General features: G+C 45.2%; 1 long non-coding RNA gene and 1 pseudogene across 1 annotated transcript; one reads left to right on the forward strand and one right to left on the reverse strand.

The window, feature by feature from the left end:
* Nucleotides 1-1882: 1882 nt before the first annotated feature.
* Nucleotides 1883-30970, reverse strand: LOC102964178 (annotated as a pseudogene).
* A 251-nt stretch (nt 30971-31221) lies between these two features.
* Nucleotides 31222-41171, forward strand: LOC122236711. Its single transcript, XR_006214914.1, has 3 exons — nt 31222-31364; nt 31589-31693; nt 41008-41171. It is a non-coding gene; the product is annotated as an uncharacterized LOC122236711 (long non-coding RNA).
* Nucleotides 41172-72089: the final 30918 nt, after the last annotated feature.

Genomic DNA, 72089 nt, shown 5'->3' on the forward strand with positions numbered 1-72089 from the left:
ACTATAATCATGGTTATTATATGGTATTATTATTGGTATTTTTTTTTTAATTTTTCTATTTATTTAAAATTAATAGACAGAGAGAGACAGAGCACAAGGGGGGTAGGGGCAGAGAGAGGGAGACACAGACTCCGAAGCAGGCTCCAGGCTCTGAGCTGTCAGCACAGAGCCTGATGAGGGGCTCAAACCTGCAAGAACTGAGAGATCATGACCTGAGCCGAAGTCAGACACTTAACTGACTGAGCCACCCAGGCGCCCCAGAAATTTCCCTTTTTAAATAAAGGCACTCATCTTTTCCTAAGTGCACCCAATTAAAAAAAAATTACAGGGGGGCGCCTGGGTGGTGCAGTCGGTTAAGCGTCCGACTTCAGCCAGGTCACGATCTCGCGGTCCGTGAGTTCGAGCCCCGCGTCAGGCTCTGGGCTGATGGCTCGGAGCCTGGAGCCTGTTTCCGATTCTGTGTCTGCCTCTCTCTCTGCCCCTCCCCCGTTCATGCTCTGTCTCTCTCTGTCCCAAAAATAAATAAAAAACGTTGAAAAAAAAATTACAGGGTAAATACTAGTATAGTGGTAAATAAATAACTGAAATTTGAAAGCCAGAGACTTTACTCTTCTCCCAGCCCATGTGCCCCACATGTATAGATCTATAAATATCTGCCCAGCTGAACTCAAGCCTGAGAAGTGCCATAATGAACTGCACATTTTCACTGAACAGAGTGAGACTGGTCATTCCCACCAACCAACCTTAGAGAGTTTGCTCATTTCCTTCTTCATCCCTGACTTGGCAGTGCTGGACGTCTCCCAGACCCCGCTCTTCCTTCCTTAGCAATGAAAACCCTAATGGGGGCAGGAGGGTGGGCATTGCCTCCCTAAGCAATGAAAACCCTAATGGGAGGGGTGGGGAGCACTGTCTCCATAGCAGCAGAGGAGGCCATGGGACTGATGTTGGCCATGCCAATGGGATACTGTGTGCACTTCTAGGAAGGGTCCTTACAACTGGGAGTGGGCATCACCTTTTTCGTACCATGGACCCGTTCTGCAGTCTGGTGAAGCCCATGGACCTCTTCTCAGAAAAAGATTTTAAAATACATAAAATAAAACACACAAGACTTCAAAGGAACAGATTATACTGAAATAGGATTATCAAAATGTAAAAAATAAAAGTGATATAATAAATACATAGAATTCTTTATCATCACATTAAAAAAACCACCCTATTTTCCAGCAGAAACAATATTCTGAGATTTTTTTTTTTCACGTTGCAGCTCTCACAGGGCCTATGACTTCTATCGGCGATAAAGTCACCCATTCTGCTAACATGACTATGGTTTCTATGGTTTGCTGGTACTTTCATAATGGAAGGAAATGTAAATTTCAGTCAGTGGCTAGAGGAAAAAGTTGAATCCTACCTATGGAAATGGAGGAATTCTCTCCTTTGCTCCCTCTTCCTTTCTGCTACCTGGGATGAGACGGGGATGGCTGGAGCTAAAATAGCCATTTTGGACTATGAGACAAGATGGAGGGAGTTCTGGTCTCTGACGAACATGGAGGCACATACCAGCCCCAGCCTGCCTACTTCTGGAAAGAGAGATGAATTTCTATCTCCTTAAGGTATGGTTGGCTTACTCTTTACTATATAAAGCCACACAAACCTAATCTTGTTGTATCTCTAATATGTTCTTCCCAGGGCTAAGGTTCGAAACTGTTTGAACCTGATCTTTAACAACCTTCATACTTAAGAGATATGCTCTTTCCTATTTACAAATATGACTCCTCCAGAGCTACCCAATTAGCACAGTTCCTCTGTGGTTGACAATCGTACAGGGGGCAAATCCCCAAACCCCTCAAAACTCAGTGCCGTTCCAGCTCTGAAGCATGTCCTTTAGAGTGTGCACACGCCCAAACATCACATCATTAACCACAGCTCAGGAAGCTTAGAACTGCACAGCACATTCAGACCACGGACACACACACCTGACTTCACCCCACATCTCACAAAGTCCACACTCACACAGGAGCAAGCACAACGGTACCCCACTGATGTGCAGATCCGAGAGTCACCCAGCATTGGCGGAGGAGACTCAGCAACTTACTAATTGTCATCAACTCTGGCACCGAGGAGGAAGGTAGCATGCTGCTCAGGAGGTCTCCCTGGCCAGGAGGACCAGCTTCCACACTGGGAAAAAGCAAACAGAAGGAAGTTATACTCAGCCACTCAAAATATACAACCTCACCCTTCCAAGAACTAGCAGGTACTCAGTGTTTTCAGGTACAACCACCAGAAGGCACAGGAGGCAGCCCTTCAAAACCGCAGTCAGCCTTCTTCATTCACGGACTCCCTATTTGCAAATCTGCTTACTTGCTGACGCTGATTTGTGTCCCCAAAATCAATAGTCAGTATTCTTCTAAAACAAACAGTAGGGGCGCCTGGGTGGCTCAGTCAGTTATATGTCCAACTTCAGTTCAGGTCATGATCTCATAGTTTGTGGGTTCAAGACCCATGTCGGGCTCTGTGCTGACAGCTTGGAGCCTGGAGCCTACTTCAGATTCTGTGTCCTCCCACCCTCTCTCTGCCCTCCCATGCTCATACTCTGTCTCTCTCTTTCTCTCAAAAACAAATAAAACATTAATTTTTTTTTTAATAAACAGCAAAAAGGACTCTGCACCTATATGGACCTGGTGACACCCATCCTGACAATGTACTAACTGTACAGGAACCGACAGGTGGTGTCACTGTCACAGAGAAGAGCTCCGTTGACTTAGGGAGAGACAGTAAAACCAAGCATGGTTTGAGGTGATCAGTGACTCCCACCCTGGGGCTGAGGTTGACAATGCAGATGTGATCTACCCCTACTCTCAAGTTTGCACTAAATTAAAACCGTGAAGAGAGAAAAAGAAACAACTCTAAGAACCACAAGGATCGTGGTGGCATTAGGGAGACTTTAGTGTCCATCCGAGTTCTGCTACCAAACATCTAATGACTTTGAGCAACTCCGTTTCCCTTTGAGATACTTTTATTTGAACATCAGAAAACTGACACGGTGCTTACTACTCTATTCTGGTCGAAGCACTTCTCAAACACGTGAGAGCTAAGTGGCTCAAGTATTACATAATGTTAAACTTGTGTAATATTGTGACCAAATGTTAAAATCCAGTAAATGATGTTAGAAGAGGTACCCAGATATGGCCCCTAAATCATAAAAAGTAAAGGAGGTACACAAATGAAGTTTGGTAAAACACTGTTCCTCACACTCTGACGCCCTTGGCAATTTCCCATTCTAAACCTGAACATTAATGTGAAATAAGGCCTTGACCTTGAATCCTGGCAGGTGCACTCCTACCTTCAAAAAAGAATAAAAGGCACAGCTGTGAACAGGACAACTCAATCCCAAAGGCAATTTGGTTTCTGAATACTAACCTGTACCCGAGCCCAGGCTCCAGGAGAATGTGGTCCTCCAGTCCTCTCCTGTTCTCCAGGCTTCCAAGGGGGTCATCTGTGCACAGAGAGCAGTGGCAGCAAGAAAGTCAGCAGTCTGTTTTCATTTCATTTTCTCCATGCGGCAAGGACATGTTGCGGACACTGGCTCCTCTCTACATCAGTCGACTTACAAATGTTTCCTGGCCTGCACGCGGGATTTTAATCTGCTACTTCTTTTGTTCTTTTGGCCAGAATCTCAGATTTGGCACCAGTCACTGATACGAGGCCCCAACCTCCCACTTAACCTTTTTGACCTTGAGCCTTCTGGAATTATGCGTGAAGTCCATATTCAGAGCCAGCCTCAGGATCAGGGAATAATAATCAGCTTTCTGTTAGACAAAACTGCTCTCACTGTAGTGGCTTATGACAGACACAAAGGGGCAGCACAGTCCCATCACTGACAGTGTCTGCATCAAAATCCAGGCCCTGTTGCCTTCTAAAACGCCACCTCCCTACACAGAGTGGTGTGGGGGAAAGGCATTCAGAACAAGCGAGGCCACAAATAATCTCCAGAGGCACTAAAGACTTTCATAAATGTATTTGCTGCTGTTCAAGTCTCTTTTCAGAAAAAAAGTGCAAATCCAGGGCCCCTTGGGCTGGATGGTGACATTAAGGTCGGAGTCAACCGTGGTTGACACTTGCCCAGTGGAGAAATTTCTGGCTTGTCGACACCCACGGTAGAACCAGGCGTGGATGTGGGGACGGGGCAGAGGTGGAAGGGAGCACATCTCATTGCTCTAAGCTACACAGCCTCCTCCCTGTCTTTCTTCCTATTTTGGCCAGAGTTTCATCCTGCTGGAGATTTCCCCAGTTCTTACAGGGGTTGCATTTGGGTAATCCTAATGAGAAAACGTTTTGTCACCTTTTCTTCTACCCTGCCATCCCCATCAAGCTATTCCACTTGCTCCTGCTTTTTTAAAAGAAGTTTGAAGGGGAAATGTCACCCTACAGCCCAGCCTGCCTACCACAGGTTCCCACCACCATCGCCAAGGCCATCATCATCCCCCACCCCCCACCTTCATCTTTTCTGCTTCCTTTGTGACAGTGCCTCTGGACTGCAGCTCAGAGGCCTCCGTCCCCCTTGGCAAATCCAACAGGGTTTTGACCCCAGCCCCCAGCTGTGTAAAGAGGACAAGTCCCAAGCATGCACCTCTGGCCGAGACCTCAATCCAGCACCCTTGTCCCACGGTGCTAGCTGCCTGCCTGAAAGCTCTACCGGGCCACCCTGCAGGGCCTACCAACTGATTGTGATGTCAAAACTGCTCCCTTCTGTCACCCTCTCCACTGGGCCATCTCCCCTTAGAGTGAGGCACCCTCCTCCCTCCATCATGGAGCTTGGGGAGCCCCAGACCTGCCAGTTCCACCTCATTATCACCCACTCCTTGTCCACAGTCATCTCCACTGCCATCCTAGTGCTGAGGCTCAATACCTTCCAGGGGTCTCCTGCAGGACCCCCACGGTTCTGCCTCACCCCTGCTAGTCCAACCCACTCAAAGCTATCAGATTCCCCGCCCCCTCCGAACCAAAAATGGGGACTCCAACATACACAGCGGAAATCCATGGTTGGAGTAAAGGCCCACATCACCCTCCAGCATTCCAGACACCATGCCTACTCAGCCCAGCGATTTCCCACCACAGCACAGGAGCATGAGCATAGCCACTCAGGCTGCCTCAATCGCCCTCAAGGTGCCCTTGGAGACACACACTACTATTATCTTAATTTTACAGATATGGAGATGGCCCTGGAGGAGTTCAATGACCTATCCAAGATCACAAGCTGACGTGTGAGTGTCTGAACCTCACTCTGTCCAGAGCCAGAGCTAAGCCCTTTCCCTCTTTGTGATCTCTCACACAGCTGATGTGGGCTACATGCCTCTCTCTCTATGCGTCCTTGAACTCCCTGCCCTATTCCTTTGTCTATATCGTGTCCCCACCTGGATATCATTTTTCCAACTGCCAGGTGTCCACTCCTGTTGGCATGCCCCACCCCCACGTATGTGGTCCACCCACTGCTCACCCACTCAGCACAGGCTTCCTGAGTCCGTACTGTGGGCCTGGCTCTCGTCAGGGTCAGTGTCACACTGGAACCAGGGCAGACACGGCCGGCCCTCAAGGACCTCAAAGACTAGCAGGGGGATGGGGATCACCATGTAATTACACAAATACAGAGTTCCAAGCTGAGATCAGGGCATGGGGACACACGAGGTTTATGGCAGTGTGAACAGGAGGCCCAGCTTGCCTGGGAGGGGGTGGAAGAGCCCTCTGTACGTGACACTTGGGCTGCCACCTGAAGGATGCACACAGGCTGCAGGAGGTGGAAGGAGAGAGATGGCTGTGGGCTCAGTTCAAGGAAGTAGAAGCTGGCTGGGGTGGATGGGGCGTCAGGAGGGGATCAGGCTGTGGGGCAAGCTGGGGCCTCGATGGCCACAGTGAAGGTTCTTGATTTTATCCTCAGTGCACTAGAAGGGTTTGGAGCAGGGGAATGATGCAATCTGATTTATATTCTAAGACATCACTCCAGTTGCTATAAGAAGAATGCCAGGGTGGGGGCCCAGATAGAAGCAGGGAGAGCTGTTGATGTCCCTTGTCCCCTCCTTGCATGCAAAACTCTGGGGGTGGGGAGGGCTCACCTCCGGATCCCCCCAGAGCCCAGCACAGTGCTGGTACAGAGCGGGAAACCCACTGGTTGCATAAAGAAAATCATGACCCCTGAGCGGCACACGACCATCATGAGTGGTATGGGGACCACACACAGTGCACGTCCGGGGGCACCACAGGGTCCTGATATTCCCAACACTAACACTACCCTCTGGAAGCCAATTTCCCAGATCAACCATCTCAGATCAAAGCGGCGCTACAACAGAGCCTCGACCTCAACAAGCAACCCCCAAGACCCAATGCAGGACAAGAAGTTGAAGAACCGGGTAAATGAAGGTTTGAGGACCCAAGGTTTCAAATGAAAAAACAAGCCCTCAGAAACACATCCTGGGCAAGGGGCGGGGGGGAGGTGTGCCTGGGTGGCTCAGTCAGTTAAGCGTCTGACTCTTGATTTCGGTTCAGATCATGATCTCACAGTTCATGAGTTCAAGCCCCACGTCGGGCTCTGCACTGACAATACAGAGCCTGCTTGGGATTCTCTCTCTCTCTCTCTCTCTCTCTGCCTCTCCCCCACCTGTGTGCCCCCCCTCTCATAAATAAATAAACTTAAGAAAGGAAGGAAGGAAGGAAGAAACTGACTCTGAAGTTGCTAAGACCCAACACTAACCCCAGGACCCTCAATGAAAGCAGCAGTAACATTTTCATGTGTGCAATGGGTAGAAATGGGTGTTTCGTTCACCTCTGTTTAGTATTCTCAGTTGAAAGGACTCTGGGACTTCTCCCTTGCAGCTTCAAAGAAATGGTAAATGTGCTTTACTGTGTTGCAGGTAAGAGACACGCTCAGAGCAATGACTGCATCTAATCCCACATCCTGGTCCCATGTGACCTGCCTGGTGTCTTCCTTCTCTGAGCCTCTAACCCCAGCTCCAAAGCACAGCCCCCTAAGCCACGGAGTCTCCTCGTCCAAGAATCAGAAGGACAATACTTCTCTGTCCAGAGTCCCCTTCTCTGCCACCTTCTCCCTCTCCAGATTTAGCCACCAAAAACACTCCTCCTCCTCCTCCACGTGCCTCCTTCCGTCTTCCTCTGAATGCCCCCAAGGGCAGTGACACTACAAACACCAACACTTTCAAAGATGATGGAAAGGTCTCCTAAGGGTAGAACCATCTGCGTCCAAAGCTGTCATTAAAGACACAAAATGGCTCCCCAGCCAGAATGAGAGTATGTTAACCTTGCTCAAGTAGAAGGGTGGCAATCGGAAGGGAGAACAGTCAGAAGTGAGCAGAAGCAAAAGAGTCTGGGGCAGCAATGCTGACAGCATGCACTCAGAGCAGGCCAGGGAAAGGCCTCAGGCCAGGGAAAGGCCTCCCTGACAGGTGAGTCCCGGCACCACGGGCCCACACACCTCCCAGGGAAACGGGGGTCAGGCCAAGAGGGACTCGATGCCACCTGGCCTTCCAATCGGGCAGCAGATCAACCCCGATTCTGACTCTCAGATCTTCTGCAGCCCGAGCATAATCTGTCTTCCTATGCAACTTCTACCCAGGGCGCGTCTGTCCCTGAGGCTGTCACAGGCTCCAGCGACTCCTGGCAGCTTTGTCACCACAGTAAACTAAAAAGTTGGCTGACAGCTCACACACGCATGTTTGATGAGGATAATGGAGATAAGCTGGAGCGCGGGGTCCCCCGATAGTGACAAGATGAAGCCTCCGGGTCTGGAAAGCGGACAGGCAGAGGTGGGACAGGGGGAAAGCTGCCAGTGGGGAGGCCTTCCCACGAGGATGCCAGAGGCCTCCCAGAGGCTGCATTCCCTGGACACACTGAAACCCACAGAGGGAGAAGGAGCGGTGGGTTTTGCAAAACCCCACCCCAGCACGGAGGACAGCACACGACAGTGCCCCAGGAGCAGCCAGCCCCCAGCCCCCAGCCCAGAGAGGAAGGGGCTGCCGTAAACAAGACAGCGTGCCCAGATCAGGCCCCTGACAGCCCAGCAGAAAGGCCCGCCCGGTGGGGAGGGCGACAAGGTGAGTGGGGTGCTGGGTCACCAGCTGGAAGCCACGTGGTCCCAGATGGGCGTCAGGCCCATCTGCTCTCTGCAAGCCCCCATGTGCACCGTGTTCAGGGGACAACAGCGAAGTACCCAACCCCACCCGCTGGCCGCTGGGACCACAGATGGTCACCTGAGGGAAAGGAGATGCCGGGCCCACCAGCTGGCTCCTCTCAGGGGTTTCAGCGGAGGCCCAGCGAAAAGCACTGGCTGGTAAGAAGGCCGCGCGGCTGGGGCCAAAAGGGGAGAGGGCATGAGAGAGCAAAAACGGTCCAAGGAGAGCGGAGACAGGGCAGACCCCATGAGGAAGTGTGGGGCACGGGATGGTGGAGACTCAGGTGCTCTCCGTTCTGACCGCCATCTCCTGATCCTCGGACACCCCAGCACGATGTGCCCGTGGACGGCAGGCTTTCTCGGGGCCTTGGCAGGTGACTGGCACCTCTCCCCACATTAACCTGAGAGTCTTAGCCACACATCTGAGAGGAAGGTGAGAGAAAACACCCACCCCTTCCTCACGGGCTGTGGGCGACAGGGGACGTGTTCATCCACACCGAGCTGACACTGGAGCTGACCTCAACTCTTTGGTAGTTTAGACTTGAACGTCTTAACGTTTCAGATCTTGAACATTTTTTTTTTTAAGTTTTTAATTTTAATTCCGGTACAGTTAACATAGTGTTTCATTAGTTTCAGGTGTACGATATAGTGACTCAGCAGTTCCACACATGACCCAGTGGGATCTTGAACATCTCAAATGACATTTAAGAGTTTCTCAGCAGTGTGAAGACAAACTTACGAATTAATATTGAGTGGATAAAAAGCAAAATATTAATCCTACATTGCGTTTCATTATGACCTCTTAAAGAGAAGTATGTGTAGAACGAAGCCGCTAAGGAAATGGTGTCTAACAAACACCATCCACTCCACAGTTAAGGCCTAGTGTATGCCTGGAAGGTACAAGCAGCCGAGGACATTGGGAGAGCAGGCCGATCTAGCCTGCAAGCCTGTGCTGCTTTCAGAGGCCTGTTTCAGAGATTTTCCTTTCAGCCCTCTCTACCTTTGGTCAAACATCTGGCTCTGAGCAAGGATGGGAAATAATCCTAACAGAATTTTGCAAAATCCATCATGTAATCGTGCAGGTCATACCCACAACGAGACCCTCAGCAGACTGGATGAAGCGCAGCAACAGAACCAATCCCGGGCCGGGCTCAGGGGTAAACTTGACTGTGCCTCTAGAATCAGTACAGAGCTGCCCTTATGGGGCTCCAATCCAGCAGCTGGTGACCAAGGGGACTCCCAGACACCCAGAGGATAAGGTAACGATATGACAGCTCATATGAACCTGCTTAACGTTTAAGCCGACCCCCTTTCTTGGAAGGGACCCAGACACGAACTAGTCTGATTCTGCCCTTTTACTAATGAGGGTTTGAGAACCAGCGATGTGAAGGGACACCAGCCCCGGGTCACGTGGCTGCTGTCATTTCAGAGCCTGGGCCACTCTGTCCTTCCCCCTGCGTCAGGACTTTGTACATGCTGTTCCCTTGCCTGTGTTTTTCGTTTCTTTTCTTCTTCTTGAATGCAGAAATAGAAAAACTTCATTTCTACTTTCACTTTCTATTAAAAAATACTTTTTCCTTAATTTTTTAACTATATTTTTTGCTTTTATGTAAATTTTTTCAAATTCCATTTTACTTCCATCATTTTATTTTAGTCTACTACAGTGTATTCACTTTTTCAAATTTTAAATGATTTCTTTTTTTCTTTTTTTTAATATTTTTCTTTTTCATTTCTTTTCTTTTTTCTTGAATACAGAAAAAGAAATTCATACTTATTTTTAATTTTTATTAAAAATATTTTTCTTTAATTTTTTCTACTACATTCTTTACTTTTGTGTATATTTTTTCAAGTTCTATTTTAACCCCATCATATCATTTTAGTCTACTTCAGTGTATTCATTTTTTCAAATTCTCAAATGATTTCATTTTTTTTCTCCCCCTTTCATTTTCTCTAATCTGTCAAACCACTTTCAACACCCAGACCAAAACACACCTATGATCTAACATCATCTATTCGATTTGTGTGTGTGTTTAATTTTTAATTTTAATATTTTTTAAATTTTAATGTTTTTAATTTCAATTTTTCTACCTCATTACTTCCTTTTCTCCCTTCAAAATGACAGAATGAAGGAATTCACCCCAAAAGAAAGAGCACAAAGAAACAACAGCCAGGGATTTAACCAACACAGATACAAGCAAGATGTCTGAAACAGAATTTACAATCATGATAATAAGAATACTAGCTGGACTCGAAAATAGATTAGAATCCCTTTCTGCAGAGATAAAAGAAGTAAAAAATAGCCAGAATGAAATTAAAAATGCTTTAACTGAGCTGCAATCACAGATGGATGCCACGGCGGCAAGGACGGGTGAGTCAGAACAGAAAATAAGCGATACAGAGGACAAACTTAGAGAATAATGAAGCAGAAAAAAAGAGGGAGATTAATGCAAAAGAGCACGATTTAAGAATCAGAGAAATCAGTGACTCATTAAAAAGGAACGACATGAGAATCATAGGGGTCCCAGAAGAGGAAGAGAGAGAAATAGGGGTAGAAGGGTTATTGAGCAAATCATGCAGAAAACTTTCTTACCTGGGGAAAGACATGGACACCAAAATCCAGGAAGCACAGAGGACCCCCATTAGATTCAACAAAAACCGACCATCAACAAGGCATATCATAGTCAAATGCACAAAATACTCAGGCAAGGAGAGAATCATGAAAGCAGCAAGGGAAAAAAAGTCCCTAACATACAAGGGAAGACAGATCAGGTTTGCAGCAGACCTATCCACAGAACTTGGCAGGCCAGAAAGGAGTGGCAGTATATATTCAGTGTGCTGAATCAGAAAAATATGCCATCACAAATTCTTTATCCAGCAAGGCTGTCATTCAAAATAGAAGGAGAGATAAAAAGTTTCCCAGACAAACAAATATTAAAGGAATTTGTGACCACTAAACCAGCCCTGCAAGAAATTTTAAGGGGGACTCTCTGAGGGTAGAAAAGATGAAAAAATATATATATAAACAAATAAATACTAAAAGCAACAAAGATCAGAAAGGACCAAAGAACACCACCAGAAACTCCAACTCTACAAGCATCATAATGGCAATAAATTCATATCTTTCAGTACTCACTCTAAACATCAATGGACCAAATGCTCCAATCAAAAGACATAAGGTAACAGAATGGATAAGAAAACAAGATCCATCTATATGCTGTTTACAAGAAAACCACTTTAAACCTAAAGACACCTTCAGATTGAAAATAAGGGGATGGAGAACCATCTATCATGCTAATGGTCAACAAAAGAAAGCTGGAGTAGCCATACTTATATCAGGCTATGTAGACTTTAAAATAAAGATTGTGGGGCGCCTGGGTGGCTCAGTCGGTTGAGCGTCTGACTTCAGCTCAGGTCATGATCTCGCGGTCCGTGAGTTCGAGCCCCGCATCGGGCTCTGTGCTGACAGCTCAGAGCCTAGAGCCTGTTTCAGATTCTGTGTCTCCCTCTCTCTGACCCTCCCCCGTTCATGCTCTGTCTCTCTCTATCTCAAAAATAAATAAACGTTAAAAAAAATTTTTTTAAATAAAGATTGTATCAAGAGATGCAGAAGGGCATTATATCATAATCAAGGGGTCTATCCACCAAGAAGACCTAACAATTGTAAACATTTATGCACCAAATGTGGCAGCACCCAAATATATAAATCAGTTAATCACAAACATAAAGAAACTGATCGATAGTAATACCATAATAGTAGGAGACTTCAATACCCCACTCACAGCAATGGACAGATCATCCAATCAAAAAATCAACAAGGAAACAATGGCTTTGAATGACACACTGGACCAGATGGACTTAACAGATACATTCAGAACATTTCATCCTAAAGCAGCAGAATATACATTCTTTTCCAGTGCACATGGAACGTTCTCCAGAATAGATCATATACTGGGACACACATCAACCCTAAGTAAGTATAAAAAGATCGAGATCACACTGTGCATATTTTCAGACCACAATGCTATGAAACTCGAAATCAACCACCAAAAAAAATTTGGAAAGGTAACAAATACTTGGAGACTGAAGAACATCCTACTAAAGAATGAATGGGCTAATGAAGCACTTAAGGAGGAAATTAAAAAGTATATGGAAGTCAATGAAAATGATACCACCATGACCCAAAATCTCTGGGACGCAGCAAAGATGGCCATAAGAAGAAAGTATATAGCAATCCAGGCCTTCCTAAAGAAGGAAGAAAGATCTCAGATACACAACCTAAGCTTAGGCCTTAAGGAGCTGGAAAAAGAACAGCAAATAAAACCCAAAACAAGCAAAAGACAGGAAATAATAAAGATTAGAGCAGAAATTAATGCTATCGAAACCAAAAAAACACTAGAACAGATCAATGAAACCAGAAGCCGGTTCTTTGAAAGAATTAACAAAATTGATAAACCACTAGCCAGTTTGATCAAGAAGAAAAAGGAAAGGACCCAAATAAGTAAAATCAAGAATGAAGGAGGAGAGATCACAACCAACACAACAGAAATAAAAACAATAATAGGAGAATATTATGAGCAATTATATGCCAATAAAATGGGCAATCTGGAAGAAATGGACAAATTCCTAGAAACAAATACACTACCAAAACTGAAACAGGAAGAAATAGAAAATTTGAACCGACCCATAACCAGTAAGGAAATCGAATCAGTAATCAAAAATCTCCCCAAAAACAAGAGTCCAGGGCCAAATGGCTTTCCAGGGGAATTCTACCAAACACTTAAGGAAGAGTTAACACCTATTCTCTTGAAGGTGTTCCAAAAAATAGAAATGGAAGGAAAACTTCCAAACTCTTTCTATGAAGCCAGCATTACCTTGATTCCAAAACCAGACAGAGACCCCACTAAAAAGGAGAACTATAGACCAATTTCCTTGATGAACATGGATGCAAAAATCCTCAACAAGATATTAGCCAACTGGATCCAACAATACATTGAAAAAATTATTCACCACGACCAAGTGGGATTTATACCTGGGAGGCAGGACTGGTTCAATATCTGCAAAACAATCGTTGTGATTCAACACATCAATAAAAGAAAGGACAAGAACCACATGTACCTCTCAATAGATGCAGAGAAAGCATTTGACAAAACACAGCATCCTTTCTTGATAAAAACCTTCAAGAAAGCAGGGATAGAAAGAGCATACCTCAAGATCATAAAAGCTGTATATGAGTGACCCAACACTAATATCATCCTCAATGGGGAAAAACTGACAGCTTTCCCCCTAAGGTCAGGAACAAGAAAGAGATGTCCACTCTTGCCACTGTTATTCAACATAGTATTGGAAGTGTTAGCCTCTGCAATCAGACAACACAAAGAAATAAAAGGCATCCAAATTGGCCAGGAGGAGGTCAAACTTTCATTCTTCACAGATGACATGATACTCTATATGGAAAACCCAAAATATTTCACCAAAAAACTGCTAAAATTGATTCATGAATTCAGCAAAGTTGCAGTATATAAAATCAACACACAAAAATTGGTTGCATTCCTATACACCAACAATAAAGCGAAAGAGAGAAATCAAGGAATTGATCCCATTTACAGTTGCAAAAAAACCATAAAATACTTAGGAATAAATCTAACCAAAGAGGTGAAAAATCTATACACTGAAAACTATAGAAATCTTATGAAAGAAATTGAAGAAGACACCAAAAAAAAAAAAAAAGGAAAAAGATTCCATGCTCCTGGAGAGGAAGAACAAATATTGTTAAAATGTTGATACTACCCAAAGCAATCTACACATTCAATGCAATCCTTATCAAAGTAACACCAGCATTCTTCACAGAGGTAGAACAAATAATCCTACAATGTGTATGGAACCAGAAAAGACCCCCAATCCCCAAAGCGATCTTGAAAAACAAAACCAAAGCTGGAGGCATCACAATCCCAGACTTCAAGCTATACTACAAAGCTGTAATCATCAAGACAGTAAGGTACTGGCACAAGAACAGACAACCCAGAAGTGGACCTACAAAGTATGGGTAACTAACCTTTGACAAAGCAGGAAAGAATATCCAGTGGAATAAAGACAGTCTCTTCAGCAAGTGGTGCTGGGAAAACTGGACAGCGACATGCAGAAGAATGAACCTGGACCACTTTCTTATACCATACACAAAAATAAACTCAAAGTGGATGAAAGACCTCAATGTAAGACAGGAAGCCATCAAAATCCTCAAGGAGAAAGCAGGCAAAAACTGCTTTGATCTTGGCCACAGCAACTTCTTACTCAACACATCTCCGGAGGCAAGGGAAACAAAAGCAAAAATGAACTATGGGGACCTCATCAAAATAAAAAGCTTCTGCACAGCGAAGGAAACAATCAGCAAAACTAAAAGGCAACCGACAGAATGGGAGAAGATATTTGCAGATGACATATCAGATAAAGGGTTAGTATCCAAAATTTATAAAGAACTTATTAAACTCAACACCCCAAAACAAATAATCCAGTGAAGAAATGGACACAAGACATGAATAGATACTTCTCCAAAGAAATCCATATGGCCAACCAACACATGAAAAAATGCTCAACATCACTCATCATCAGGGAAATACAAATCAAAGCCACAATGAGATACCACCTTATACCTGTCAGAATGGCTAACATTAGCAACGCAGGCAACAACAGATGTTGGTGCGGATGCGGAGAAAGAGGATCTCTTTTGCATCATTGGTGGGAATGCAAGCTGGTGCAGCCACTCTGGAAAACAGTATGGAGGTTCCTCAAAAAACTAAAAATAGAACTACCTTACGACCCAGCAATTGCACTACTAGGCATTTATATAAGGGATACAGGTGTGCTGTTTAGAAGGGACACATGCACCCCCATGTTTATAGCAGCACATCAACAATAGCCAAAGTATGGAAAGAGCCCAAATGTCCATTGATGGATGAATGGATAAAGAAGATGTGGTGTATATATATACAATGGAGTATTACCCGGCAATCAAAAAGAATGAAATCTTGCCATTTGCAACTATGTGGGTGGAACTGGAGGGTATTATGCTAAGTGAAATTAGAGAAAGACAAAAATCATATGATTTCACTCATATGAGGGCTTAAAGAGACAAAACAGATGAACAGAAGGGAAGGGAAACAAAAATAATATAAAAACAGGGAGGGGGACAAAACAGAAGAGACTCATAAATATGGAGAACAAACTGAGGGTTCCTGGAGGGGTTGTGGGAGGGGGGATGGGCTAAATGGGTAAGGGGCATTAAGGAATCTACTCCTGAAATCATTGTTTCACTATATGCTAACTAATTTGGATGTAAATTTTAAAAAATAAAAAATAAAATAAAAATAAAATAAAAACTTTAAAAATAAAATAATGTTTGTGAAAAGTTTTAAGTCTTAAGAACAGACTAATGAAATAATTCTAAACAAAACAAAACACAAAACACGGGAAGAGAATATGAAGAATTTTAATTCATAAAGAGCTGATATTATTCTCATTTCTGAAAGGAGATACCCTATTTGATGAGTGCTTACTTATAAACCAAATACTCTCTAAACTATCTTGTTTAATTCTCAAAACAACCTTATATCATTATCCCCATTTTTCAGTTGGGGAAACTAAGGCTTAGAGACATTAACTAGCTTGTTCGAGGCCACACAGCTAGTAAGTTTTGGACTTTGGTTTGAACCCAAGACTGCCTTTCAACTCCGTTTTTTTCTAGCCATGACTTCTACTGCCTATAAAGGGAGTAAAAATGAGATGCAGTAAGTTGTATGTGTTTCAGGGATTTTCTTCTTGTACTTTGCATTTTCTACACAGAGCAACTATGCCATTAATAACCAGGAAAAAAATAACAGTTATTGTTTTTATAAAATGAAACAAACAGAAACGGTTCTTTCTTGCCGGAATCCAAAGGAGAAAGGAAATATCCATTTTCATTTATCATGTTTCCCAGAGGGATGTCTATTCAGGGTGGGATGATGCTTCCTTGTGAGGGTCTCCTTTATATGCTGTAGGATTTTAGCACCATCACCCCTGTCCAACCAATGTCCCACAGCAGATATTGTCACTGCCTTACCAGCAACCTGTCAGCACCCACCCCTCCAGCCAGTGCCACCAGCTGCAAACACCTGCGACCTTCTGCCTGGTAACTTTCTCCCTGTTTGGAGAACATGCTTGGTTCCCACGCAAGGCAACCCAGGAGTGCCAGAGCATCAGTGGCTCTGGAAGCAGCCCTTGACCAGTGCTGAACTAGAACTTGGTGGCTCAACTCCCCACCTTCCCTGCCTCTCAGATGCAATGACTCTGAAGGCACATCCTGCTCTCCGAGTCCCCAGCAGGACCAGTCACCCAGGTGGTAAGTGACATTGGCTTCCCTACCTTGTTACCTTGAAACACTTAACAGTGTTTTCTGGGATTCCCTCCTAAAAACATGACTTGGGGCGCCTGGGTGGCTCAGTCGGTTAAGCGTCCGACTTCAGCTCAGGTCACGATCTCACGGTCCGTGAGTTCGAGCCCCGCGTCGGGCTCTGGGCTGATGGCTCAGAGCCTGGAGCCTGCTTCCGATTCTGTGTCTCCCTCTCTCTCTGCCCCTCCCCCGTTCATGCTCTGTCTCTCTCTGTCTCAAAAATAAAATAAACGTTAAAAAAATAAATAAATAAAAACATGACTTGCCCTCAAATCCTTGTCTCAGAGTTAGCTTCTGGGGACGTCAGGCCAGGGCGGCTCCCCAGGCATGTTGACACTGAAAAAGGTCCTACAACTTCCAAACACCAGGCTCAGAGAGTGCAATGCTCTTCCGAAATAAGAAACCGTTTAAGTTCCGCACTTGCTCTCTAGTAAAAGACCTCTGGCTCTAAGAAAAGCCCATGGTGATGTCATTTCACAGAGAACTCCCCCAAAAGTTCTTCAGACACCCCCTTGATGTCTGCTGCTCTCCCATTCTCCAGCAGTTCAAATGAGTCCCTCCCTGTGGTTCAAGAAACAGTGATGATTTTCAGCGCAAAATAACCACATGGCTTTGGGCTAAGCACCACTCCAGGAAGGAGATGGTCATAATCATGGTAATGCCAGGAGCTAACGTTTATTGTTTGTCATACACCTGAAACAAGGTAAGACTTTACACAAATTGCTGATTTTGGTTCCCTTAACACAAAGAAATGTGGCTGCTTGGAGGCCAAGAGCACCTAGACACGAATTCAAAGTGGGCCAGTTCATTCAGTCAACAAAGATTTACTGGGAAAAAATATATATATTCATGGAGCACTTACTAAGTTCCAGACAATGTGCTAGGTAGAGGCGTTCAACAGTGACCAAGTCACATATGTTCCCTTCTCTCAGAAGCCACATTCTAATGGAGTATTGGGTTCAATCAGGATGACTTTGCCCCCCCCGCCAACCCTGACCCCCAGGGACATCTGGCAATTTCTGGAGACATTTTTAGTTGTCATAATTGGGGAGTGGGTGTGTAACTGGCATCTAGTGGATAGAGGTTAAGGATGTTGCCAAACCCTGTACAATGTATAGGGCAGCTCCCACAACAAAGAATTATCTGGCTTAAGATGTCCAAAGGGTCAGGGCCCCTGGGTGGCTCAGTCAGTTGAGCATCTGACTTCGCCTCAGGTCATGATCTGATGCTTCGTGAGTCCAGCCCTGCATCAGGCTCTCAGCTGACAGCTTAGAGACTGCTTTGGATCCTCTGTCTGCTCTCTCTCTCTCTCTTTTTTTCTCTCTCTCTCTCTCTGCCCCTCCCTGCCCCCTCTGACTCTAAAAAATAAATAAACATTAAAAAGAAAAAAAGATGTCAAGGCTGAGAGACCCTGTAAGAGAGGAAGAAGAGAGAATGGCAAAAACCAAACCGAGAATTTTAAGATGTGAAACCTGGGCTGGTGTCTTCCTCGTCCGCTTTGGTTCTCAATCTGGGAAATGGTATGTGCTTTATCATGAGTCCCTCGTCAACATCCACAAATGGAGGTGGGGTCATTGTTTAAACAAGCACACCCATCACGGGATGGAATTCTGAAGGAGGTCTGAGATAAGCTTTCCACTGGCAGCACATTCCACAGCTCAGTTTGGTACTAGGTTGGCCAATGACGGCTCTCTCTGCCAACCCCACCCTCCTTTTTTAAGGAGAGATGCGCTGATGTGTCTTTTCAGTCATGTTACACATCTTATCATTTACTTATTCCACCGCATTTCACGAAGGGTTTGAGGCAGCCAAGTAGATATAAACAATCATAAACCCAAACCAGGAACAATACAGATTAGAATAAGGGGCGTGGAGGGTTTTTCATTATGGTTGTTGTCTGTTTACAAACTCATCTTTTGAAGAACTCCCCCTCAAATACACCATGTACACAAACACACACCTGCTGGAAGGGGGTCCTGTACTGTCTGTGAGATTTGGATGTACTTGACTCTTCCCACGGCCAGCAGTGAATATGTGATCCCAGAGTGATCTGTCAGAGCACCACTCCGCCTGGCCAACGTGATTGGTGCAGGGACTAGCATGCTATCGGAGACCAATCACACACCTCTGTAAGGTTTCTTCCAACCTTGTGGAGAACTACGGCTGTCCCATTCTCTGGGGTCTGCAAGTTAAGGACATGCTGCATTAGGGCTGCCAGCCCAGGCAAAAAGCCTATCTTAAAATTAGGATGAGAGGGCTCCTGCATGGCTCTGTGGGTTAAGCATTTGACTCGGACTCAGGTCATGATCTTGCAGTTCTCAGGTTTAAGGCCTGTATCCGGCTCTGGGCTGGCAGTTGGGAGCCTGGAGCCTGCTTTGGATTCTGTATCTCCCTCTCTCTCTCTCTCTCTCTCTGCCCCTCCCCTGCTCATCCTCTCTCTCTCTCTCTCTCCCTCTCTCTCTCTCTGTCACACACACACACACACACACACACACACACACACACACACACACAAATAAATAAACATTTAAAAAAGGTTTTTTTTTAATTAAGATGAAGGAAGCACACAAAATCTACAGATGGAGAGATAGGGCTCTGAGAATACCTGTTGAGACCCAGCGATGTCTGAAGGTCAGTGACGTGGTCCACTGAATCTCTCTCTTTGCCCAAAGCTATCTACACATTCAATGCAATCCCAAACAAAATTGCACCAGCATTCTTCTCGAAACTAGAACAAGCAATCCTAAAATTCATATGGAACCACAAAAGACCCCAAATAGCCAAAGTAATTTTGAAGAAGAAGACCAAAGCAGGAGGCATCACAATCCCAGACTTTAGCCTCTACTACAAAGCTGTCATCATCAAGACAGCATGGTATTGGCACAAAAACAGACACATAGACCAATGGAATAGAATAGAAACCCCAGAACTAGACCCACAAACGTATGGCCAACTAATCTTTGACGAAGCAGGAAAGAATATCCAATGGATAAAAGACAGTCTCTTTAACAAATGTTGCTGGGAGAACTGGACAGCAACATGCAGAAGATTGAAACTAGACCACTTTCTCACACCATTCACAAAAATAAACTCAAAATGGAGAAAGGACCTGAATGTGAGACAGGAAACCATCCAAACCCTAGAGTAGAAAGCAGGAAAAGACCTCTCTGACCTCAGCTGTAGCAGTTTCTTACTTGACACATCCCCAAAGGCAAGGGAATTAAAAGCAAAAATGAACTACTGGGACCTTATGAAGATAAAAACCTTCTGCACAGCAAAGGAAACAACCAACAAAACTAAAAGGCAACCAACGGAATGGGAAAAGATATTTGCAAATGACATATCGGACAAAGGGCTAGTATCCAAAATCTATAAAGAGCTCACCAAACTCCACACCCGAAAAACAAATAATCCAGTGAAGAAATGGGCAGGAAACATGAATAGACACTTCTCTAAAGAAGACATCCGGATGGCCAACAGGCACATGAAAAGATGCTCAACGTGGCTCCTCATCAGGGAAATACAAATCAAAACCACACTCAGATATCACCTCATGCCAGTCAGAGTGGCCAAAATGAACAAATCAGGAGACTATAGATGCTGGCAAGGATGTGGAGAAACGGGAACCCTCTTGCACTGTTGGTGGGAATGCAAATTGGTGCAGCCACTCTGGAAAACAGTGTGGAGGTTCCTCAAAAAAGTAAAAACAGACCTACCCTATGACCCAGCAATAGCACTGCTAGGAATTTACCCAAGGGATACAGGAGTACTGATGCATAGGGGCACTTGTACCCCAATGTTTATAGCAGCACTCTCAACAATAGCCAAATTATGGAAAGAGCCTAAATGTCCATCAACTGACGAATGGATAAAGAAATTGTGGTTTATATACACAATGGAGTACTATGTGGCAATGAGAAAGAATGAAATATGGCCCTTTGTAGCAACATGGATGGAACTGGAGAGTGTGATGCTAAGTGAAATAAGCCATACAGAGAAAGACAGATACCATATGGTTTCACTCTTATGTGGATCCTGAGAAACTTAACAGAAACCCATGGGGGAAGGGAAGGAAAAAAAAAAAGAGGTTAGAGTGGAAGAGAGCCAAAACATAAGAGACTCTTAAAAACTGAGAACAAACTGAGGGTTGATGGGGGGTGAGAGGGAGGGGAAGGTGGGTGATGGGTATTGAGGAGGGCAGCTTTTGGGATGAGCACCGGGTGTTGTATGGAAACCAATTTGACAATAAACTTCATATATTGAAAAAAAAAGATTTCTTTCACTGGAATGTAAAAGATCCTGACACAGTCCAGGCATATAGCAAGATGCGGGCAAAATGGAAACCAGAGAGCAGGAGATATGGATCAAAGCAGGTTTGAATTTGGTTGCGTTTGTTGGTCACCAAAGGTTAGGGTGATCAGTTACATCATTCTCTGTAGGTTTGCCATGAGATCATTCAAGCTCCTTAGGAGACGCCAAGCTTTTTCCTAGCACTGGCTTCTCAAAATAGAACGGACTTTGTAGAAGGAAATGCTCAGATACGGAGAGGACGCCCTCTTTGATGGACACCCTTCAGCAAATATAATCACGGGATTTGTAAAGCTATTACCAAGACTCTTGTGGATGCTAAGGGATTCCCCCTCCTTACAGGGTTGGTCAGCTTGATTTTGTGGGATCAAGAGAAAGGCAACGTGCTCCAACTCTGCACACTTCTGAAGGTTCTCTCCCCTGGTGAACATTCCTAGAGGTGGTTCTAGAACACTGTAGCCACTAACAGTTCTCAGCCTGTTTTGCCCTTTCCTGCTTGGAAATCAGCTTACTTGTACCAGCTCCCCTAAAGAGAAGGGAAGCTCAGAAGAGTTAGAATCTCCTGTCCTTCAGCCCCAAGAAGGATGGCAGCGAGGTGCGTGGAGACGTTAGGGGGGCCACACTCAAGAGCCTCCCTTGTCCTCACCTCCTGTCTCCAGGATTAACACAAGCTGTTAGGATCTCACATTACCAGCAGGCTGTCACTGCAGTGAGAATCTCAAATGGCTTCAACCCAAGTCACAGATTGTCCCAGAGTCTCTGTCCTTACAAAGAAAAAGGAGAAAAGCCACCATGCCCCTAAACTTGTCTTGGAGCAGTAACACTTTGATGAAGCCTAGTCTGACCATGTGCCTCACTAGAGTTCCACGGACAAAGGCAGGTTTGTAGCAGAGTATCACAACACGACACTAGGGAAGACAAGGTGTGTGTGTTTTGTTTGTTGTTGCTGCTGCCCTTGGAACTGTGCCAGTGGTTTTACAAGCGGTATTTCATTTACTGTACATGGCAATCCAAGGAATGAGATAGTAATACCACCACTTTCTACGGAAGGAGGGAGAGGATATGTACTTTGCCCAAGGTCACACCATTGGTACGAGGCAGAGCCCATGAGTTTGGACCCAAATCTACGGGACCTCCAAGTCCATGCTCTAGTCTCTGCCTCAGACCCTGACAGGTGGGTGCCATGGAACCACAGTGGGCAGAAGAACCCCCTGCCCCTGGGGTTCATCCAACAAGAAATGCCTTCCTTATCAGAGCCATGTGTGAGCTCACTGGGGTATGTTGCCCATATCACAGCTATGTGCCCCCCTAAAGGAAATATGCAGATACATTATCTAGGGTTAGGGAGGCTAACCATCAATAAGCAGGCACATGGCTTAAACCACCCCTCCCCACCCCATAACAAAACCGCAGGCTGAAGAAAATACTGATAGAGGAAGCACAAGAAAACAATTGCGTCGACTCTCCCCTTCTCTTCAACAGCTAGCTTGTCACAAGTTAAAAACAATGATGTTCTATTCACATCAAAGCAAAGTCAGCCAAGAATAATCAAACTCTCATGAAAAATATTCAAAATATGGACTGTTTATTAATGGTAAGTTTCATCCTCAACGTACATCATGCTTTGATGTTAACTAATGATCGTATGACATCACCATGCTTACCAACAAATTTTAAAATAATACTTACTGCACCTTCAGCTCAGCTTAAAATTCGTTTTTATGTATGCCTTATAATGTACCTAATAACTGTTCACCGGTACACGCACATACTTATTAGTACAACAAATGTGTATGGATTAGGGTACATACTAAAAAAACATGTTAAAACATGTGTCCAAAAAGCTTCATAAATAAGACAATGGAAATCACCAACTCTGCGCTATAAACCAAATTCCCAAGGATTTGCCATCTATTTGGGGCACACAGTTTGGGTGCTTCTCAAACAATGTGCATTCATGCTACCTAGGGGCCTTGATAAAATGCAGATTCTATTTCAATAAGTCTGTGGCAGGGCATGAGATTCTTCCGCTCAAGCTCCCAGGTCATGAAAATGAGGCTGCTCCACAGGACACACTCTGAGTAGTAAGTTCCTAAAAGAACTATAATGGTAACTTTTAAGTGTCCACCTGACTGGGCCACAGGGTGCCCAAATATTTGGTCAAAGGTCATTTTGGATGCATCTGAGAATGTGCGTTTGCATGAGATGACCATTGACAGCCAAGAGACTGAGTACATTGTGCGCCATCATTTGGGTGGGCCTCGTCTAATCAGTTGAAGGCATGTACAGACCAAAAGGCTGACCCTCTCTTGAGTAAAAGGGAATTTTCCTGCCTGACAGCCTTCAAACTGGGGTGTCAGTTCTACTGATTTCAGACTTCCTAATTGCAAGTGCACATAATGTATCTCTCTCTCTCTCTATCTCTCTCTCTATATGTATATGTATATATCTAGATATAGATAGATATAGATATAGATATCGATATCTCCTATAGGTCCTGTTTCTCTGGGGAACCCTAATACAGGTACCTCACTAAAGAAACTATACTTTTCCTTGATATCACTTGTCCCAGTTCAGAACAATTAGGTTGAAACATTGCCATTTTTACTGTCAAAGATGATTGAATATTGACAATTTCATAAGGTTCAATTTAGTGTCAATTTCTTTTAAGATTTACCTGTGTGTTACTTGTCTCGAACCATTTGAGTGTTAGTTCTTTGAGTGCAGGGATTGTGTCTGTACTGTCACTATTATAGCTCTCAAAACAGTGCTAGGTATGCCATAGGTGCTCAATAAATACCTATGAAATGAATATGTGAATGGGTGAATGAATGAATGAATGAAGAATGAATAAAAGAGGAGATACTTTCTTTTGTAAACTGGGATGTCAGAAACCAGAATTCCTCTGTGCCAGATACTGTTCTATGCACTGTGGACAGTAATGTAAAGAGATAATCAAGTAGCAAACCAGGAAATTAATAAGTTAATTTTAGACTGTAATGTGAAATGAAGCAAGTAACACCAAGCGATAGGCTGGAGTGGGGCGGGGGGGGGGGGGGCGGCTGTGGTAACTGAGCCTGGGTCTTCAGGGATGGCTTCTCAGAGAAGGCGACGCTGGAGCGGAGACCTCAATAGCGAGGAAGCCAGCATGTGAGGTCTGATGGAGGAGAATTCGAGCCAAGCCAACACAACAGCTCCAAGGTAGCAATGAGCTTGTCATATTTGAGGAACAAAAAGAGAATACAGCGTTCCTTCACTTTCCAATTACAGCGAGCAAATAAAAGACCCCAACATTCCCAAACAGAGCTCAGAACCTCCTCATCTTGCTTCAAAGCTTCCAGGAGTCCCGAGGTCTAAACTGTGTTCTGACATTTAAACACTTGGCTAGGATTCCGGAGCATTTCCTCTTGTATCAGAAGCATCTTTTAGTCTTTCAAGAACGCAAGGGTTGTGGGAATGAGGTAACTTTCTGGAGCGGTGCTTACACAGGTACAGGCAAAGCTCCTCAAACCACACTTAAACTTAAAATGTGTGCCTTTTATCGTGTAACGTATACCCCACTGAAGGTGACTGCTAAAATGCAAGGACTCCATTGCCCAAAGAGAAGTAACCTGCCATGAAAAAGGATATAGAGAGACTACTCCATGGGCAACGAGATGTGCCTGCAAGGGTTTCTCCAAGCTGGGGAGCTGGTGAAAGCCAGAAGGTAACCACAGACATGCAGGATAAAGGGGAAGCAGGAAGAAGAGAGAAGAGGCAAAAGAAGGGAAGACATTTATCATTTGAGGCCACTTCTTTAAAAGAGACTCCAAAAAAATAAAAATAAAAAAAAATAAATAGAAGGGACTCCAGCTCGTCTGAAGCATGTTTGAAAAGCACCCGGGACACTGTGCTGTGTAATGTGCCACTTGGATTTCTGATTCTGTTTGAAGATGGGCAAAACAATGGCATGTGTTCCCTCCTGGCCTCAAGTTTATGGAGCTTCATACAGGCATTCCTGCCCCCAAGGTCATTTCTCATCAATGCCTCCTCAAAGGGCACTGGCCCTGCCAGGGGCAGATGCAGGAAACACTCCTGGTCTTGATCTTCCAGCGGCTCCTTGAACTGGCCTCCCTGCATGTGTTGCCATTTGCATAACCATAAGCACTTCTTTGTGATCTGAGAGCACGTAAGTCCTGCACGTGTCCACTCAAAGGCCGTGCAGCCTAGTGGTCAAGGACCTGTGCTCTGGCCTCAGACTGTCTGGGTTGGAAGCCTGACTCCTCCACTCCCCAGGGCCTTGTTCATCCTCATGGAAAGCAATCTGTGCCTCTTCAAAGGCACACTGTCCTAAGGCCTGCCTCAGTGGGGCAGGACCTGAAATTAAAGGAGAATTTATACCCAAGCTCACGGCAAAATAGCAGGCTGGACAAGGGTTCTTTAATATCATCCAGGCCAACACTTTGCAAGGTATTCAATGTGGCCTACCTGGGTCTTCTCTCCTATTCTGAACCTGTCACGCTCCGCTGCTTAACCCTGAAGGACTTAGGAGCCTTGACCAATGTCACACAGCTAAAAACATATAACAGAGCCAGACCTAGGTACCGAGTTTCAGACTACAACATTTACCCCTTTGGCAGGTCAGGGGTAGAAAATTCCAATAATAAGGGTGATGGCAAAGGGGTAAAAGTTGCTGAGCAGTGACCATAAAGAGGTCCTGTGCTAAGGGCCTCCCAAGCCCAGTCTCAGTGAAACGCTCGCACAAGCCTATGACATAGGGATCACCATGGTCGCAATTTACAGACAAGAACCTAAAACTCAGAGAGGTGAAGTCACTTTCCCAAGGCCACACAACTCTTAAGTGGCCAGGCTGGATGGAATCTCCGGCCATCGGATGAGGTCGGTCTGACTGCATCTCCAGGCACTGCAGGGACCAGCACTAAGGGAACTGGGTGGCGGTGGAGACGGAGGAGACCTGAGAGCTTCCTAAAGAGGGAAGTCACCCTCGGGAGGCAACCAACAGCTTCCTTGGGAAAATGCACTCTGGTGTTGTCGGTTCTACCGATTTCTCAAGAGAAGTCAGAAATTGGGATTTCTATGTGAAATCTCCTTGGTTCTAAGTTGGGCTTCAAACACAATACATAACAGACACTGAAGAAATTTTACAGCCCAGATGCAGTGAGGCTTGACTGGATCCGAGTTTGGAAGCCCAAGCTCCAGAGGACATTTCTGGCATGACCAGGAGAATGTTACCGTAATTGGCTTTTTGATGGTATTAGAGTTTCTGTCCTTCTTGAGTGCGATCCTGGGATTGTGTTGTGTGGGAGAATGTCCTTGTTCTTAGGTGATCCACGCTGAAGTATTTAGGGAGAAAGGAAGAGAGCAAATGAAAATACAGAGTGGGTGCTAAAGCAGATATGACAAGATACTCATAATTGCGTGGCCTAGATTAGTAACTCTCAACTGGGGGTGATTCTACCCCGGATGACATGTGGCTATGGCTGAGGACATTTTTTTTAACTCACAGCTGGGTTGTAAGGGGGTGCTACTGGCACCTAATGGGGGGAGTCGAAGCAGGCTGCCAGACACCCTACGATGCACAGAACAGCCCCCCACAACCGAGAATGAGCCGGCCCAATGGCAGTCGTACCGGGAGTGGAAAACCCTAAAGACATTTTTATCCTTCTTTCAAGTTTTGTCTTTTGTATCTGTAAAATGTTTCACAGTAAAAAAAAGAGAGAGAGAGAGAGAGAAACTTAAAAATAAGAATACATAAATAGTGGTGCCTGGGTAGCTCAGTTGGTTGGGCCTCTGACTTCAGCCTAGGTCATGATCTCTCTGTTCCCGGGTTCAAGCCCTGTGTTGGGCTCTGTGCTGACAGCTCAGAGCCTAGAGCCTGGTTCAGATTCTGTGTCTCCCCCTCTCTCTCTCTCTGCCCCTCCCCTGCTCATGATCTGTCTCTCTCTCACTCTCTAAAATAAACATACATTAAAAAAAAAATACATATATAGCAATACCTTGCAGACTAAACCAGTAACCACAGCTGGTTACCCTGGGTAACCACAGCCAGCCACTGTTTGCAGTCACTTGTTCTGATACATGGTGGCAGAATTTAAGGCTGCTGTGGCTGATGGATGAGGGTCTCTGAATATATTCCTATATCATGGGCAAGACCCCCGCATGCCCATGGATTCCACAGCTCCTGGAATTAGCAACTTTCCCCTGTTTTCGAGTCCCAGTCAGCCCAAAAAGGAGCAGCCGACATGCCCACAATTCTGGGTCTGAAAACTGACATCACGAAGGCCTCTTCTGGGATACCACAATTGCACGGGTCACGAGGAGCAGTTGGTGATGTGGGGCTGCTTTCCGATGAAATGAGAATGAACCCTTCATCTCAGTGACCCACATAGCCCAAGACAAATAAATTAAGAGGCTGTGGCCGAGATGGTAATTTCACCCGGAAGCTCTCAGGTAGCTGGGTGTATGCCACCCGGGTACCCGCTGACCTGTGGCTGGGACTTGAAATGGTTAATTGCATACACAGGGCACCATGCATTTCGACGGTCCTGGGGGCAGCCCCCAGCACCACAAATACACAAAGCAGAAATACGTGCAGAAAACACACAAGCAAATGCAAATAAGAGAGTGGCATTGGATTAATGCATCCATCTCCAAGACTGTAAAATAGTCCCAAACTCAAGAACACTCTTCCTTAAACATGTAGGCCACTTTTGAGGAGCCATTCAGGGAGGCTGCTACATGCGGATTTCTGGGGCTCATCCCAGACCTTTACTGACCCGGAATGTTTCCCTTTCTGGACAGAACACAAGAATATGCATTCTAGGAAGCTGCCCACCCCCACCCAATGCTCACTCAAACTGAAAACACACTTGAAATCAGGGGACTGGGGACTGCAGTTTTATAACTAACTGGGTGACCTTGGAGAAGCCACCCAACCTGAGCCATGATTTTGTCATCTATAAGTGGGAACTAATAGCACCTGTCTCCTAAGGTGGTCATGCACACTAAAGGAGTGTTTACACACACATGCACTCAAGTACACACACACACACACACACCCCTCTAGTGCAGTGCCTGGCAAATGTTCTTTCCTTTTCAGTAATAGTAACTGGCCACGCACTGGAAAGCCTAGAGAGCTTTACAGAAGTACACAGACTCAGCAACCCTAGAAATTGTGATCTAAATTGCCTGGGGCGGGCCCCTAGCAAGAGGGTTGTTTTGTTTTGCTTTGTTTTTTAAAGCACTCCAGGTGGTCCTAAACAGCAGCTGGGGTTGAAAACCACACCTGGGAAACTGCCAATAAAAATCAACTATCCTTTCTCTTCAAGAGAATGTACTTCCATGGCATTCTGGAATTCCCAAACTGTGTACCCGGAGAGTCTTGTGTCCAGGCTCTTTCAGAGGTGTGGATGCCCCGATATTCCACACCCAACCAGCCCTTTGGTGGTCCCTGAAGAAGTGGGTGCAACCAACTAAGCTGGGGGGGATTCTTTTCTCCAGACAGAGCTGCAAGGTGGCAAGACAGGAATAAGATTCCCTCCTGAGCCCTCAGGTCTGCAGTGGAGCTCTGTCTCAACAGGAATACCCAGATCACACAGAGCCTGAAGATCACACATCACCTTCCCCCTCTGCAGGCCAAAGGGAGCCGCCCACCCTTAGCTCAGCTCCCACCTTCCCACCTCCCCTTCTCCCGCCTTTCTTACCCTCCTTCACCTGCCTTTCCTACCCTCCTTCATCCCCCACCCAAACACCCAGGAGGGCTGCTTGGCATTGCTGGTTTGCAAGGGAAGGGCTCAGTGGATACTTCAGCAGAGGAATTAATATGAATCTGCAAGGCAGCCTACCTACCCCTGGGGGACTCTCTCCCTACCAAGGCCACACCCGTCGCCTGCCACAGTCCCGCCGCCCTAGTCTTCCTTCACCTTAGCACAGACCCCGGGAACCTACAGGGACTGGCGGGGACTGCGGGGAAGTGAAACTCCTGCCTGTGGGGCTGGCCACAGGGCATCTTAGAGGTGCAGGAGGTGGGCGGGGCCAGCGTGTTACTCTCTCAGTTGGTCAGAGTTTCCTGAATCCTCTCCAAGCTAACTTTTGTGCTTCAACACCCCAACATCCACCCACACCTCCCTGCTGACCCAAACCAAGAGGAATTTCCTCACCTCTTGCCCCAAATCCCTCCCCTCTGGGGGGAAAAAAAAATCATCGGATACTCTGCGTATAAATAGAAAATAATTGCTAGTGCGGTGGTAATGTTCCTTCGCCTATTTTGGGTGGGTCTCTTTGTTCAGGTTTTTTAGGCAGACGCACCGAGTTCCTGTGTCCACAGGAGCACACATGGGCCCCCGCCGGAGGTGTGGGGAGGGTGTGTGTCTGTGTGTAGGGGGTTGGGGGGGGGGGACACATGGCGACCCCTTTGCCCACACTCGGCAAGATCGAGCTAGCTAGCGCCCAGCCACCCAGCTGTTCCAAGACCGCCAGTCGCTCTCCAACCCCGCCCCGCCGAGACCTCCTGACAACCCTGGCCTGCGTCGCGTCTGGGGGCTGCTTCCCGGTGGCTGTGTACTCTGCCTCCAAAGTTACAGAGTTGTGCGAATCAATTTAGACACTTTTTTAAAAAGCAAAAGGAAAATCGCTCCATTAATCCCCAAAGTGCCTTCTCCCATCTGCTACAACTCGCTCCCGCTGGGACTTGCATAATGAATAAGGCAACCGGGAAGGCTGAGGAATCAGGGGGGCAGGAGGGGGCCTCCCGACATTGGAGTCCTCACCAACCCCTGCAAGGGGCGCAGCACAGGGAGGAGGCCCTGGAGCCCAGCAGGGAGAAGTGGCCACAGCGGAAAGCGGGCAGGGGTCCGGGTGGTGGGGAGACAACCAAGGTCCCAATTCCAGGAATCTGGCTGCTCAGGGAGAGAAACAGGCCGCTCCAGGCAAGGCTTTTCTTCTCGCCCTCCCCTCTCTCTCTCCACCTCCCTCGCTTAGTTTTCGCGAGCCTTACGAGTTGCAGGCGGCACACACTGCTTCCCTCCCTCACACCGGCCGCCCTTCCTTTTCGGGCCGCCTGCCCTGTTTACCTAGAAGCTGGCATCTGGAATTCGAGGGGTAGACTCCTCGCCAAAACCCAAGACTCCGGGGCCCTGAGCTCCCGGGCTGTTATGTGTCTCAGATCCGCTTGAATCCTAGGTGGGAAAGGGCAGCGAGAGGGTGAGGGGTGGTGCAGAGACCACCCCCTACATACACACACGCGCTCAAGTCCACACCTGTGCGGAGCCCAGCGCCCCTTCTCCGCGCTTGGAGCCGAAATTGGCTGCCCTGGCGATCTCCGCCAGCGGAGATGGGGGTTGGGGGGTGGGGGGAGCGCCATTGCCCAAGGAAAGGTGGAGAGGGAAGAGGAGGGAGAGCGGCGCCTGGAGGGGAGGCGACGGAGTTGGGTGGAGGGGAGGCAGCCTACCTGGACTTGGCTTCCTCTGCCGCCGGTGCGCTTTCTCCAGCCCCAGCTTGGTGAAGATGCCTACAAGCATGACGGCCAGCACCCCGCACATGATGTAAAGGATCAGGTTGGTCTTGTCCTTCGTGGGGTGGTGCTGGGGGCCGTCCTTGCGCGCGGGGGGCTTGCGGGTGTTGAGCCACAGCGGAATGTCAGAGTCCGTGCAGGTGCTCTGGTTCAGTCGCCGCTTCTTAAAATGTGCAGCAGAACCGCAAGTCACAAGTCCCTCAGCAGAAGATGAAGTCGCCCGAGGAACAACTGAACGGCTGGTCCCACTCGTCCCTGATATCGAAGTAGCCCCGGCAGAAGTTCGGCGTGGGCGCTCGGGTGGGGAACGCGTCCCAGACCCCCGCGCCCTCGCTGGCCTCTTCCGAGGCGGCCCCCAGAGCGGCTGCACGCCCCCCTCCCCGCGCCAGCACTACCACGCAGCCCAGCTGAGCCAGCTGCCCGTGCCCCGCTCGCTCCTGCGCCCGGCACACGCGGGCGCACAGCTCGGGGAGAAGCTGCCGAGGAGCAGCCGGAGGACGCTACGGATCCTGTCTCCCAGCCTGGGCTCGGCCGGCCGCCTCTCCAGGCGCGGCCGAAGCCGCCGAGGCTGTTGCCGGGGGCTGCGAGCCGCCGCCAGCCGCAAAGGCAGGGAGAGGCTCGGGGCGCTCGGTGGTGGGCGGCCCCTGCGCTGGGCTCAGCCCGCGTTCGCCTCCCGGGCACCGCGCGCAGCGCGCCTAAGGGGAGGGGCCAGGCGGGGAGGAGCGCGCCTGGCGGGGCTGGGGGAGGACGAGTGGGGGCAAGCGCCGGGTGCAGGTCCGGCCCCCTACAGGGAGACGCGGAGGCCGGAGAGCAGCGGCGAGTGGGTCGCTCCGTGCCTCGCCTAGGCCGAAGGCTCCGGACTAGCCGCCCCGCGCCCGCTCTCAGGATCCCTCTCAGCTCTCCAGCTTGCTAAGTCCCCTGGAGAGAGCCAAGCAACGCTTTTGGTATGAAGAGAGGGCAGGAGGAAAGGGGGAGGGGGCAGGAGGGAACGAGGGGTGGAAAGGTCGCTAGCTCCAAAGAGGCGGGGGCGCGGAAGAGGTGAGTCGGCAGGGCTGGCGGGAGCGAGTTGGGGGGCGGGGCGGGGGTGCAGAGCTGAGCTAGGCTAGCTGGCGGGGAGGAGTGAGCGTCGGCAGCCACTGGGGCTGAAGGCACCGCTCGGGTTTCCCAGCAGGTGGAGGATGGCTGCGGGACCTCCCGCGCCCTCTCCGGGAGGGAGGCGCGGCTCAGACCTGTTCCGGGCGAAGAGGCGGCTCAGCCCCTGGCTTTTTCAGGCGTGAGTGCGCAGGAGCTGCGGTTGGAATCTGCCCTCCAGGGAAGGGGGGATTCGCAGGGCTTGGGTAGGGACAGACTAAGTGGCTTCCACTCCAAGGCAGACTGAGACACAGTCTGATCAGGATCGCCCCTCCAGGGTGCCCGGGCCGTCTCGCCCTTCCCTTCCCCGACTGAGCCCTCTAGCCAGGCGCGCGTCCGGGGTGGTTCTACTCTCTGGGACTTGCCTAGGACCAAGACTGAGCTGGGAAGGCGGGGTGGCAAGCCACTGGCCCCAGGGTAAGGACCCCCGGGGGAGGGCCGTGGGAGGAACTGAAGTCAAAGAAGCCCAGGGGGTAGGAAGAGGCAGCAGACCAGGCCCAGGCAGGGGCACGTCCCACGTCCCGGAAGGTCTTTCCTTGGGACTCTCCCAGGCCCCAGGACCTGCCACTTGTGTCCTTCTAAGACCTCGCGGGGGCGTTCCCTGCGTTCTACAGGAGGGCACACAGCACGCCCAGATCCAGTGCAGCACAAAGCCTGGACACCTAGCCTCAGCCACCCTCCTGCATCTGGAGCTCGCGCGTGGGTCTCTGGAGTCAGCTGGCCCCTTGCTCAAGGAGCTCCCCAGACATCCTCACCCGAGGTGGTGCAGTCCGGCCTTGCTTCCTGGGCTTCCAGCCTCTGGTCCTTGCCCTTCAGCATTTCCAAATCTGCCCTCTCCACTCAGCTGATTCCAGCTGGAATCAGTTGGCCCTCTCTCATTTATCCCACTTCTTTCCTCTGCTTGAGTTTGACTCCAATAGCCCCAAAACAGGATTTGCACCAAAGTTGCTACACTGAATTTAGATCTCCACAAGCCCCTGTGTTTTGTTTTGTTTTGTTTTTTTTTTTAAATTGCATTAACTAAGTATACACCTTGCAGTCAGCTGGGCGGTTTGCAGGGGAATGATGTCTCCACCACGCTCCCCTCCACTGGGCGTCAGTCAGGGGCTTCTCCGGGCATTTTCAAAGCACCAAAAAGTTGGGCCACCAATAAAATGACATAGAGGTTCTCTAACCGAAAAAGCATGGTGGGGAGGTGGTTACTGAACTCCTTTGCAAGTTTTCTCAAAATGACAGGGAGTTTGGCTAACTGTGCCTTCTCTTGGAAGAATGTCACCTCCTGTCTTCTGAAAGACTAGCATAGAATGACCCTGTTCCAGCAAAAAATGAACCAGGCTGACACTGACCCAGCATATCCAGGAGTATGCCAGCCCTCAGAGACTCACTGAATCGCGGCCTGTATTATGTCCCAAACCCACCTGGACAAAGTGTGAGATTGTTTAGTCTAAATGCATCAGAGCCATCGGAATGAGGTTCCCAAAATACGGCAGTGTGGCATATGGGTCGACCCACACCCACCACCACTGTGTGAACCTCTACAAACACAAGCATTGGTGTGTGAGAACTAATGATGGCTGACATCTGATGCCTACAATATACCCACTGAGCTTGTGTTTTCTAAAGTCACCTCCTCACAGATGCTCAAAGCATGCCTAGCACTCCCAGACAATCTGGGAATAGTTGCTAAACCACTGGAGTGACTGATCTCCTGTAACTCTATCTCTAGGTGATATTGCGAGGCCCACACAACAGAGGGAGGGACTGAAGCCCAAAGCGATTAAACCAGATGCCCACAGTAGCGCAGCAAGGGACGCTGCACAGTTGGCATTTGACCCAAGAAATGTGACTCCAGGGTCTGTGTTTAACCATTGCGGGTAGTGCCTGCCTAAAATAGGCCTCCAGACTCCCTGTCCATCTGACATTACATTATGTATTTGGTTTTTGCCTATCTCCGCACATTGAACGGTAAACTCCAGGGCAGAAAGGGGCCTTGAGTCCTGCAGCATCTCCCAGCACCTACAGCAGCAAGAAGCATGAGAAACACTCAAAAACTATTTACAGGCTGTTTTGATGAACTTACTAAACTCTTATGCAAGACCCTTGGTATGAAACCAAGGGAGGAAAGAAATGCAAACAACAGGGACAGACAATGGAGTTTCTGCTGTCAGGACCACACAGAGGGATTGGGATATTTCTAGGCACTAAATCAGAATTGGAAAGGACCCTTCCAGCAGGCCTGCCAAGGTCCAAGAGCCTGAGGCTCAGAGAGGTTAAGGTCTTTGTCCCAAGGTCACATGGTCAGCAAATGGGAAAGCCAGGGCTGGGTGCAGAATGCCAGACTCCTAACCTCTGCTTTCCTGCCTGCCCACCCCCACTGCACCCCACCGAGGCACCTCCCAGCAAGCATCAGGGCTGGGAGCCTAGGACAAGGGCCTGGTAGGAGGATAGGTCACAGACACCTTCCTGCAAGAGTTGGGGTTGTTCAGACACATTTAAATTTGATTTTAAAAGAGAGAGAACAAAACAAACAGAAAAAAACACCTTCGTGAAAAGAGACAAAATCTAGACAGAAAAGTCCATTTTAGAATCTGTCTCCAATCTCTGTAAAATATTGCCTGTCACCAGAATATTTGAGTCCGGTCCTCAGAGGAGACTCACTTTGGCTGCTGTTCCAGGCTTTAATTAATAGAGACTGCCCCCTGTTTGTCACAAGGAGAATGCAGGGAGCCTGCTTGGGAAAGAAGCCAACCTGATAGACCAACCCTTTGTGGCTTATTTGCCAGATCCCAAACTTTAAACCTGCTATCCCTGTGAACGTCAACCAAACCAAATTCCCTTGCTGTTCCCGCCTGGAACATTGCCCACACCCATTTCCCAAACCTTTGAAAAATATGTACAAGAAGGAAGAAAGGAAGGAAGATATGGAGTGTTTGTAATATTCCTGGGGAAAGCACCATTCTTTTTTTAAAGTATTTATTATTTTTTTTTCCCCCTCTCTAAAGGAAGAAAGCCACTTTCCTCTGGGTATGTCAACTCAGTAAATAGAGTCACTGCCTCCTAATAGAAGTGTGATTATTGACAACATGTCCCCATTTAGAACATGTGGTTGGGAAAGCATTTCTGTAAGGGTTCCTGGTGGGGAGAGGTGCGGGGTGTGTGTGTGTGTGTGTGTGTGTGTGTGTGTGTGTGTGTAGGGAATTCACTTCCTAATTGAAACACCTGTCAAGTTCATAGAAGATGAAAAATCATCATCAAAGACCACCCCCACCACTACCCAAATGAATTCCTGCTAATGTGTTGAAATTAACATGCAGCTCTTCAGGAAAGTGCTTTCTATGAAAGAGATGATGACATTATTATTTGCAACACAGACACTTTTAGTATCTAAGGAAGAATCTCGTTGGCTCTAGGCTTAATTATGTCAGTCTGCAGCACAATTTGCAAGGAACCTGCAACCATACTCCCCAATAATTAAGGGGAAGGACCGATGTTACAAAGGAGGTTTGCTCACCAGGACTCGGAGCCCACGGCAGTCTATATGCAACTCCACAAATTAGACTCTCTGTGTTGTGGCCCTCACCGGAAGGCATTGATTCTTAATAGTCCTCATCGGGTGACTCTTAGGGTTTCAAAAAGGTTTCTTAGCAACTGTTAGCCTTGCAAAAAAGAAAAGAGATGACACACAAGCTGTTGGTTGCAAACCTTAAGAGCTGCCTGGGGGCTGGGGGAGATCAAAACTGGACTCCCATATACAGAGGGCAAGGAGAGACCAAAGGAGGAGGCAGATGTCTCCAGATGGGTGGATGGTGGGGGTAATAAGCAAGGGAACTTACAAGGCCTGCCCTGGGCCCTGCAAGGCAAGTGGATCTCTCCACCTGCCTGCCAGAATCTTACAAGTTTATATTACACACAACCCGCAGTAGGGGTCAGTAGTATATCGTCCAGATGGTCTCAGCAGCACTTTGCTCTCTCAAGGCTGCATCCTTGAAGCGGACTCCTGGTGCCAGAACAGTGTTTGGAATATACATTGCAAGGATAGGGGAGGGGATGATGAGCCTCCGATTGCCCACCGCCAGCTCAGGGGTCAACTGAAGGTCATGTCCCCTCGATGACTTTCTCCAACAGAAGCCAAAATGTGGCCAGCACCTTGCCGTGCTGGGGCAACACGCTGGTTTGATATATTTTATTCTCTTGTTCTGAAAAGAGAAAGGAAACTACAAGAGAAGTGAAGTGGGTCTAAATTTTGGTTCCCCCAGACTACAAGTAGTAGGTGAGATGCTTTTTGGTGGTACCCAAACATGTTTGTAAATAATTTTATATTTATTGCTAATGTGTGTCAGAAAAAATTAATGACACATCAAACACTTGGCTTCAGGGGAAAAACATTTAAGGTGCACATCAATTTAAAGTCCATTTAAGAAGAAGAATAAATACATTATAGTATTTATTAATAAAGGAAAAATGCAGAAAATAAGATGAAGTGTCTTGTGTTTAGGAAACGTGGGTTTTGGTATGAGGACAGGGTTTCTCAGCTTCAATGCTATCGACATTTTTTTTTTAATGTTTATGTATTTATTTTTGAGAGCGAGACAGAGCGTGAGCAGAGCAGGGACAGAGAGAGAGAGAGAGAGGAAGACACGGAACCTGAAGCAGGCTCCAGCCTCTGAGCTGTCAGCCCTGACCCAGATGAGTGGCTCAGACTGGAGGACCGTGAGAACATGACCTGAGCCAAAGTCAGTAGCTTAACCGGCTGAGCCACCCAGGTGTCCCAATGCTATTGACATTTTGGAGTGGATCATTCTGTGATGGGGGGAGCTGATGTGGGGGGCTGTCCTGTGCATCGTAGAAGGTTCAGAGGCATCTCTGGACTCTACCCACTAGATGCCAGTAGCACCTCCCAGTTGCCACAACCAAACACAGGTGATGAGCAGACATTGCGAAATCACTTGAGAACCGCCCCATGTTTAAATCCTAGTTCTTTCTGTATGAGGTTTATGACCTCAAATGAGTCGCTTAACCTCTCTAAGCCTCAGTTTCCCCACCTATAAGATGTGGATATGAATGGGTCTTTCCCAGGACACCTGGGTGACTCTTTTGGCTAAGCCTCTCTGACTCTTGATTTTAGCTCAGATCATGATCTCATGGTTGGTGAGTTCAAGCCCCATGTTGGGCTCCACGCTGACACCGAGGAGCCTGGTTGGAATTCATTCTCTCTCTCTGCCCCTCCCCCATGCACTTGCTTGCTCTCTCTGTCTCTCTCAATAAATAAATAAATAAATAAATAAATAAATAAATAAATACTTTAAAAAAAGAATGGTGCTTTCCCCAGGAATATTACAAACACTCCATATCTTGCATAGAGCGCTTAGCACAGTGAAATGGAACTTTGGCAGTGCTTAGTAAACAGTCATTCTTACCACAGGAAACCTAAAGGAGCCTAGCAGGTGGCAGGCACTGCCCTGAGTCCTGGGGAGACAGAAGGCTGAGACAACATCCTTGCTCTCCAGGATCTCAGATCTCCAGGACAAGATAGAATATAGAGGCAGGGCAAGCTTCCTGGGCATGCAGTCTGGACAGCCTTACAGCAACCCATGCTCAGGAGGGTCCCATGCTTCGCCTGCTGCTCTGCCATTGCTGTGAAACTCTTAAATGATTTCTGAACACGGGGCCTCACCAATTCTGCAGCCAGTCCTCTATGTAGGGGATGCAACTCCGGCAAAATGAGAGGTCAAGCATTTGGGAACTTACAGGGGGATGTTTCACTCCGCCTACACAGGCGAAGGCGTCTCTTATTAAAGTGTTGACATCAAATCAGTCCTAGCTTACATGTGTGTAAGCATTCTCAGCAATGTAGCAAGAAGAATTTTTTTTTAAGTAGACTTTATGCCTAGTGTGGAGTCAAATGCTGGTCTTGAACTCACAACCCTGAGATCAAGACCTGAGCTGAGATCAAGTTTAACCAACGGAGCCACCCAGGCACCCCACCGCAGGAAGAATTTTGGTAGATTCTCTTTAAAAATAGTTCTCAAGGTGCCTGGGTGATTCAGTCGGTTAAGTATCCAACTCCTGATCTCAGCTCAGGGTATGATCTCACAATTCCTGAGATCAAGCCCCACGTGGGGCTCTGAGCTGACAGTGTGGAGCCTGCTTGGGATTATCTCTTTCCCTATCTTTCTGACCCCCCCCCACCAAAATAAATAAATAAACAAACTAAAAAAAAACCCAGGTAGTTGTCAGATGTCAGTCCCAAGAACAATATTGAAGTTTTCCATAGTTAAGTTTCCACTGGTCCATAGAAAATTGAAAAAAATTATGGTTGATGAAATAGATATTCTATAAGCAGCTCTTTTAAAGGTTGTATACTCTATTTGTGTAACAATCACTTTCTAAACTATGTTAGTCTTGTGTGTGTGTGTGTAAATATTTCTTACCAGAGAAAAAATGGTAAACTTATCATGCCTAATCTTTGGTCATTCTACTATAGACGAAATACCAGAGTCTGGGATGACTAATGTGAGAATCTCACAGTAGGTTTAGTTCATAAGTCAAGTGGTAGTTTGAGGCAATTCTCTGAATAATTTAAGTCCCTCCAACTGTGTTGTGAAACCAAAATAGGATTTAGGGTCATGCATTTTCCAGCTAGCTACATTGGCTAAAATGATGAGGTATACACCCAGGAATTAGCTACGGCTGGATGCAAAGCACACAACTCCCCGGACCCATGTCTCTCTGCTCCAACAAATGCCTATAAATACAGATTGTATCAGATAGTTTTTTCCATGTAACAAATCATCCCAACATTTAGTGGCTTAAAATAATAACTCCTTATTTAACCAACAGTTCCGTCGATTGGCAACTTAGGTTGGCCTCAACTGGATGGTTCCTCTGGTCTTGGTTGGACTCACTCATGCATTTGCTGCTAAACTGCCAGGTCACCAGGGTGCTGGTTGGTCTGGGACAGCCTTCATTTGGGACAGCTCCTCTCTGTCCCATGAGATTTCTCATAAGCCATCAGGCTAGCCAAGGTTTTTTCACATGACGCCTGGGCAGGGTTCCTAGTCACTAAAATAAAGCACGTAAGACTTATTGAGACCCCGGGTCAGCACAGGCACATCATCACTGTGCCACATTCTGTTGGCACGAAACAAGCTACAAAGGCAGCTTATATTCAAGGAGAATATGGAAGAGTGGCAAGGTTGCATTGCAAAGGGACATGCATATGGTGCCTGGGTGGCTCACTCAGTTAAGCATCCGACTTTTGACGTCAGCTTGGGGTATGATCTCACAGTTTGTGAGTTCGAGCCCAGTGTCAAACTCTGTGCTGACAGCGGGGAGGCTGCTTGGGATTCTGTCTCTCCCTCACTCTGTTTTTTGACCACTTGCTCTCTCGCTTTCTCTCTCTCTCTGAAAATAACAAGATAGAAAGAAAGAAAGAAAGAAAGAAAGAAAGAAAGAAAGAAAGAAAGAAAGAAAGAAAGAAAGAAAGAAAGAAAAAGAAAGAAAAAGAAAGAGAAAGAAAGAAAGAGAAAGAAAGAAAAGGAAAAGGGACATGCATGCAGAATGTGTGAATCACTGTAGCTATTTTTTTTTATGTATGTATATCGACCGTCTTAGTCCATTTAGGCTGCTGTAATAGTATGTGATATACTGGGTGGTTTGTAAATAGTAGAAATCTATTTCTCACAGTTCTGGAAGCTGGCAAGATCAAGACACAAGCATGGACACATTCTGGTGACAGCCCTCTTCCTGGTTCATAGGTGGCACCTTTTCACTGTGTCCTCACATGGCGGAAGGGGTGATAGAGCTCTGTGGGGGCTCTTTTATAAGAAGGGTGATTCCATTCATGAAGATGCCACCCAAATGACCTAGCCATCTCCCACAGGTCCTTCCTTCTAATATCATCATATTGGTCATTAGGATTTCCTGATGTGAATTTTTAGAGAACACAAACATTTATTTAAAAATTTTTTTTAAATATTTAGTTTATTGTTGAGACAGAGAGAGACAGAGCAAGAGCAGGGGAGGGGCGGAGGCACAGAATCTGAAGCAGGCTCCAGGCTCTGAGCTGTCAGCACAGAGCCCGATGCGGGGCTTGAACTCAAAGACTTGCTCGAACTCACAGACTGTGAGATCATGACCTGAGCTGAAGTCCGAGGCTTAACCGACTGAGCCACCCAAGCACCCCTGAGAGGACACAAACATTTAGAGGATAGCTTCAACCTACCAAACAGTTCAAATGGCATTACTACCAACCACGGTAGAATGAAAATCCCCCTATCACCAAGACTGCCTCACCGACAGTATTCCAGGAGAAACTTATACACACGTTTGTACTGTCTGCAAAGAAGCAACAGTCACATAAAGTTATACAAGTTGTACTTTCACCTACATAATCAGAACAACCCCTGTACATTGGAAAGTTTGGTACCCAAACAGCCAGCCATGTGTCCAAACACTAAACCGGGAGGTCCTTGGTGCCTCCCTTTGTTTCAACTTCCATATCCTGTCAGTCACCAAGTTCTGTCAATTCTCCCTCCTGAACAAACATCAGATCCTTCCTTCCTGTCATCCCTGTTCCTCCTGTTTCACTTCAGCCCTCATCATCTCTCATGGTGACGATGACACTTCTCCCTAATTTTGCCTACCCCTCCCCCCATGTCCTCATCCTGAATCCAGTTGTCTTTCATTCACTTAACAAGCCTTTATTGAATGCTCACATCGTGCCAAGCACTCTGCTGGTGGTGGCAGATACAACAGGAAATAAGAGAGCCCCTAGTTTGGTAAAGGAAAGAAGCAAAAAAGACAATTTATTTGTCAGGGCAGGTCATGTGCTGTACTGCATAACCACAAAATCTCAGTGGCTTAACCCAGTAAATGGTGATTTAGGAATTCAGGTCTCTCCCATCATGTAGCTCCACCATCACAAAATCCTTTACTTTGAGTCATGTGGGAGCCATGCAGAGGCCATATGGAGCCATAGAGGAAAGAGCAGAAGGATGGAGTGAGGTAGTTTATGGCCATGCCTGGGAAATGGCATACATCATTCCCACCATATTCCATTGGCTGAACTCAGTCACATGGTCTCAACTTAAGCACAAAGGGCTCTGGGAAATGTAGTGTTCCTACATGCTCAGAGCAGAAAAGAGAGCTGGTGAGTGTATAACCAGTCCTTTCCTCAATGGATGATTGTCATGCATATAACTGGGAAGTATGGCATCCTAAGGGAACCAGGGGCGGGTCTAATGTATTTACTATAGCCTTGGATTCAGGAAGGCAGGGCAGTGGGCTAAATAATGGCCCCCGAAGATATCCAAGTCCTAATCCCTGGAACCTCAAACCTAGTACCTGGCAGAAAGGACTTTGTACATGTGATTAAGTTAAGGATCTTGAGACAGAGAAATTGCTCTGGATTATCCAAGGGGGCACTAAATGTAATCATGAGTGTTCTTCTAACAGGTAGATGGAGGGAGATTTGACCAGGGAAGAGAAAAGGGAGATGGGATGACAGAAGCAGAGATTGGAGTGATGTGCTCTGAAGATGGAGGAAAGGTCCACAAGCCCCACAAGCTAAAAAGCTGGGAAAGGCAAGGAACAGATTATCTCTTGGAACCTCCAGAAGGAATCAGCCTGCTGACACCTTGATTTTAGGCTGTTAAGGCTCAATTTGAACCTCTGGCCTCTGCAAGTATAAGAGAATAAAGTTTTCTTGCTTTCAAATACTGAATTGGTGGTAATTTGTGACAACAACAAGAGGAAACTAATACAAGCAGTTATGCCTACACTAAGTTCCAGATAAGGATCACACATTAGTGAGCTAGGCAAAAAGACTGGAAGACAGGGCCAGAAGTGGAAGTTAAGGCTGAAGGGTAGCAAGGTCCAGATCCAACAGGATTTGCCAGGGAGGAGAGGGAGGGGAGGAGGGCAGTGAATTTAAGCCTGAGGGCACCAGAAAGCCATTGAAGCAGGAGTGACCTGACCAAGATCTGCATTTTCGCATGATAACCCCACCTGCTCTGTGGAGAACACATCAGGGGAACCAGTGCTGGTGGCAGAAGATAGTCATTTATTTGCTTTATCCCAGGAGAAAAGTAGAAAGGCAATATTCCAGGGTCCTGGCAATATGTAGTGGAATCAACGGGACGTGGTGATGGCCTGCCTCTGATAAGAGACATCCACTCCATCAGCAACATCAGCTGCACCAACTCTGATGGTCGATGGTACCTGCAGAGGACGTAACCTGCTTAGCCACCTATCCGGAATTGAGACAAACTAGGGAAGTCTAAAGGAACAGGCAAGGTGCCTGTGAAGACCGGGTGCCATCCATTGGATGCCTTCTTCCAAATCCTGTATTGCCAACACCATCATGTCCTTTGTAATTTGAGTAAAATAGTTAGAGCACCATCCCCATATACAGGGAAACCCAGCATTAACCTTCATCACCACCCACGCCACGATCAAGGGATTTCTATTTCTCCTAATCGCTTCTGACTCTGATTTCCTGTTGCTGCTTGTACAGCCAACCAAACGATGGGTGAGCTGAGGCTGAAATCCAACCTACACTGTCCTGGCTGAAGCATGTACTCTTGGTGTATACAGAAACTGATTTGATGCTTGGCATGGCCAGAACTTGGAGCTTTTGAGGAGAAAAGACTGGAAATAAAGGTCAAGTAGGGGTCAGCTTAAAGTGTTTCAATGCCTTGCTAAGGGGCTCAAGACTGCCTCCTATAATGATGGTACCTTGTCCAAAAATGTAAAACAAAGACAGACACATCCATTCAGATTTGCATCTTATGCAGATCATTTTGCCAGCAAATCTGGTCCTCATCACCCTTCTAGAACCAAGAAAAAGCCAACCAGTGTGAGCTGAGACTGTCTATACCGAGTCCTGTGGGGAATCCCCTTGGCCTCCATGCACAGACAGGATTAAACAGTGCTAGGAAAAGAAAGGGAAAATGGATCTGACTCAAGAGAGAAGCAGAAACAAACAAAAAGAAACAACTACCTGGTTGATGGCTTTCTGGATCCTGAGATTTGGGGGTTCTGTGTGCTACTCCTGGATCTTCCAATAAAGTCCTCCTACCTTCCTCCTGTTTTTGCCCAAATTAACACAAGTTGATTCCTCTTATAATTCTGACCTGGATATTGTGTGTCCACTTTCTGTCTTCAGGCCTTCATCACATCACCACCAAATGTCACATTTTGTGTCTCTCCTTCCCGATGCCATGAGTTGGCCAGATGGAGAGGAGGAGGAGAGGTCAAGGGAAGGCAGGGGCGGGGAGAAGAGAGAAAGGTGTCATTGCATACATACTCAAAGATATAGAAAAGTGTTCATTATGGCATTGTCTGTAATAGCAAAGGACTGAAAACCACCTCCAACGGTGAGAGAACTGATAGTCTCCCAGAGAGATCTCTCCATCGGTGAGGTACTGGCTAAATAACTCACAGTACTTCCATACTGGAATACTATACAGCAGTTGAAAAGAATGTGCAGTGAAAAAAAGTTCTAGGGGTGCCTAGGTGGCTCAGTCAGTTGAGCATCCGACTCTTGATATCAGCTCATGTTGTAATCTTGCCATTCGGGGATCGAGACCTGCGTAGGGGCTGAGCTGACAGCTCACAGACTGCTTGGGATTCTCTTTCCCTCTCTCTCTGCCCTCCCCCCACCTCTCTCTCAAAATAAATCAATAAAATAAAATAGAGAACTCAGTTTAGGCATTACTGTCTTACTTACATATTTAGTAAATAAATATGTTTATATTCTAAACATGGTATAAACTATAATAAATCATCATTCATATTATTACACATCTAAATGTATTTTATAAAAATATATAATAAATATGCTGTCCTTTATTAAAATATGTAAATATATAAGTATATTTATTATATGAATGTATTTATATAAATAACACAAATATGAAACGTAGAAGTAAATTTATATTGATAATATACATAATATACACGTATTATATATAAATACATACAGTGTGTATATATATATATCAAATGAACTTCAAGGAAGATACAGTTGTTTTTAAAAAGCAAGGCAGAGATACAAGCACACTTACTTTTAAATTTTTTAATGTTTATTTAGTTTTGAGACAGAGAATGAGTGGGGGAGGGACAGAGAGAGGGAGACACAGAATCTGAAGCAGGCTCCCATGGAAGGAAGGAAGGATTGGACACCCCGGGAAAGAGTTGGAGGAGTTTGCCGGCCTCGTGAGTCCCCAAAGGCAAATCCCTCACTCACCCATGCTGGTACAGGCTGGGGCCGGGAAGCAGCAGCAACAGCATCCAGAGGCAGCAGGGGCAGCAGATCCCTGGGATGGTGGATGGAGCAGTGAGCCATGGTCTTGCAAACAAGGGGAATCACCATGCCGGGCTGCCCTCGGCCCTTACCCCCTGCCCCAGCCACCCCACTAGCTCTTGCCCTGGCATCACCCTCCAGGATGGCATGGGCAAGCCAGGCAGAGACAGATACCTGGGGCCACAGGAATGTCCCCCCTGACCTGTGTGTCCTAGTTATTGAGCGGGCATAAGGAGTCACCCAGGGCCCTTGGAACCAGGAGGGAGAATCTAGCCCTGGAATCTTTTCTGATGGGGCTTGAGGAGAATTATGGAGGGACAGCATTTATTGCCAGTTCATTCACAGAATAAAAGCACAACACAAGGTCACCATGGCTGCTGATGCCAGTGTTTTCTTACCCAGGCCCCATTTCAGCCATTACCCACGGATTTGGAGGACTTAGATACACAAGAACTTAAAATTCAAGACTCTCAATAAATTTGGTATAAAAGGAATTTACTTCAACATAATAAAGGCCATATATGACAAGCCCGCAGCAAATATCACATTCAGTAGTCAAAGCTGAAAGCTTTTGCTATAAGATCCAGAGCAAGACAAGTTTGACAAGGGTGTCCACTCTCTCCACTTCTATTCAACGCAGTATTGGAAGTCCTACCACAGCAATCAGGCAAGAAAAAGAAATAAAAAGCTTCCAAATCAGGAAGCAAGATGTAAAATCACCCATTTGCAAATAACATGATCTTAGTATATAGAGAAAACCCAAAGCCTCCACCAAAAAGGAAACAAACAAGCAAACAAACAAACAAACAAACATAGTACACGCTGTTACTACATTTGCCAAGTCACTCTATTTTAAGGGCAAATCCTGGCAATAGCCAATCCATCGATTCCAAGGCTCCACAGTAACTGTACTTGATCTGCTGTATGTATTGCACAGTCAGTTGCTAGGGCTTATACCCAGTGTAGGGATCAGCCTCGTGATTGTCAGGGGTGTGTCAGTGTCTTATGGCCTTGAAGGAGAGGGAGACCAGCAGCTTTAGGAACTTCACCTGATTGTGCATGCCATACATGTAGGCAGGGGGAAGCAGCACTGTCAGGCACGAGGAGATAGACTGGGGCAGAAAATGCCATACTAGGACCCCCATGTTCTTCCCTCTTTCGATGGGATGTGCTCCATTCCAGGTATAGTGCATTTCCACAGGTCTTTCAGCAGAACAACAGGATCCCAGTAGAGATCAAGTAGATCCCTCTCACCCAGGGGTACAAAGTACCTCACCTATCCTAGGGGGCATCCCATGGTGAATTCCAGTAGACAACACCTTTTGGTGTTCTCAGCAGCATAGCATATGAGTCCACAGTGAGAGTTGGGGCCATAGCGGTCTCCCTAGACTTCTATACCTTTATAGTGTTGGGTGCCTTAGCAGGGGTCCCCAGTCTGACATATGGGGCGTATGTTTGATCATTCAAATGCATTAAAGCCTGTGACAGCACATTAGTACACTGGGACAAGGTGGTTTTCCCTGTTAATAATTTAATCTGCTGCTATAACATTCCATTTTTTCCTTTCCACCAACCAGTGCTTTCTGAGCCAGGACATGGAAAACAGGGAGGATCACCTCAGGCTCTTGCAGGTGAGCCAGATGTCCTGATGCCATATCCTGATACCACAGGGCTTAGTTATGATAATCTGCCCTTTGGCTTCCCAGTGTCTAAATTCAAGGCTAATCTCTTTAGAACAGCCCACCTGTCAGTGCAAAGGATTAATGGCTAGAACGCATGAGTGATCACCAGTGAAACCCCTCTGAGTTCAGCCCAGTGGCTGCTTAGCTTGTTCCTGTTTCCATCCAGGTGGTGTCAGTATTGGGTTGAATAGCAACTTGAGTTCCTCTGCGTGGGTTTCTCCAACTAGACCTGTCTGTATATTAGGCATCAGAGGGAATTTCCCCCATTTCCTCTAGAGGCCACAGAGGCCACAACACGAAGAAGAGTGGGGGCATTTGAAGGATCTACATATTCTATAGGACCCGGTAGCACCCACATTTCTGGAGACAGTGGGCTGTACACGGAAAATTATAAAACTTTGATGAAAAATTAAAACAGAAACAAATGAAAAGATATCCTATGTTCATGGATCAGAAGAATTAATATCATTGAAATGTCCATATTACCTAAAGTCATCTAAAGGTCCATGCAGTCTCTATCAAGATTCCAATGGCATTTTCACAGAAGTACAAAAAAAAAAAACAACCCTAAAATTTGTATGGAACCACAAAAGATTCCAAATAGCCAAAGCAATCTGAGGAAGTATATAAGGGTAGAGGCATCATATTTCCGGATTGAAATTGTATCGCAAAGTTACAGCAATCAAATATTATGGTACTGGCATAAAAAAAAGACACATAGGCCAACAGAATAAAGAGCCCAAAAATAAACCCATGCATATGGGTGGTCAATTAATTTATAACATTGAAGGCAAGAATATACAATGGGTAAAGGACAGTCTCTTCCATAAATGGTGCTGGAAAAACTGGGTAGCTGCATGCAGAAGAATGAAATTAAACTCATATTTTATACTAGTCACAAAAATTAACTCAACATACTTAAATGTTGTACATGAATCTGTAAAACTCTAGAAGAAAACCAACAGGAAAAGCCCCTTAATATTGGTCTTGACAACATTTTTTGGATGTGACACCAAAAGCACAAGCAATAAAAACTAAATAAACAAGTGGAACTACATGAAACTCAGAAGCATCTCACAGCAAAGGAAATCACCAACAAAATCAAATGTGAATGTACGGAACAAGAGAAAATATTTGCAAATCATATATCCGATAAGGAGTTAATATCCAAAATATTTAAAGAACTCATATCACTCAATAGCAGAACCCACAAATAATCCAATTTAAAAATGGGCAAAGAACTTAAATAGACATTTTCCCAAAGATTTTCCCAAAGACACACAATGGCGTGCAGATACATGAAGGGGCTCCACGTCACTAACACCAGGAAAGTGCAAATCAAAATCATAATGAGATACTGTCTCACAGCTGTTAGGATTCTTATCATAAAAAAGGCAAGAGATAACAAGTGTTGGTGAGAATGTACAGAAAGGGGAACCTTTGTGCACTGCTGGTAAGAATATAAATTAGTATGCCCACGATGGCAAACGGTATGGAGGATCCTCCAAATATTGAAAATAGAACTACCAGGGCACTTGGCTGACTCAGTCGGTGGAGCATCCAACTCTTCATCTCAGGGTCATGAGTTTGAGTTCCATGCTGGGTGTAGAGATGGCATAAACTAACTAACTAACTAACTAACTAACTAACTTACAGAAAACAGAACTACCATATGATCCAGCAAACCCACTCTGGATGTACAACCAAATCTGTTTATTCTCTTGGGAAAAAAAACCACTACTGCAAGGGGATATCCGCCCCTACATGTTCATTGCAGCATTATTCAAAATAGCCAAGACATGGAAACAACCAAAGTATCCACTGACAGATGAATGGATAAAGAAGATGTGTGTGTGTGTGTGTGTGTGTGTGTGTGTGATTTATGATATGTATTTCATATGATAGTATTTCAATATATATATGACATATCATATGGATATATGTCATATGAATAATCATTTATATATAGAAATATTATCAGCCATAACAAAAGAAATCCTTCCATAGGTGACAACATGGATGGACCTTGAAAGCATTATGCTAAGTGAAATAAGTCAGACAGAGAAAGACAAATCTTGTATAATACCACTTATTTATGAATCTAAAAAAGTCAAATTCACTCATAGAAACCAAGAGCAAATTGGTGATTGCCAAGGGCTAGGGATGGAAAGATGGTGGTCCAAGTGCACAAACCTTCAAGTAGAAGACGAGTAAGTTCTGGGGATTGTGCCGCATGGTGACAATGGTTAACAATACCGAGAGTTGCTACAAGAGTATTTTTACCACCCCTCACCCCACATACACAAACAAGTAACAATGTGAGGTGTTGGATGTGTTGACCAAACTTACTATGGTAATTATTTCACAATATATATGTGTACCAAATCATCACATTGTACAACTTGAACTCACATAATGTTATTTGTCAATTATATCTCAATGAAGCAAGAAAAAAATCAGGTCAAGCATCTCCTTCCTTTACAGCCTTTCTGGGACACTTTTCTGATCCCATGAGAGTTGACTCAGTTTTTCTGTTCCAACCATACTATGGAATAGGTTCGGTAATAACACTAACCACATTTTATTACATTTATTTACCTATACACCTGTCACCCACTAAGAGATTATAAGCTCTTTGAGGACAGGGACTATTTTATTCATCTTGACACCTTTAGTTACTAAAATACAGTTTGACATAATTAGATTATAAATGGGAAATGAATCAATAAACTTTGCCTCTCCAAGAAAAATTCAAACTGGAAAAAAATTGATGTGGGAAATTTGGCTCAAACTTCTGGAGCATACTTTAAAAATTCTATTTGAGGGGCGCCTGGGTGGCTCGGTCGGTTAGGCATCCGACTTGGGCTTGGGTGATAAACTGGCAGTTCATGGACTGAACCTGCGTTGGGCTCTGTGCTGACAGCTCAGAGCCTGGAGTCTGCTTCAGATTCTGTGTCTCCCTCTCTCTCTCTGCCCCTCCCCTACTTATGCTCTGTCTCTCCAAAATAAATAAACATTAAAAAAATTAAAAATTCTATTTGAGCTGACAACAAGGTACAACTTCTTTAAGTTATCCTGACATCACCATGCCTACATATGAAATGCCCTTAAAGTCTGAGGCAATGAACACAATAAAAAAAAAAAAAATCTGTTGATTCTCTTAGGAAAAGTAAGTCTTTACACAAATGACTGATGTTTTACATGGGAATCACTCCTCACTTGTCAAGAACTTTCTATTTGGTAGGGTGCTTGTTAAAAACTCAGATTCCTAAAGCGCATGCCAAACCAGCCCTACTGGATCTGAGTCTGAGCAGGTACAACTTTTGCAAGGTTCCCAGATGTTTCCTGATGTTTGACCATGGCTTCTCTACCCCTGGTTTATTGTCAGAGTCCCAGATTCTACTCCTGGGGGCTGGGGTTATTTTACCCTCTTTCCTGACAATTTTTACAACTGGAGATTTTATTCTCTGATGCAAAACTAATGGCCCAAATATACATGACTTTCTAACCCCAATCTTATTATTGCAAAGCACACTTTTGCTTTGAAAATTACTTCAACATGAGAGATAACCCATTCACTGGTTTATCTGATTAAGACTCTAAGCCCTTCTGATTACATCACACCTGTCCTCTTCCCTCTACACTAGCAGCATTCGATTTGCTTCAGGGCACAGGGCTTTGGGCTTGAATCTATTCAAACGTTAACAGCAGAACTGCAGAAAATATACATATATGTCATTATGCGGTCATTAATATCAGTAAGTGAATCAATATAAGATTTTGTGCTAGGAACTTATATGCAGGTACCTATTGGACATATGTGGTAGAATTTTTCTGATCAGTCAAAGCAATACTATCGTGATATTTTCAGTAAACTGATAACAATGTAAAGGTTAATTAACAATTAGTGATCCTCAGAGATGCCAGTTTACCAAGATATTATTCTATTCTCTTAGCAATGGAGCTATAAAGCCTTCCAAATCCAACAATAGGTTATGTTAAAATGTCACTGTTGTTCTCATGGAGCTTTTCCAACAATCTATGAGGTTTTCTGAAGGTGTTAGAATTACATCCATTTGAACACCAGAAAGTATATGGGTTTCTATTTATATCTATCATGAGCCAAATGTTCAAACAATAGCTTTTTCTGAGATTAGTGACACAAATGCAAAATAATCCATACCCAATGGAGCCTGAGAGAGACATCCTTACATTCTTATTAGAGAAGTAGGCTTTGCTTTGAGGGGGGCTGGGTGTTTTTATCAGCCTTTTCACTAATTTTACTAGGAAACAAATGCATAGTTTACTTCCACATATCAATTCACAAAGCTGTAGAACAAAAGAGCCAGAAGGGACTTAAGACGGCAACCTCCTTGTTCAAGGTCAGTGGCAAAAATGGGACTATGACCAGATCTGCTTTTTCTACTGTTTCATAAATTCAGTTCAGTTGTTTTCACATATGTATATTTGATACCAACTTTGTATAAAGGAAACATCTTCTGAAGCATAATGTTTGTAAAGAACAATTGCGCCAAAATATCTGCCATAAATCCCTCCTTCGATATGACACCGTCTCTTGATAAAGTTTTTGTTAAAACAAAATGTATACCCTGTAGCAATAACATAATCTGAAAAGAGAAATTCTTTGTCCACTCATGACTCATTCCTTTGTCCGGTCAATTATCAAGGATATATTAACGGTCTTACCATGTCATGCACGACTAACTCTAAGGGTAAGTAGATCCATAGAGATGGTTCTTACCCTTGAGGAATTTATTGGCTAGTGGGGAGAGACAGATATCAACTAATGACTAACAGCATTATGATCAAGGCAAGGAATGTTGAAACAGCCGTTTCACTTTTAGCCTGAAGGAAGTCAATTAGATAACATTTGTGATGGATTTGGAAGTCCACCTGGTCATTTTTCTTTAAGGTTTGTGTGCAGTTAATGGGACGCTACCTCTGCTATGCTTGGAGTTACCGACCATCAGGTACTGTAACAGAACATTCACTCATTCGGAATCTCCCAAATTCTCTTCTCTCTCATACATCAAAACAGCAGTGGGTTTCAGTTTTGCCCTAACCCAGTTTGACATTTAAAACCTGGCATCAGCAGGCTGTGTTGGAAGCATGGTAGTGGGGGTTCAGAAGTTCTCTCAAGGAGTAAGGCAGCATCTATTCACAGCCATAAAGATTCTGAGGATGGAAGAACACACTCCCCAGCATTATGCTCAGAGAAGGGGCCAGGACTCTGAGGATCAATGCTCTGTCATTCCCTCCCCTATGCATATTCCTAAGGCAAAAGGCAGCCCCAGAGTGGTGAGGTCAAGTCAGGTGATTACAGAGTGCCTGTCACCTCAAGGGTTAGTCATTATGGAGTTCAGGCTGTGAGAGGAACCTTTTTTAGGACTAATGGCAAGAACTGAACAGAAGACTGTAGGGTGCTGTGCTCCTGCAGAGGAAACTTTGCCCAAAGGCCCTATGAGGATGGCTATAGGGTTCGGTTGAGATGATGTTTTGCCCTAATGGGCCCAGTTTTCAAGGCTTCCCTGAGTCAGGTTTTCAGTTCACCTGCCCAGTTCCCTACAGGAGAGCTAGCTGGCTGGGTTAGGACTAGTTCCAGGGTTTGCCACATCATAGAACCAGAGCACTCTCTTTGCTTCTTGCCACAATCAGAACTATTTCTGATCCATGTCTCACCATGACAATAAGAGTTGTCACCTTCTCCCACACCATAATGTACCAGAATGAAATCATAACTCGACCTTTCTTCCTGAAATATCCACAGTCTCCTTTATGCAAATTTATCCAATCCTTTTCGAGAACACTCAGATGCCATCACTAAGAGGAACTGGCTGGCTTCCAGAAGTCAAATGGAAGTCTCTATCCACCTTTTCTGCAGACCTCCTTAACACAACTTCTATCTGTAAGCAGCATAACACAGTGGTTGAAAGCACAGCCTTTAGAGCCACATTCCTTGAGTTTAAAATATCCCGGCTCCCCCACGTACTACCTGTGTAAATTTAAATGTCCTGTGTCAACTCATCTGTAAAATAGATGTTACAATAGCTCCTACTTCATGGGGTTGTTAGGGTGCCTATAAAATAGATAAAGCATTTAGATCAGAGTAAGCATAATATAACAGCTTATGATTATTATTCTTATTTTAGTAACAGCGACTAGAAGCTGTTTTCATAAGAGAGGAAAATCTCTCTGACAGGGTGCTGTATTACAAAAAAATTAAAAATTGCAAAACAAGCAACATTCAGGCCATTCTGGAGAAAAGAGTTCATATAAAGGTACGAAGGTATTCAATCTTTGAACATGTATTTATTAAATCCCTGTTCAAAGCAACAGGGATACAGGCATTCACAAAACAGACCATACACTCTGTCCTCATGGAGCTAATACTCAATGGGGAATGGGGAACAGATAATTGACCAAAAACATCAGCAAAATGATATGATATATGAGCTCAGGATGGAAAAAAATAAATGGGTATGAGAATTCAAAGTTGAAAAAAAGGTGTAATTTAGTTAGAGTGGTTGGGAAAGCTTTGTTGACAAGACAACGTTTGCTCTAGGGCCAGAAGGAGGGAAGGCTGCAATCCATGTGTATAGTTGAGGAAATCCTTTCCAAGTTTCTTGAAAAGTTTCTAAGATAAAACCTTGATGTGTTTGAAAATCAGCAAAGATGTCAATATAGGTGGAGCAAAGTAAGTGAAGGAGAGACTGGTAGAAGATGAGGTCAAAGACTAGCAAGGATGGGGGCAGATAATATAAGATCTTGTAAGCCACAGGGTAATGACGTTGGGTTTTACTCTGAGAGAGCTGGAAGACAATGCAGAATTGTGAGTGGAAGAGTCACATAGTCATACTTCAGTTTTTAAAGGGCCATTTTGGGTTCTGTCTTAAAAAAATAATAATAAAATTATGAGTCAAAGAGGGAGAAAGCAGGATACCAATGAGAAGGCGGTTACAATGATCTCGATGAAGAATGATCGTAGCTTAGACCAGGGTGGTAATTTCAGAGAGGATGAAAAGGAGTCTGATTTAGATATATTTTAGAGGTAAGGCCAAAAGTGCCTGCTGACAGACTGGATATGAGGGTAGGGTATAAAACAAAGTGGGGAGTCAAAAAAACTCCAAGATATTGAAACCTACACCTGGAAAAATAGAATTTATATATTTTTTAAAGATTTTTAATGTTCATTTATTTTTGAGAGAGAGACAGAGAGACAGAGTGCAAGAGGGGGAGATACAGAGAGATGGAGACACAGACTCCAAAGCAGGCTCCAGGCTCTGAGCTGTTAGCGCAGAGCTCAACGTGGGGCTTCAACTCACTGGCCATGAGATCATGACCTGAGCTGAAGTCAGGCGCCTAACTGACTGAGGCACCCAGACGCCCCAGGATTTATATTTACTATGGGAAGAGGACTATGGAATGAGAAGGTTGTAAGAGGATCACGATTTTGGTTTTGAATGTAATGTGTCAGAGATGTCTGTTAGACATACAAGCAAGGACATCAAGTGGAGAAATAGGAGACGGGAGTTCAGGGGGAGGTCAGGGCTAGTGATTTCAATTTGAGGATCATCAGGGGAAAAGGTATTTAGGAGAGTGATAACAGCAAAAAGAAGAGATGTAAGGATGGAGACGTGAAGCCTCCAATATTTAGGGTTTGGGGACACAACAGGAACCAGCAAAGAAAACATTGAGGAAGAAGAGACTTGACCGGTGGGGTATATTGCAAGTCAAGTGGTGAAGCTGTATCAAGGAGAGTGTCTTAGTCAGTTCTGATTAATATAACAGAATACCACACATGGGTGGCTTATACAAAATACAAATGTATTTCTCAAAGTTCTGGAGTCTAGAAGTCCAAGATCAATGAGCATCATGTTCAGGTTCTGGTGACAGCTCTCTTCTGGGGTGCAGATTTCTTTGTGTATTCTCATGTGGCAGAAGCAGAGAAAGGAGGCAGGCTCACTTGTGACTCATTACAAGGGCACTAATCCCCTCCCTAAGGACATCATCCTCATGACCGCATCTAATCCTACTTCCCGAACGTCCCACTTCCTAATACCATCATACACGGGAGTAGAGTTTTAACATATAAATTTAGAGTAGGATATAAACACTCAGCCCCTAGCAGTGAACATCTGCACGGATCTAAATATTATTGATAGGTCAAGTAAGATGAAGACTAAGAATAAAGAAAGAAGTCTAGTATTGCCCAAGGGACTTAGCAATATGGCGGTCTTTGGTGACCTTGAAAAAAACAATCTTCTAGAGGTCATGGATGAGAGAAACTGGAAAAAATGCAGGTATCTCCAGTTTTGGCAGAAAAAGGGGAACAGAAACATGGAATGGTATCTAAGAATGACCAGTGTGATCAGGAGAGCAATATTTTTCTTAGGGGAAAAGCAATAACATGCTTATATGCTTTGGGGGATGATGCACTCAAGAGTGGGAAATTGACATGCCAAGGAGGTGAGAGTTGCCAACATTCTAAGTAAGGGGGAAGGAATTGAATGTAGTGAATCTAATGGGATCTAATGTAAGGCTGGAGGGGCTGGCCTCGGGCAGGAGCATGGACAACTCCTCTCCAGGAGCAGCAATATATATCTCATAACTAATTCTGCTTTTTCAGTGGAATAGAGAAGAAAGGAATCAGCTGATATGAATGATCAAGACTGATGTATTAGAGGGTCGCCTGGGTGGCTCAGTCAGGTAAGCATCCAACTTGGGCTGAGGTCATGATCTCACGGTCCATTGGTCCATGACCTGTGTCAGGGTCTGTTCTGACAGCTCAGAGCCTGGAGCCTGCTTCAAATTCGGTGTCTTCCCTTCTCTCTGCCCCTATCCTGCTTGCTTTGTCTCTCTCTCTCTCTCTCTCTCTCAAAAATAATGAATAAACACTAAAAAATTTTTAAAAAGACTGATGTATTAGAGGGGCACTTGGGTGGCTCAGTCTGTTAACCATCCAACTTCAGCTCAGGTCATGATCTCACAGTCCATGGGTCCAAGCCCTGTGTTGGGCTCTGTGCTGACAGCCCAAAGCCTGGAGCCTGCTTCAAATTCTGTGTCTTCCTCTCTCTCTGCCCCTCTCCTGCTTGCTCTCTCTCTCTCTCAAAAATAATGAATAAACACTAAAAAAAATTTTTTTAAAAGGACTGATGTGAGGATGAAGGAAAGCTATGGAGAGTCACGTAGGTGAGTGGTCCAGAGAAACTCAGTAGGATAGCAGGGCACCACCACCACCCGTTTAATATTAGCACTTAGGAATTGCAATAAGACCAAGCAGCTGGAAAAGATGGGGATGGAAGAGGCGAGAATGAAGAGTTGGAGGGTTTGGTAAACAGTATAAAAACCCGATTAAGGATTTTATACTCCAACCTACAAGATAAAGGGAAGCTAATCTTGCTTGGCAGGGCAATGGCATAATTAATTGGGCTTGCCAGAGAGAAAACTCTGGTCGACAAAAACATAATGGGCTAAATGTTTTTAGTGGAGATATGGGCTTTGTGGTATCTAAAACTCCTTCTTATAACCAATATGTATGTGTGTGTGTGTGTGTGTGTGTGTGTGTGCATATATACAACTATATATATACATACATACCGTTTGCTCTATAAAACTAACCTAGTAGGGGATGATCCAAGATGGCTGAACAGCCTGGAAGGTTTTTTTGTGTGTGTCTCGCATCCATGAAATACAGCCAGATCAACACTAAACCATCCTGTATACCTAGAAACCTTATTTGAGGATTAACACAATGATCTGCACAACCTGAACCACAGAACTCAGCAGGTACACAGCACAGAGAGGTGAATGGGGAAGAGAGAAGCTGCAAAGGGCTGGGAGTCATTTTTGCTTGCAGAGAGAGGACGGAGATGGGGGGGGGGAGGGAATACGGGAAAAGCAGCCCTCTCAAAAGCAGCCGGAGAAAAAGTGGAAAAGTGGACACAGTCACAGGGTATGAACTAAAAAGGGGGAAAGGAGAAAGGAGAGGGTTTAAATTCCATTAAGACTCTGTAAACAGGGGGAGTGCAGAGTCTGAAACTCCACAGCTCAATACCTGGAGGTGCTCTGGTGGGAAGGGTGAATCCCCAGGAGCAGAATGGGGTCCCGGAGGTCCTCGGGCCACCCAGGGAGGAGCGGTTCCACTGCTGGAAGGAAATTTGGTAGAGGCTGTATGGCCGCCGGGTCCCAGCAGACCCCAGTGAACAACCACAGTCACTGGTGCTGGAACAGGGTCATTGAGGGTGAAGTCTGATGCCAGATGTGGGTTGTGATTTTCCATAATCCCCGAAATGCTGCTCCTACAGGATTGTGTGAATTTTTTCTGTGGCACCCAGCTGCAGTCTCTGGGCATCAGCAGCAGCATGGTCCCGGGTGCGCCTGGCACCCGGCCATTGCTTAGTGAGACCCTCCCCCAGAAGATCTGAGCAGGTCAAAGCCACAGTCCCTCAGAATTGAGGGGTCAGGAAACACAGCCACATCTGAGATAAAACTCAAGAGGGAGGTGGCGCCTGGCAACTTGACCACCTGGTCACGGACAGTGGTAAAGCGGGGAATGGACAGAAACCAGAGACAAAAGATGGGTGTGCGATTGCTGGTCGGGGAGAGCACAGAGTTCCGATACTAGAGACTGGGTAGCTGGGTGACGCCATTTTCACCATTCCCGTGCATGTGCATACACACCTACAAGTGCCACAACTTTGAAACCCAGTAAGCTAAGCAGTGCCATCTAGTGGAGAACAGAGCCGTTACACTAAGCCCCGCCTGACTGGACCAAACTCACTCTTCAGGAACACCACAAATCTCTCTGCCTGCTTAGTTTGTGGACTACAAAGTGCTTCATAGTTTGACTTCTAGGGGAAAGCGATGTAATTTCAATCATATTTCAGTTTGTTCGTGGGTCCAACTATGCAGTTTTCTTTTTTTATTTCTTTTTGTTTCTTGAATAAAGAAAGAGAAAATTTTATTTCTATTGTCAATTTTTATTAAAGATATTTTTCTTTATTTTCTTGCCATATTTTGTACTTTTTTGGTAATTTTTTCAAATTCTATTTTACTTCCATCATTTCATTTTATTCTATTTCATTGTATTCATTTTCTCAAATTTCCAAACATTTTCCTTTTATCCCTGCTTTTTATCTAATCAAGCTCCTTTCAATAGCCAGACCAAAACACACCAGGATCTGGCATCATTTATTTGATATGTGTGTTGTTTTCCCTTTTTTCAGTTTTAGTTTTTTTTACCTTACTAATTCCTTTCCTTCCCTAAAATTGATGAAACAGGAATTCACCTCAAAAGAAACAGCAGGAACAAACGACAGTCAGGGACGCAATCAACACAGATACAAGCAAGATGTCTGAACCAGAATTTAGAATCACGACAATAAGAATACTAGCTGGGGTTGAAAATAGGTTAGAATCCTTCTCTGCGGAGATAAAAGAAGTCAAAGCTAGTCAGGATGAAATAAAAAATGCTATAACTGAGCTGCAATCTTAAATGGATGCCACGGAGGCAAGGATGGATAAGGCAGAGCAGGAAATCAGCGATAGAGAGGACAAACTTATGGAGAATACTGAAGCAGAAAAAAAGAGGGAGACTAAGGCTAAAGAGCACAATTTAAGAATTAGAGAAATCAGTGACTCATTAAAAGGAACAACATCAGAATCATGGTGGTCCCAGGAGATGAAGAGAGAGAAAAGAGGTAGAAGGGTTCTGTGAGCAAATCATAGCAGATAACTTAACTAACCTGGGGAAAGACACAGACATCAAAATCCAGGAAGCACAGAGGACTCCCATGAGATTCAACAGAAACTGACCATCAACAAGGCATATCAGTCAAATTCACAAAATACTCAGGCAAGGAAAGAATCATGAAAGCAGCAAGGGAAACAAAGTCCTTAACCTACAAGGGAAGGCAGAACAGGTTTGCAGCAGACCTATCCACAGAATTTGGCAGGCCAGAAAGGAGTGGCAAGATACATTCAATGTGCTGAATCACAAAGTATGCGGCCAAAAATTCCTTATCCAGCAAGGCTGTCATTCAAAATAGAAGGAGAAATTAAAAGTTTCCCAAACAAAACTTAAAGGAATTCATGACACTAAACGAGCCCTCAAGAAATTTTCAGGGGGACTCTCTGAGGGGAGAAAAGATGAAAAAAAGAAAAAAAAACCAAAAGCAACAAAGACTAGAAAGCATCAGATAACACCACCAGAAACTCCAACTCTACAAGAAACATAATGGCAATAAACTCATATCTTTCAGTACTCACTCTAAACATCAATGGACTAAATGCTCCAACCAAAAGACATAGGGTAATAGAATGGAAAAGAAAACAAGATCCATCTATATGCTGATTACAAGAGACCCACATTAGGCCTAAAGACACCTTCAGATTGAAAGTAAGGGGATGGAGAACCATCTTTCATGCTAATGGTCGCCAAAAGAAAGCCAGAGTAGCCATACTCATATCAGACAATCTAGACTTTAAAATAAACACTGTAAGAAAAGATGAAGAAGGGTGTTATATCATAATGAAGGGGGTCTATCCACCAAGTAGTCTTAACAATTGTAAACTTTTAAACTCCAAATGTGAGTGTACCCAAATATATGAATCAATCACAAATATGAAGAAACTCATTGATAATAATAACATAATAGTAGGGGACTTCAACAACCCATTTATAGCAATGGAAAGATCATTGAAACAGAAAATCAACAAGGAAACAATGGCTTTGAATGACACACTGGACCAGATGGACTCAACAGATATATTCAGAACACTTCATCCTAAAGAAGCAGAGTATACATTCTCCAGTGCACATGAAACATTCTGCAGAATAGATCACACACTGGGGCACAAGTCAGCCCTCAACAAGTACAAAAAGATCGAGATCATATGATGCATGTTTTCAGACCGCAACGCTGTGAAACTCGAAATCAAGCACAAGAAAAAAATTGGAAAGATAACAAGTACTCGGAGACTAAAGAACATCCTACGAAAGAATGAATTGGCTAATCAACAAGTTAAAGAGGAAATGAAAAAGTACATGGAAGCCAATGAAAATGATAACACCACAGCCCAAATCCTCTGCGAAACAGCAAAGGTAGACATAAGAGAGAAGTATATAGCAATCGAGGTCTTCCTAACGAAGGAAGAAAGTTCTCAGATACACAACCTAACCTTACACCTTAAAGAGCTGGAAAAAGAACAGCAAAGAAAACCCCAAACCAGTAGAAGACAAGAAATGATAAAGATTAAAGCAAAAATCAATGTTTTAACCAATGCTTTAAACCAAAAACACACACACATAAAAAAAATCCCAAAAATCAAAAATAAAAACATCCAGTAGAACAGATCAATGAAACCAGAAGCTGGTTCTTTGAAATAATTAACAAAATTGATAAACCACTAGCCAGTTGGATCAAAAAGAAAAAGGAAAGGACACAAGTAAATAAAATCAAGAATGAAAGACCAACCAACACAGCAAAAATAAAACCAATAATAAGAGAATATTAGGAGCAATTATACACCAATAAAATGAGCAATCTGGAAGAAAGGGACAAATGCATAGAAATTTGTAAACTACCAAGACTGAAACAGGAAGAAATAGAAAATTTGAACAGACCCATAACCAGTCAGGAAATCGAATTAGTAATGATAAATCTCCCCAAAAACAAAAGCCTAGGGCCAGATGGGCTTCCAGGGGAATTCTACCAAACATTGAAGGAAGAGTTAACCTATCTCTTGAAGCTGTACCAAAACATAGCAATGGAAGGAAATCTCCCAAACTCTTTCTATGAAGCCAGCATTACCTTGATTCCAAAACCAGACAGAGACCCCACCAAAAAGGAGAACTATAGACCAATTTCCCTGATGAACATGGACTCAAAAATCTTCCACAAGATATTAGCCAGCCATATCCAACAATACATTGAAAAACTCATTCACCACGACCAAGTGGGATTTATACCTGGGATGCAGGGCTGGTTCAATATCCACAAAACAATCGTTGTGATTCATCGCATCAATAAAAGAAAGGACAAGAACCACATGTACCTCTCAATAGATGCAGAAAAAGCATTTGAAAAAATACAGCATCCTTTCTTGATAAAAACCATCAAGAAAGTAGGGATAGAAGTAGTTCCATCTACACGTCCAAATGACAACTATTAACAGCTGCTTTTCTGTCAATTTAATGATTGCACAACTTGCACGAATGCAAATATAATTTACTTTTTAAAGCAAAGCTCACTCTAAAATATAAAATCTATGGAGAAAAACCCTAAGTTCTATTTTAAACAATCAGCTGCACCCAAAGAGAGAATGATACTCTCCTAACTATAAATAACTAACTTTCAAAGTCTACGACGGTTTTTCACCAATAGACCTCAGGAGGCATGTTATCATGACATGTCATGACAGCACATCCCTACGTAGTCCATGAAGGGGAGCAGGCGGCTCACCTCTATATGGCCCATGAAGAGGCACAGGCGTGATGCCCCTACATGGCTGAAGAAAGGGCACGCGCGTGACATATCTATATGGCTGATGAAGGGGCACAGAAGGGGTGCAAGCGTGACACTCCTGCATCGCCGATGTAGGTGTATCAAGGCTGTCCTAGAAGCGTGAAAAATATGATTGGTGTACTTTAGGTGGCTGTTAGGGATGCGGTGATGAGCATTCGTAGTAGGGCTCAGGCATTGGTATATGATCTTAAGATCTGAATACCAAAAATAGACAACCAACTCCTACCTTATGACCAGGTGAATTTCATAATAGAAGCAATAATGCTGGTATGTGCAACAAGAAATATTTGTCCTTGCATAAGCTTCTATCAGAGCAGATGACTACGGATACTTAACAATAAGATAAAAAATAACCTGTTAAGTCACTATCAAACCAATTGTTGACCCAACACAGATAGGCAATCAAGGAAAGATGAAAAGAAGTAAAAGGAACTCAGCGAACACAAACCCCACCTGTTTACCAATAAAATCGCCTCTAGCACTTCTAGTATTAGAAGCCCTGCCTGCCCAGGGACATTCGTGAAACGGCCATGGTATCCTGATCGTGCAAAGGTAGCATAATCACTTGTTCCCTAAATAGTGACTCATATGAACGGCCACATGATCGTTTTACAGTCTCTTTCAATAGGTACAATGGACCCTCCCATGAAGAGGCGGGAATGGGACAAGAGACAAGAAGACCTATGGAGCTGCTTTAAAATGTTTTTAGCTTCATTTTTTGAGAGAGAGAAAGACAGAACACAAGTGGGGAAAGGGCAGAGAGACATAATGTCTGAAGCAGACTCCAGGTTCAGAGGTCAGCTCAGAGGCCAACCCAGGGAAAGAACCCACAATCCATGAGACCATGACCTGAGCCGACGTGGGACGCTTCACCCACTGAGAGACTGACACACCGCAAAAAAACATCTGACCTAAAAGGAACATTACCACTACATCGCCAATGAAGGGACGCACAAGTCGGCGCATACGTTACTCCCTCCCCCGCGGAGGTGGGGCTGAGCTCACGAGTGACACCACTCCCTCACTGAGGCGATGACGCAACCGAGAACACCTCCTTCGCCAAGGAGGGGCACATGTGTGAAACCCCTCTTGTGCAAAGGCGGGGGGTGCACTAACGCCTGGAAAACTTCAGTGCCCAGCGGGGAGGAAGCATGACCGAGGCCTTACCCTATGCATGATGGTAATGCTAACCCTAACACTTAAGAGTTGCGTGTTTCTTCAGCTGTGAAAGTGAAAAGAACCATTCATGAAAAATCACATTTAATAGTGACATCACTACTCCCTCCCGGAGGCGTGTCGCTGTGCAAGGGTGACCCTCTCACACACCGAAGGGGGATGAGGCAGAAGCCTGAACCACAGCCCAAGCCAAGTGGGGCGGGGGAGCAATTGCGAAAGTCCTCCGTGGCAGAGGAGGGGTTCTGCGCATGCGTGAACACCCTTCCACACAGACGGGATTGGGGCGCGTGCACGAAAGGCCTCCCTGGCTGAGGGTGGGTGGTGCGCATGCGTAAACATCCTACCACCCAGAGGGCGGTTGTGCACATGCCTGAACACCCTTCCAACCAGGAGGGGGGCTCTGTACGCATGCGCGAAAGCCCTTCCACCGCGAAGGGGCACTGTGTGCATATGCGAACTCACGTTGGCCACGAGGGGAGGCTATGCGCAGGCGCGAATGCCGCCCTTCTGCCACGAGGTCCTAGCCTACCCTGGTCCGAGTCAGCTCCAGATCTTTGCATTCTTATACCTTGGCAGAAGCTACATGTGCAGGAGTCCCATGGGATTTTTCCAGCTCCAGAGGAGAATTCACATACTTACGAAGGTAAAGAGTGAGTGGGGTGTGTTTAGAAGGAGAAAGGATAGATGGCAGATAAGGAGTAGTAGCCAGAGAGAAAAGTCCACATTTCAAGGTCAGTGATAACATTCGCCTTTCAATCAGAATATTTCCAAATCCCAAATACTGTTGGGAAAGGAGAGACTGATTGTTTCTGGAATCAAATAAAGGCTTTGGCATCAAGCAATAGCCAGGCATACTCTCCAAAGAGAGTGATTGGAGGAGACTGTAAAACCTTCATGTGGCCGTTCATATGAGTCACTATTTAGGGAACAAGTGATTATGCTACCTTTGCACGATCAGGATACCATGGCCGTTTCACGAATGTCCCTGGGCAGGCAGGGCTTCTAATACTAGAAGTGCTAGAGGCGATTTTATTGGTAAACAGGTGGGGTTTGTGTTCGCTGAGTTCCTTTTACTTCTTTTCATCTTTCCTTGATTGCCTATCTGTGTTGGGTCAACAATTGGTTTGATAGTGACTTAACAGGTTATTTTTTATCTTATTGTTAAGTATCCGTAGTCATCTGCTCTGATAGAAGCTTATGCAAGGACAAATATTTCTTGTTGCACATACCAGCATTATTGCTTCTATTATGAAATTCACCTGGTCATAAGGTAGGAGTTGGTTGTCTATTTTTGGTATTCAGATCTTAAGATCATATACCAATGCCTGAGCCCTACTACGAATGCTCATCACCGCATCCCTAACAGCCACCTAAAGTACACCAATCATATTTTTCACGCTTCTAGGACAGCCTTGATACACCTACATCGGCGATGCAGGAGTGTCACGCTTGCACCCCTTCTGTGCCCCTTCATCAGCCATATAGATATGTCACGCCTGCGCCCTTCTTCAGCCATGTAGGGGCATCACGCATGTGCCCCTTCATGGGCCGTGCAGGGCCGGCCGCCTGCGCCCCTTTTTGGGCCATATAGAGGTGAGCCGCCTGCTCCCCTTCATGGACTATGTAGGGGTGAGCTGCCTGTCCCCCTTCACGGGCTATGTAGGGGTGTGCCAACAGCAACCCTTCATGGGCCATGTAGGGGTGAGCCGCCTGCCCTCCTTCATGGCTACTATAGTATTTGTACTGTCTGTGGTTTCAGGGATCCCCCTGGGGTCTCCGGACATATCCCCATGGATAACGGGGAGCTTCTGTAGTTGTGTTCCTCTGTATCACATCTCTCCACACAACCCTCATCTCCAGATAAATCTTACAGGATCAGGAACCACTTTTCCGCTACTTTCTTCTTAGTGGAAACATCGTGCCTTTGCTAAGCACAGCCGCTTTGCCCTCTCTACCTTCTCGTGGAGGTTCCCTTCCCCTTGCAGCGCTCCTCACTCACTGCTTTTGGGTGTGCGTCTCCTGTCGCAGTCCTGCACAAGTGGTCATTTGTACCGCGAGTGGCTGCAGGAAATGGCCTGGAACTGGGACTCTGGGACTGGACTGCTCTCTCTGGTGGACATACAAGTAGCTTCCTTGTTGGCAGAAGTGGATACTGGTCATTGGCGGCAAGAGGTGATTTCACGTTTGTTCACATTACCACTACTGCTGGTGAGGAGGGATGGAGGACAGCATGCTGGAGGATCGCACGTGGAGTCCTCACTGTGGCCATGGGGGACAGTTACAGAGACTGTCTGGGGTCAGTTTTGGGTGTCTGGGTATACGCAGGAAATAGGAGAGGTTGAAAGCAAGGGTGAAATATCAGAAAACGTATGGCCTCATGAGGGTAATATCTTGTGTTTTGTTGCCAAGAGAAGCAGCTCCCCCCCCCACCTGCTGTCCAAGGGAAAAAGTCTTACCCCACCCCCAGGACCCCTAGAGAAAAGGTTTCAATGGCTTCACCTAGGACAATACTGTCGTGACAGAGAGCAGTGACGTTCAGGCTCCATGTCTACCATCCGTGTTTACTTCCTGGAAAAAAACGGGATGCCAAGTCCACGCAGAATCAGGTGCCCATGCAGGGGAGTGGCAGGGTATTACCACTTCGCACTGGTAGGAGACTGGGGAACGAATATGGGAGTGGATTCAAAGAGTATTAAACCAAAGAGGGTGACATACGATAGGACAGACATGGATACACGGTTCCTCCCACAGGAAATGTAATTTAATGTGTTGCCTTGAGAATTGGGAATGGTCATAATAATGACACAATGGCTGCCTGCAGTCAGCTAGGTTGAAATGCCAGAACTTCCCTGTCTTTCTCAGGGAAGGAAGACTCCAAAGTCCGAGGGAGATGGGAATGGGGACCTGTTGTGTGCACACCTGCTCTTTTACCACAAACTTGGTGGCTTATGAGAACAAAATTGTGTTCTCTCACAGTTTTGGAGGAGGCCAGGAACCCAAAATTCGCTTCACTGAGACTAAAGTGTCCCCAGTGCTGTAGTCCCTTTGGAGACCCCAGGACTCCAGGGGACAGTGTATCCCTTCCCTCTGGCAGCTCCTGGTGGCCACCAACCTCCCTTGGCTTGTGTCCACGTCACCCCAGTCTGTCTCCATGGACACAGTGCCTCCTCTTTTGTCAAGTCTCCCTTTGCCTCTCTAAGGATGCTCGTGATTCCATCTAGGGCTCAGACAACCCAGGACTCAAGATCCTTAACTAGATCCCATCGATGGGAGTTAGATTCCAGGTATTAGGACTTGATTTCTTTGAGGGCCATTGTCCAGCCTAGTGCAACGTGTCCTTCCATAAGGAGACAGCCAAACTATGCTAGCCCCGTGCGGTGGGGTGCTCACCGGTGAGCAGTGCCAGGGCATGCACTGCTGATAGACACTGCAGCAGAACCGAATCTCCGGAGAATTATGCCCAGAGGGGAAAAAGTGAATCCTGAAAAGGTCACGTGCTTTTCGATTCTACTTGCATGATATTCTCGAGGCGACGAAATCATGGAAATGGAGAGCAAATGAGGGATTGCCAGTCATCACGGAGGTGACGGGGGCAGGAAAGAAGTGGGAATGTCTGCTGTAAGAGGACAACACGGGGGTCCCTGTGGAGGGCTCGATGCTCTGTTTCTCACGCATGTCACTTTGGAAATCCCGGCCGTGGTCCCGTTCTACAGGCAGAGGGAACGTAGGGCCTCTTCACCGTGTTTCCCAATCACACACAGTCCCAGCAAACCTCACAGTCGCCCACCTTGGCTACATCTGTCCCCACGGCTCTGGCTGGTGCCCCGTTGCCACAGTTGGGCCGTGTTCCTAAGGGAGGAAGCCATCTCGCTAACGCGGCTCCTGCGCCACTTCACTCTCCCCTGCACACCCGGGGGGTCTCTTCTGGACCGGCCATCCTGTGCACCTGCAGCTGTTTCTCCCGGCGCATGGGGAGCAATCACTTCCCATCCACCACCACCTGTCTTGCCTTCCTGCATCCTAGCATTGCATGTGTCGGCGCCTGCAGACCTTCCATCCATCAGCTGAGTCTGAGAGGGCTTCCTCTCCCACTTGTCCCTAGTTTTCCTCTCATGAATGATCGACACGTCACTGAAGCTCACGGTGAAGTCTCAGCCTCCAGTTTGCAGGCTCCGTGGCACCATTTTACAGACACACGGAATTGCTCCCTTTCTTTGAAACTTCCTTCCTCCCCCCTCCCACCGCCCGGGCCGCTGCTCACCAGTGTCTGTGTTGGTCTGTCCTCATCTTCTTCCCACCTCCCATCCGCTTTCTGCCCGTCCTTCCTCTGGGGTGAACTCAGCCAGCCTCAGGCTTCTATCCACCAGCAGCCAGGGCCTTCGAGTCTTTATGCTCTGCCCCCAGCTCTTCATGTCTCCAGACGCCTGACTCCAATTTGCGCACCACACAGGTGCTACCCTCCCCAGCCTCTGCTACCTCCCTGTAGGCATCTCCTCTTCCCCTCCCCTTGTTTACTGGGCTGCGGCCACACTGACCCCCTCCCTGCTCCCTGAGCATGTCAGGCACACACACACTCCTGCTTCAGGTCTTTGCGCTTGCTTTGCCTCTCTCTGTCCGGAACGTTCTCCCACATGCCCACATGACCTACTCCCTTATTTCTGTCATATCTTTGCTCTGACGTCACCTGCTCAGTGGGGTCTCTGCTGGCTCTCTATCTAAAACTGAAAACTGCTCCTTCTCCGACCCGAACACCCGATCCGCCTTCCCTGCATTCTTTTTCTTTCCGGCCCTTGGCATCATCTGTTTTTCTTGCTTGCTTGCTGTCTGTCGCCTGCTGCAGTCCCTGCCAGAATGTCGGCTCCATGGGGTCCAAAGACCAAACCAGCTTTGTTTAGGGCTGCTTCCTTAGGGCCCGAGAACAGTGCCTAACTCCTACAAAGGCTCAAACACCATTCTCTGAGTGTTGGGATTTCCTATTAGTTTGCTGGGCCCGCCATCTCAAAGTACCACAGACTGGGTGGCTTAAGCAACAGAAGTTGATTTATTTATTTTCTCACACTTTAGATCAAGGTGTGGGCAGGGCGGGTCTCCTCTCTCCGTGACTGGTGGACAACCTCCTTCCCGCTATCTTCACGTGGCCTTCCTTCTGTGTGTGTAGGTGCCCACTCTCTTCTTATAGGACACCAGTTATCAGATTAGGGTCCCTCCCCCCAAATGAGCTCATTCAACCTCCACTTTACCTTTCAAGATCTGGTAGCCAAGTACAGTCCCATGGGTAGTTAGGACTTCAACGTATGGATTTGGGGGGCAAATCCATTCCATAACAGGTTTCTGTCTGTAGTACCTAGTCACTACTCACATGAGTTTTTTTTCTGTATGCCCTTGTCCCCATTATTTGCTCACCCAGTGCTAATCCCAGTTTGCCCTTAGTCCAAGTTGTAACTCTGTTTATTTATTTGTATAGGCGTGCATCTACCCTCTACCTCTATACTCCAAGTTTCTGGCTGGCACTAGAATTACATCCTTCGCGTGCACATCATAACCTCTAGGTGAGGTAAGTGTGATTACTCTCATTTCGAAAATCTGCAGTCTGAGGCTCAAAAGAGAGTAGGTCATGTTTCTGAGACCACAGTACTAGTAAGTCCTGTCATTTTGATAATTTCATTCTCATGGGCTCCAAAGCCCACTTTCTTTCATCTACCACACTGTCCCCAAGATGAATGGGGAAAAGCCATACTTCAGCCTCGTATATTATAAGCAATGGTACCTGTAAAGCTGGTGTCACATTTCAAGAAATGGGATTAAGTAGCCTTTTTTTTTGTTTTCTACTGCTGCAATTTCTGTTACCTTTAATGATTATCTAAATGTATTCTTCCCTTGGCAAAATTTAGCCACGAAGAATACTAAGAGAGTTTGTTTCCTTTGTAAGAAGTCGGAATTATACAATGAATTCATAATGTCAAGGCAAGAGCTGTTATTTTATCCTAAAATATAGAGGAAAAGGTCATCGCCTTTGTTATAAGAGTTTACCATGTGTTCTTGATAACATGCCTGAGCTGTATTGGTAAAAAACCATCAGAGACTTTGAAAGTTATTTATAGTTAGGAGAGTATCGTTCTCTCTTTGGGTGTAGCTGATGGTTTAAAATAGAACTTAGGATTTTTCACCATTGATTTTATATTTTAGGGTGAGCTTTGCTTTAAACAGTATGTTGTATTTGCATTCATGCGAGTTGTGCAATCATTAAATTGACAGGAAAGCAGCTGATAATAGTTGTCATTTGGACATGTAGATGGAAATACTATAGGTCATGGTGTGACGCCTTCCACCTGTTGAGCTCCGGTTTTATTTGGCATTTCCAAACCATTGCCCTGAGCTTATGGATGTTGATCAAGTGGCCATGTGATGGTTGTTTTCAATTGGCATCAGGGGTGTAGAGATGGCTCTTAAGTTGTGTATGAGGAAGCTCTTGGTTCTCTGCTTCTATGTCTGTGTAGCTCCTAAAAATAGAAAACTAGAGCATCGTATCGAAATAAGTTTTGTTCAAAGTAAATGCACTTTGTGAATGAGCTAAAGGCTTAGATAATAATCAATACTTTTGGAGTCTGATATTACTTTGCGAATTTAAAATAGGTCTAGGGGCATCTGGGTGGCTCAGTTGGTTAAGCATCTGAATTCGGCTCAGGTCATGATCTCACTGCTCATGACTTTGAGCCTGGTGTCAGGCCCTGTGCTGACAGCTGGGAGCCTGGAGCCTGCTTCAGATTCTGTGCCTCCCTTTCTCTGCCCCTGCCCTGCTCATGCTCCGTCTCTCTCTCTCTCTCTCTCAAATATAAACTAAAACATAGAAAATAGGTCTAGAATAAATCTGTAGACAGTAACATACTTATCATGGCCGCTGATTAAAACAAATAGCCTGAATCCCCAAGCATAAATTACTGTGGTTTCCCTAGGAACCCATCATGTATCAGGTTGACCATTAAGCTGAATGAAAGCATCAGTCTTTCAGTAACTTGGAAGAGATAGGCATACTGTCTTAGCTAGTAAGATTTGGTATATATCATTGTTGTAGACCTATTTTCTTTAGTGATCAAAGAATTAATTTGAAGTCTCTTTTATTTGGGTATTCAGGATTAAGATAAGTAACCCGAGGCAAATGAATTAAGACCATTTTAGAACTGAGTTGGACTTAAAAAGCCAGATCCTGGAGTCATGATAAAGATAGTTTGAACATTCCATTTCATCAGTAAAAAAAAAAAAAAAAAAAAAAAAAATTTACAGCTCCTGGATGACAATCATCACGTTGGAGGAGAGTTTCTGGGGTTCCCTCCACAAATGGTATGTGATTTTGAGTCAAGGATACAGCCTCACTGACTGTACTTTCACTGAAATGATGGTTCAGATATCAACAATGTTGTCTGTTGGAACTGTCTTTTGCAAAATTGATATCCGTTCAGTTTTTGGAATGATTAATTTAAGCAGAAACAATGTTTCCCTCTTTCTGAACCATAATCCCACTTGCATTTAGAGTTATCAATGAAAATAGTATTTCTAAAAATGGTTAATAAATTAGAAGTCAACATAAATTTGCTTGTGAAGTTAACAAGTGTAAAACTGTTCTCAAAGCAGTTATTTTACGTTTTACAGGAAAACCAATCTTTTATGTCCTTACTGCATTTATGTTATATCCTATTCCCTTTTGTTTCATGCTATTTGTGTGTGTGTGTGTGTGTGTGTGTGCGCGTGCATGTGTGAAATGTTCAAAATTTGGTCATTTAAAAAGCTTCACTAATATAGGCAAAGTCAGCCAGAAACAAATGCAATACATTATGCTCAAAGTAATCATGCAGATTTTCCATTATGCGAAATAGTTGGTTTATCTCAAATGACTTTTCTTTCCTCTTTTCTTTCCTTTTTAACAAGCCAAGTCATAGGAGGATATTTTCTTTCTGCTAACCTTGAAGCAGGGCAAGAGCATATTTGTGTCAGAGCACCTGGTCCATATTTATGAGATACTAGGGAAATTAAGAAAGCCACTTAGTTACAAAGCTTTGTGGGAACTCATGACTGGGAGTTTTCAACAATGTTCTGTTGGGAAATCTTTTATTTACTTAGTTTTTTTTTTATTTTTACTTAATTTATTTTTAAAATTTACATCCAAGTTAGTTAGCATAATGTGCAACAATGATTTCTTCAGGAGTAGATTTCCTAATGCCCCCTACCCATTTAGCACACCATTCCTCCCACAGTCCCTCCAGTAACCCTCTGTTTGTTTTCCACATTTAAGAGTTTCTTAAGTTTTTGTCCCCCTCCCTGTTTTTTTTTTTATTATTTTTGCTTCCCTTCCCTTATGTTCATCTGTTTTGTATCTTAAAGTCCTCATATGAGTGAAGTCCTGTGATATTTGTCTTTCTCTGACTAATTTCCCTTAGCATAATACCCTCTAGTTCCATCCACATAGTTGCAAATGGCATGATTTCATTCTTTTTGATTGCTGAGTAATACTCCACTGTGTGTGTGTGTGTGTGTGTGTGTGTGTGTGTGTATGCATACATAAACACATACATACATACATACATACACACACATACCATATCTTTTTTATCCATTCTTCCATCGATGGACATTTGGGCTTTTTCCATACTTTAGTTATTGTTGATAGTGCTGCTATAAACATTGGGGTGCATGTGCCCCTTCAAAACAGCATACCTGTATCCCTTGGATAAATACCTAGTACTGCACTTTCTGAGTTGTAGCGTAGTCCTCTTTTTAATTTTTTGAGGAACCTCCATACTGTTTTCCAGAGTGACTGCACCAGTTTGCATTCCCACCAGCAGTGCAAAAGAGTTCCTCTTTCTCCACATTGTCGCCAACATCTGTTGTTGCCTGAATTGTTAATGTTAGCCATTCTGACAGGTGTAAGGGGTATCTCATTGTGGTTTTAATTTGTATTTCCCTGATGATGAGTGATGTTGAGCATTTTTTCATGTGTCAGTTGGCCATCTGGATGTCTTTCCTAGAGAAGTGTCTATTCAGGTTTTTGCCCTTTTCTTCACTGGATTATTTGTTTTTTGGGTGTTGAGTTTGAGAAGTTCTTTGTAGATTTTGGATAGTAATCCTTTATCTGATATGTCGTTTGCAAATGTCTTCTCCCATTCCATCGGTTGCCATTTAGTTTTGCTGATTGTTTCCTTCGCTGTGCAGAAGATTTTTAGTTTGATGAGGTCCCAGTAGTTCATTTTTGCTTTTGTTTCCCTTGCCTCCGGAGATGTGTTGAGCAAGCAGTTGCTGAGGCCAGCGTCAAAGAGGTTTTTGCCTGCTTTCTCCTTGAGGATTTTGATGGCTTCCTATCTTACATTTAGGTCTTTCTTCCATTTTGAGTGTCTTTTTGTGTATGGTGTGAGCAAGTGGTCCGGGCTCATTCTTCTGCATGTCGCTGTCCAGTTTTCCCAGCACCACTTGCTGAGGAGACTGTCTTTATTCCATTGGATATTCTTTCCTGCTTTATCAATGGTTAGTTGGCCATACTTTGTGGGTCCATTTTTGGGTTGTCTATTTCTGTTCATTGATCTGAGTGTCTGTTCTTGTGCCAGTACCTTACTGTCTTGATGATTACAGCTTTGTAATACAGCTTGAAGTCTGGGATTGTGATGCCTCCTGCTTCAGTTTTCTTTTTCAAGATTACTTTGGCTATTCGGGTTTTTTTCGGTTCCATACAAATTGTAGGATTGTTTGTTCCAGCTCTGTGAAGAATGCTGGTGTTATTTTGATAGGTATTGCATTGAATATATAGACTGCTTTGGGTACTATTGACATTTTAACAATATTTGTTCTTCCTCTCCAGGAGCATGGAATATTTTTCTTTTTTGTGGGTGTCATCTTCAGTTTCTTTCATAAGCTTTCCATAGTTTTCAGTGCATAGATTTTTCACCTCTGGTTAGATTTATTCCTAGGTATTTTATGGTTTTTGGGGCAATTGTAAATGGGATCAATTCTGTGATTCCTCTTTTTGTTGCTTCATTGTTGGTGTATAGGAATGCAACTGATTTCTGTGCACTGATTTTATATCCTGCCGCTTTGCTGAATTCATGGATCAGTTCTAGCAGCTTTTTAGTGCAATCTTTTGGGTTTTCCATATAGGGTTTCATGCCATCTGTGAAGAATGAAAGTTTGACCTCCTCCTGGCCAATTTGGATGCCTTTTATTTCTTTGTGTTGTCTGATTGCTGAGGCTAAGACTTCCAATACTATGTTGAATAACAGTGGTGAGAGTGGACATCCCTGTCTTGTTCCTGACCTTAGGGGGAAATCTCTCAGTTTTTCCCCATTGAGGATGATATTAGCGTTGGGGCTTTCATATATAGCTTTTATGATGTCAAGGTATGATCCTTCTATCCCTACTTTCTTGAGGGTTTTTATCAAGAAAGGATGCTGTATTTTGTCAAATGCTTTTTCTGCATCTATTGAGATGAACGTGTAGTTCTTTTCCTTTCTTTTATTGCTGTGATGAATCACAACAATTGTTTTGTGGATATTGAACCAGCCCTGCATCCCAGGTATAAATCCCACTTGGTCGTGGTGAATAAGTTTTTCAATGTATTGTTGGATGTGGTTGGCTAATATCTTGTGGAAGATTTTTGAGTCCATGTTCATCAGGGAAATTGGTCTATACTTCTCCTCTTTAGTGGGGTCTCTGTTTGGTTATGGAATCAAGGTAATGCTGGCCTCATAGAAGGAGTTTGGAAGTTTTCCTTCCATTTCTATATTTTGGGAGAGCTTCAAGAGAATGCGTGTTAACTCTTCCTTAAATGTTTGGTAGAATTCCCCC

This window comes from Panthera tigris, chromosome A2 (assembly GCF_018350195.1).
Source record: "Panthera tigris isolate Pti1 chromosome A2, P.tigris_Pti1_mat1.1, whole genome shotgun sequence".
NCBI lineage: Eukaryota > Metazoa > Chordata > Mammalia > Carnivora > Felidae > Panthera > Panthera tigris.